Source organism: Lagenorhynchus albirostris, chromosome 1 (genome assembly GCF_949774975.1).
Source record: "Lagenorhynchus albirostris chromosome 1, mLagAlb1.1, whole genome shotgun sequence".
Classification (NCBI taxonomy): domain Eukaryota; kingdom Metazoa; phylum Chordata; class Mammalia; order Artiodactyla; family Delphinidae; genus Lagenorhynchus; species Lagenorhynchus albirostris.
In genome coordinates this window covers 84180243-84251577 of record NC_083095.1, presented here as the reverse complement: position 1 = coordinate 84251577, position 71335 = coordinate 84180243, and the positions used below count along the sequence as shown (strand labels likewise).

The 71335-nt window shown below is 48.8% G+C and overlaps 2 protein-coding genes across 7 annotated transcripts; both read right to left on the bottom strand.

The window, feature by feature from the left end:
• Positions 1-43266: 43266 nt before the first annotated feature.
• Positions 43267-44871, bottom strand: CHST14 (carbohydrate sulfotransferase 14). The gene has a single exon (XM_060168765.1). The coding sequence runs from the start codon at positions 44869-44871 to the stop codon at positions 43741-43743; it is 1131 nt and encodes a 376-aa protein (XP_060024748.1). The 3' UTR covers positions 43267-43740.
• Positions 44872-47486: 2615 nt separating this feature from the next.
• BAHD1 (bromo adjacent homology domain containing 1) lies at positions 47487-70751 on the bottom strand. Of its 6 annotated transcripts, none has more exons than XM_060147311.1 (7): positions 70599-70751; positions 54864-56303; positions 52715-53097; positions 51572-51731; positions 51092-51168; positions 50245-50345; positions 47487-49768 (listed from the first exon to the last, which is right to left on the bottom strand). In XM_060147311.1, the coding sequence occupies exons 2-7, from the start codon at positions 56287-56289 to the stop codon at positions 49579-49581; spliced, it is 2337 nt and encodes a 778-aa protein (XP_060003294.1). In that variant the 5' UTR covers positions 56290-56303; positions 70599-70751; the 3' UTR covers positions 47487-49578. The 6 variants fall into 6 exon arrangements, with proteins under 6 accessions (XP_060003294.1, XP_060003300.1, XP_060003281.1 ...); XM_060147317.1 differs by lacking the exon at positions 70599-70751 and adding an exon at positions 70414-70527; XM_060147298.1 differs by lacking the exon at positions 70599-70751 and adding an exon at positions 70328-70469 and having other exon boundaries at positions 52715-53094.
• Positions 70752-71335: the final 584 nt, after the last annotated feature.

Sequence of the window (71335 nt, the reverse complement as noted above, 5' to 3'; positions counted from 1 at the left end):
TCAAAACCACAACGAGAGGGACTTCCCTAGTGGTGCAGTGGTTAAGAATCTGCCTGCCAATGCAGGAGACATGGGTTCGAGCCCTGGTCCAGGAAGATCTGACATGCCATGGAGCAACTAAGCCAGTGTGCCACAACTACTGAGCCTGCACTCTAGAGTCTGCGAGCCACAACTACTGAAGCCCACATGCCTAGAGCTTGTGCTCCGCAACAATAGAAGCCACCGCAATGAGAAGACCCCGCACCGCAAGGTAGAGTGGCCCCTGCTCGCTGCAACTAGAGAAAGCCCGCGCACAGCAAGAAAAGACCCAACGCAGCCAAAAAATAAATAAATAAAATGTATTAAAAACAAAAACATAATGAGATACCACTTCATACCTACCAGGATGACTATGACCAAAAAGACAGATAACAACAATCATTGTCTAGGATGTGGAGAAACTGGAACCCACATACATTGCTACTGGGAAACATCCTGCTGGTTCCTCAAAAGTTAAACACAGAGTTACCAGGGTATATACCCAGGAGAAATGAAAACATATATCCATACAAAAACATGTACATGAATAATGTTCATAACAGCTTTATTTATAATAACCAAAAAGTGGAAACAACCCAAATATCCATCAGCTGATGAAGATAAGTAAAACTCCATACAATGGAATATTATTTAGCAATAAAAAGGACTTTATTACTGATACATGTGACAACATACATGAACTTTGAAAACATTATGCCAAATCAGTCACAAAAGACCATATATTGCATAATTCCATTTGTATGAAATGTCCAGAACAGGTAAATATATAGAGACAGCAGATTGGTGCTTGTTTAGGGAGGGAATTGGGGGGAAATGGGGAATGACTACTAATGCATACAGAGTTTCTTTTGAGGATGATAAAAATATCCTAAAATTGATTGTGGTGATGGTTGCAGAACTCTGTGAATATACTAAAAAACATTAAATTTTACACTTTAAACAACTGAGTTGTATTTAGAAAACATTGAGCAAATGTCAAATTCTATAAATTATTAAATATTTTCTTAATTGGGAAACGATTTTATAAATATAGTTACCTTGTTGTTTTATAGATAAAGTACTTTTATGATAAGCTCACAGAGCATAATGCAAAATGATACCGTTACTCAATACATTGGATATTGGTTGTTATTTGCTGTAATTTTTATCAGTATAGTACAATGATCCTGCTTCAGAGGCAGGTATAGGATGGATTTCCAACATGATGAACAATGTGTGGACTGAAGCAGAAGAAATATGCATGGAATTGGGTACTAAATAAATGTGTTTTTGTCAAGATTCTATCCACGTTGTTCTGAAATAAAAAACAGGTTCTAAACATTAAAACACACACACACACAAACAAGGAAAATGACACAATCAGTAAAACACGCAGAACATATTATTAAACACACAGTTACACACACACACACACACACACACGCTCAATCTGGCAGTCACTGCCACATCTAGAGACAACTAGACAAGCTCTAGTGGGGAAGGCTTACCAGTTTCCCCAAGGAAAGGAACATTTCCTGATTAGCCATCTCCACTCCCCTCCCCCGCACCATTTGCATCCCTAACCTAGGTGCACACCAGGTTGTCTTTCTTCTTCCAGGGGGTGCCCCTGGGTTTTCAGGGTAAGAGGGGAGCCAGGGGCGAAGGACAGTTTATGGGGTACGGCAGGGTGCTCAACCCAAGGAGGGCGGCCTCAGCAAGCAGCACTGCCACCTTGTGGCCGGGGATGGTCCTACCTCTGGATAAGGCCCCAGAGACCCTCAGTGGGGCTCCTTTAGACTCCTCAAAGGAACACATTTGGTAACTCAGCAACATTCCTTCAAATTTCATTTTTATTGCTTTCTTAGTATAAAAGTAATTCATGTTTGCCTCATAAATTTTAGAAAGAGGAAATAAGGAAAAAGAAAATAATAAAAATTACCTGTAAACCCAACCCCAGGAGGTAAGCAAGGTAAGGCCACTTGGGTGTATATTTTTCCAGTTTTTCTTCTCAGTTTTTTTTTTTTCTCAGTTTTTTTTTTAAGCAAAAATGGGATTATATAGTATATACAGGTTTTTTTTATTAACTAAATATATTGTACAAATATCTTTCCACTCACTTGTTCAACATTGTTCTGCAACATTCTTTTTTTTTTTTTAATTAAGGAAAATTCCAAAAATGTATGAAGGTAGAGAGCCTAGTATAATTGGCTCCTATATACAAATTACCCAGCCTCAACTATTGTCAATACATGGCTGACCCCACAACATTTTTGATGGCTGCATTATATTCCTTTCTTTGGCTGACTGGGCCATAGTTTATTTGACCAACTCCTTATTGTTGAGCATTTAAATTATATCCAGTTTTACACTGACATATTGTTATACTGGGGTGAACATCTTTATTGTTGAATCTTTACGGAAATACATTATTTTCTTGGTTAAATTTCCAAGTCAAAGGTGATATGAAGTTTGTAAGGTGTTTCTTTCTTTATTTTTTTGATTTTAATGTTTATGTTTATTGCCTTTTCTTACTTGGAAACAGAGCCAGGACCTAAGGAGCACTGAATATTCCCAATTAATTTAACAAGCAAGTAAAACAACCCATATATATTTTTGTCTTGATATTATCCACATATATTGTAAGGAATTTCTTATATCACCCAGATACTTTCCAGAAAGGCTGAATAAGGAGCCTTTTTAAATATAAAAAAATTGAGGACCTTCTCCTCATACCATAGTGAAGAAAAATTGGTAGAGAAAACTTACAATGATTAAAAAAAATACCTACTATAAGTTCAGCAATGTTTAAAGGAGAGTTTTATTTTTATTAATCACAATCACACCTATATAGTTTTCCTTCAAATTTTATTTTCAAAATTGCAAAACCACAGAAAAGTTGAAAAAATAGTACTATGAGCACCCTTACACTCTCTACCAAGCGTTAACAATTTACCATTTTGCTTTCTCTCTATATATGAATACATTTTTTGAAAATAAATTGTAAACATCATGCCACTTCACCCCTAAATTAGCATTATTTAGCATGCATCTCCTAAAATAAGGGCATTTCCTTATATAACTACAAAACCACTATACATCTAAGTAAACTAACAATAATTCCATAACATCATCTAAGTCTACAAGAAAATTTCCCCAATTGTCCCCAATTATATCTTTTTATTTATTTAATATCTTAAAAAAATCAGATTCAAAGTTCATGAATTGTTGTATCATTTAATCTAGATTAGTCACTACTTTTTCCATGACCTTGACCTTTTGAAGACCACAGGTCAGCTTTCTTACAGAATGTTCCACATTCTGAATTTAGTGACTGTTTCCTCCAACTGTTGTTCAACTTGTTCCTCTGCCCACTGTGTTTTCCACAAATTGGAAGTTAGGTCCAGAGCCCACAAAAGAGGTGGACTATAGTTGATTGCATTATTTATTGGTCCTGATCGTATTCCATCCTTTCCTCTGAGGTGCCTGGCATATATATTACTCAAGTATTTGTTAGATAGATGAATGACTTGCTTGCATCCTTGTGCAGTGATTTTCAAGAGCCAGTGCATGGATCACTGATGATCTTGAAGATATTTTCACTAGACAAGTGCAAATGAGGAAAATAAGGACTCTGAGTTTTCCAAAAAGCCAATCACATTTCATTTCAAAGACTTGTTACTTCACCTTACAAATTACTTACCAATTCCAAAGGGAAAAACAGTAACATAACAGTAGAGAAACATAGTCGTCACCATTCTAACTGTGTGATCAAAGTTAACATCTCTCAACATAGGACAAACCAATGTCATGTGCTTCTTGCTGTGATATACTGAGAAAGGACACATTATTGCTGTGGTATTCTTGGCAGAAATGCATTACTTGAATATACTCATGAGGAAACATCAGACAAATTCCAACTGAGGGACAGTCTACATAAAAACTAGCCAGTACTTAAAAAAAAAACAAACATCAATGTCATGAAAGACAAAGAAAGGCTGAGGAGCTGTTCCAGTTTGAAGGAGACTGAAGATACATGACAACTAAGTGCAACATGTGATCCTGGGCTGGATCCTGGACCAGAGAAAACAATAGCTCTTAGAAGAAGAAGGAGGAGGAGGAGGAGGAGAGGGAGAAGGAAAGAAAGGATGAGAAAGAGGAGGAGGAGGAGGAGAGGAGGAAGAGAGGGAGGAGAGAGGAAAGGAGGAGAAGAAGAAGGAGGGAGAGGAGGAGGAGGAGGATGGGGGAGGAGACATTATTGGGACAATTGGCAAAATTTGAAGAAGGTATGTAGACTAGATAATAGTATTGTACCAAAGATGTTAAATTTCCTGATTTTGATAATAGTATTGTGGTATTTCAGGGTTAAGAGATGCCATATCTACAATTTACTCTCAAACAGTTTAGATAAGAAATGTATGTATCTAGACTATTTTCTCTCTGCACATATGCGTGCATGTGTGTGTGTGTGTGTGTGTGTGTGTGTGTGTAAAATGACAAACCAAATACAGCAAAATCTTTAGTAATTGGCAAATCTGAGTGAAGAGTTTATTGTACTACTCTTGCAACTTTTCTGTCTCTAAGTTTGAAATCATTTCAAAGCAAAAAGTAAAAACAAGCAAAATCTATTAGTAATCCTTCAATGATGTCCTTACCATATTTTTAGAATTAAAAAGAGTTTGTTTATGAATGAAATGATGGTGATGGTAGTTGGTAATTATTATCAATGAACTTCCTGGAAAAGTGAAAAGTTAGCCACTTCCTCTTGGCCCCTTCTCCAATGTTTTTCCTGGTAGAAAAAATATCCTAAAATGTGAGAAGCACTATTTTAGTATGTATCCCTGAAAGAACGGACTCCTGCCTTCATACAGAGGCAGGACACACTGTGTCCTCAGTCACGAGCCAAGAAGAGCTCTGTGGAGGCTTCATGGGGCATGAGAGACCTGCACACACACATCTTTTTGGGCACTCATCCACGGTACACATCCTGAGTGTCTCTGGAAAGCAAAGTCCAGCCTCTCTTGGCATGCCACTGGCTGTCTAGCCTAAGGTGTGATGGGATGCTCCAGAGCTGACCAAAGGGACAGAGTTAACATTATTGGCTCTTTCTCAAGAAAGCAAGGACAGAGTGAGAAAATCATGGCAAGTTACAAAGGCAGGCTCTTAATTAAGCCCTCAGCCTCATGGAGCTTGGGCCTTGATGGAAGGGGTACGATTTAGCCAAGCCAGGGGAGAGGGTGATTATCTTCCCTTAATACATTCAGTAGGTGCTCAGAAAGTGGATATGTTGTCATCATCAACTTCAGGAAACAGAGGCAGTTGAGACTCTGGATCAAACCAGCCCTCGCTTCCTTTACCAATTCTTGGTGGGAATGTTTAGCTGACCAAAGAGCATCCCTGGCTGTGCTGGGAGGGTAGGCAAGCTCTCCTCCACTTCCATCATCCCAGGACGTCCTTGGAGGATGCAGGACCCTCAATGGCAGGTGAGATTAAGAAACAGGGCTCCAAATTGTCATTATATACAGATGACATGATACTATACATAGAAAACTTTAAACACTACACATAAAAACTACTAGAACTGATAAATGAATTCAGCAAGGTAGCAGGATACAAGATTAACATACAGAAATCTGTTGCATTTCTTTACACTAGCAATGAAATATCAGAAAGGGAATGCAAACAATCCCTTTTAAAATCACAGGAAAAAAATAAAATACTTAGGAATAAACCTCACCAAGGAGGAGAAAGACTTATATGCTGAGAACTACAAAACATTAATAAAGGAAATTGAAGATGATTCAAAGAAATGGGAAGTTATCCCATGCTCTTGGATTGGAAGAATTAATATTGTTAAAATGGCCATACTACCCAAAGCAATTTAATGCAATCCCTATTAAATTACCCATGACATTTTTCACAGAACTAGAATGAATAATTCTAATATTTATATGGACTCAAAAAAGACCCAGAATTGCCAAAGCAATCCTTAGGAAAAAGAACAAAGCAGGAGGCATAACCCTCTCAGACTTCAGACAATACTACAAAGCTACAGTAATGAAAACAGCATGGTATTGGCACAAAAACAGACATATGGCTCAATGGAACAGAATAGAGAGCCCAGAAATAAACCCACACACCTATGGACTATGAATCTTGGACAAAGGAGGCAAGAATATACAATGGGGAAAAGAAAGCCTCTTCAGAAAGTGGTGTTGGAAAAGTTGAACAGCCACATGTAAATCAATGTGTTAGAACACACCTTCACACTATACACAAAAATAAATTCAGAATGGCTTAAAGACTTAAATATAAGACATGACACCATAAAACTCCTAGAAGAGAACAAAGGCAGAACATTCTCTGACATAAATCATACCAATGTTTTCTTAAGTCAATCTCCCAAGGCAATAGAAATAAAAGCAAAAATAAACAAATGGGATCTAATGAAACTTACAAGCTTCTACAGCAAAGGAAACCATAAACAAAACGAAAAGACAACCTATGGACTAGGAGAAAATGTTTGCAAATGATGCGACCGACAAAGGCTTAACTTCCAAAATATACAAACAGCTCATATAACTCAATAACAGAAAAACAACCCAATCTAAAAATGGGCAGAAGACCTAAATAGACATTTCTCCAAAGAAGACATACAGATGGCCAATAGGTACATGAAAAGATGCTCACATCACTAATTATTAGAGAAATGCAAATCAAAACTACAATGAGGTACCACCTCACACCGGTCAGAGTTGCTGTTATTAAAAAGTCTACAAATAATAAATGTTGGAGAGGGTGTGGAGAAAAGGTAACCCTCTTAACTGCTTTTGGGAATGAAAATTGGTGCAGCCATTATGGAAAACAGTATGGAGATTCCTCAAAAAACTAAAAATAGGTTTGCCATATGATCCAGCAATCCCACTCCTGGGCATAGTCCCAGACAAAACTATAATTTGAAAAGATACATGCACCCCTATGTTCATAGTAGCACGATTTACAATAGCCAAGACATGGAAACAACCTAAATGTCCATCGACAGATGAATGGATAAAGAAGATGTGGTATATGTATATACAATGGAATATTACTCAGCCATAAAAAAGAATGAAATAATGCCATTTGCAGGAACATGGATGGACCTAGAGATTGTCGTACGAAGTGAAGTAAGTCAGGAAGAGAAAGACAAAGACCATATGATATCACTTATATGTGGAATTCAAAATACGACACAAATGAACATATCTACAAAACAAAAACAGACTCACAGACATAGAGAACAGACTAGTGGTTGCTAAGGGGGACAGAGGCTGGGGGAGGGAAGGACTGGGAGTTTGGGATTAGCAGATGCAAACTAGTATGTATAGGATGGATAAACAACAAGGCCCTACTGTATAGCAAGGAAACTATATTCCATATCCTGTGATAAACCATAATGGAAAAGAATGTGAAAAAGACTATATATATATGTATAACTGAGTCACTTTGCTGTACGGCAGAAATTAACACAACATTGTAAATCAACTATACTTCAATAAAATTTTAAAAAATGAAAAAAGAAACAGGGCTTCAAACCTTTGGACAAAAAAAGCAGGAACCTGAATCTGCTCTGTGGACCCCAGCAGGCCTGCTGGACAAGAAGAATGGATTCAGCCAGACCTCCAGATGCCACTGATAACTCTGTGAGCACAAGTGAGGACACAGCTGCGAATGGGGCCCAGGCCAGGACAGGAGCTGGAGGCTCACCTGGGGACACCAGTGGGTCACACAAATTCCATCAGGCTGGGTCAGAAGTTCCTGTGCTGAACTGGGACACTGATTCCAGATTCAAGGGAGGTGTGGCGGAAGCCTGAGTCAGAACCTTGATGACAGCTGGGGGAGGGCATGGTTTGGGGCACATGTTAAGGATGGAGATTAGTGAGGTGGGGGAATAGGGAGCCAGAAATAGCCACAGAGTTGTGAAGACTGGGAAACAGGGATGAGAATGGGGATGGGAGTTGACTACCTACTAGGGTTATTGCTAAAGCTTCTGAGTGAGCTTGAGCTGTGATGAGGGTCAGGGGTGGGGCTGAGGAAAGATCTGGGGGAGACTGGGTCACTGGGGAAGACAAGGTGATGGGAGGGAGGAGGAGGGCAGGGCAGGAGGACAAAGACCAAGAGGGCAAACCCCAGGTCCGTACAGATGGACACTCAACAGGTGAGGGTGTCAGAGCCAGGAGAGTTCATGACTAGCCCCCAAATAGAGGTCTGCGGGACAGAGGGGCAGGGCAGAGGAGGGTGGGGTGCGGACATGGGGAGAGGTCAAGAACTCCTGACCTCCTCGGTGGGTTGGAGGGCTGGTCTGAGACCTGCTCGGAAGAAGGCTTGGCTCTCGTCACCAGCTGAGCTCACTGAAGCTGTTGACCCTAGTTAACACACTGCTGTCCAATCCAAGCAACATCGGAGCGTCGTCTTAAAACTCGGGTCTAAAACATTCTGTTCCGACCTGGCAGAGCGCAGGCCCCAGGGGCGGCCCCGGGCGGCCACCCAGCCGGCGGCCCCGCCCCTCGCGGCCTCCGGGTCCAAGCGGGCGCCCAGTCTCCGCCTAGTCGGTGGCGACGGAACAGGCAGTGCGAGATCCGCTTCGGAGGTTCAGGCACGTTCCCGCCGGCTCAGCGCCAGAAGGCGGCGCTGCGAGCGGACAGAGCGGAAACCTTGACCCTGGCCCGGCCCCGGGGGACAGCGCGCGGGGCCGGGGAACGTGTCCCGGCTCACTCTCCGGCTCTCATGGTGGGGAGTCTGGGCGGCTGGCGGGCGTGAGGCCAGAGTCACGAGTAAGGGGCCGCAGCGCAGAAGGCTCGCGGAGCGCACAGGGTCCTGTCACCCGCCCGGGTTATGGGCCCCTGTGGCCAGATCCCGGAGGGGGACCTGGAGCTGCGCGGCGCACGGGAGTCACACCAGGCCGCGGCGGGGCGCGAGCTGGGAGGTTGCTCGGTGCTCCCTGCCCAGCGCCTCCCACCAGCCTGAAGCTATGTAGGAGGGAGTAATTTGTACTCCAAAGAGGGGTTTTGCTGGTCCACTGGCGAGGCAGAACCGGTGCCTGCTGTAGCCACATCCCCACCGCCTGCGCGCCCACCTGGAGGTGCAAAGACACCCTGATTGTTACAGAAACATTTGTGTTGGAGCACTAACCCGAGCCCACAGCGCGGAGTGAGGCAGGTTCTTCCGCCAGGCGTGTACACACGCGTAACACGGCATAAAATGTGTCGTTTTTTTAAGCGCGTTACCTGAACCCAGGACTGTGCAAGGCGCATGGGTAACCCAGATTTGGATGTTTGCAGCCTATCTTTCCTCCCTGTGTCACTCTTGAAGCAGGACTTAGCAATTCCTCTCACCCCTCTCCAAAAAAATCCACTTACACAAGAGCTTTAGTAAATCTTGTAGGGTTTTTTTTGACGGCTTACAGGGGAGACCAAGGAAAGAGGGGATTTTATACATACAGCACAGGGTGCAGCATTTCATTCCGTTAGACATCTCTTCCCTTAGTTGCCTTTTTGGCTGTTCCTCATCCACCCTTTCTCTGAGAGGCCTCTGAATCTTGCCCAACCCCAGGCACTCCCTCCAAAATCTTCCTCTGGGCTTCTGCATCTCTCCCCCTTCCTCAGGCAGAGAATAGCTGGGTAATGCCTTCCTTAACTGCTCATGGGAACACATGCTTTCAACCACACACCAGACAACCTGCTCAAACAAGACCCTCTCATCACCAGCATTCACGCTCTGCAGAGATCAGCAACAGTTTTTATTTCTGAAACACATGTCTTCTCTCATCCAGTTGTTCCAAAAATCCACATGGGGTTGTTCCCATTCTACAGATAAGGAAACTGAGGCTTAGAAAGATTAAATAACTTCCTCAATAGCATATGTAATAAAAGCTGAACCAGGACTTCCCTGGTGGCACAGTGGTTAAGAGTCTGCCTGCCAATGCAGGAGACACAGCTCAGAAATCTGTGCATCTTCATCTTTTGTGTTTGGGGCAGTTTAAGGCTCAACTGGGAAAAGAAAAGAGTAAAATGTATATTATTTTCTGAACCCTCAGAGGGAAGCTGACCTGACCTTAGATGCCACACTGATTTCTGAAGGATCTGGGGGCACGCTGATGCAATATTTGAGATAATGTAAGTGAAAATACTTTGCAAATTAAAAAATAAAATGTAACCATGAAGTTCTATTCACATACTGTCCATGATTTCAGCAGCCGTATCTTCATCTGATACCATGGGACTCTCAAAATCAGTGTTAATGCTATGATGTAAACTTAGGTTAAGTCATATTCCCCTAAGACCTTGTGTTAAAATTCAGGTTTTTATTTCCCTCACTGATTTTCATTTTGAATAATTTCTTACTGAATTTTAAAATTCTGTTAGGAAGAATAATATTAAGAAGAGCTAACACACAGTACTGACCCTGTGCCAGGCACTGTTCTAAGTGCTTTATACATAGTAACTCATTTAATGCTCGTAACAACCCTATAAGGTAAGAGGTACTACTCCTGCTTTACAGAGCAGGAAGCTGAGGCACACACAGGTTACTCACCCAGAAACATACAACCAGTAAGTGGCAGAGCTCCTATCCCCGGTGTGTCAAGCACCATCCTGCTCTTTGTGGCAGAATGCCCTCTCCTCCTTTCTGCATCCAGCCCATCTGCAGATACTGTTCTCCTTTGGTACAAAACCAGACCCCATTGAGGGAGCTCAATGGTCTTTCAACTCCTAAAGCACGTTGTCACTTCCACTCATCTGGCTCTTTTCTTATGCTGCCTCGTTTTGTTAGGTATGTCTACATATGTATTTGTCAGCTCTCCCCACCTAGTTCTGAGGACCAAGAAAAGGCTCTAAAACGTCTTTATATCTCCCCTCCATGCCTATGACATCAAGCACAGTGCCTTCATAGTAGATGCTTAAGAAATTCATTCATTTGGTCTACACAAATTTGAGTGTCTACTCAAATTTGACAGAAATATGACAGAAACTCTGTAAGGCAGTGGAGATTGATAGGTAAGAAGGCTTGGTTCCAGTTGTTGATTGATTACTACTTTCTCAAGCACAGTGTGTACTTAAAAATGAATACAATAGTTTATTCTCAACTCTGTTCAACCTGTGATCAAGATGTAGGTGGGGGGGCTTCCCGGGGGGGGGGGCTTCCCTGGTAGCCCAGTGGTTAAGAATCCACCTGCCAACGCAGGGTACACGGGTTCGAGCCCTGGTCCGGGAAGATCCCACATGCCACGGAGCAGCTAAGCCTGTGCGCCACAACTACAGACCCTGCGCTCTAGGGCCCGCGAGCCACAACTACTGAGACCACGCGCCTAGAGCCCATGCTCCGCAATAAAGAGAAGCCACCACAATGAGAAGCCCGCGCGCCACAACGAAGAGTAGCCCTCGCTCACCGCAATTAGAGAAAAGCCCAAGTGCAGCCACAAAGACCCAGCACAGCCAAAAATAAATAAATAAATTTATTTTTGAAAAAGCTGAACCAGCCTTCAAACCAAGGCCGTCAAGCTCCTTCTCCTGTCACAAGCAGCCTCTTAGAGGGGCAGTTTAAATAGCTACATCTGACGTGATGTCTTTTGGTGCATCTATGAGTATTTGTCATGGAATTGTTGCATGTGTGATGTCCCTTGCATCATTCTGTGGTTCTTTAATATGTGGACTTGAAGCAACATTTCTCAGATATAGAAATTACATCAGAAAGTTAAACTGGGTGACTTAACTATCTGTATTTATATTATTATTACTCAAATACAAATGTAGCTGAGATACACGGCCCCATTTAATCCTCACAGCTCCCTACAAGGTTGGGACGGTGGTAAAGTGATTCCACCTCCTCCAGTGTGAATTCCTTTATAGAAAATTCTGTTGCCTCCAAGTTTAACAGTCTCTTCTGGTGCTAAGGATGAATACCTGAATGAACGTGATGTCCTATACAGTAGCTATTATCCACATTTGACTGTCGAGCCCTTGAAACATGGCTAGTGTGACTGATAAACCACATTTTAAATTTCATTTTATTATATTTAATTTACAGTTAAAAACTGATACTTGATACAATTCTTGGAGAAATTTTAAGCATCTTTGGAGCAACTTAGATATGTGAATCTACTTTTTCAACTGTACCTTTTATAAAATCTAAATACAGATTAAGTATTTGTGATGAAAATTTAGTATCCAAATTGAGATGTGGTGGCAAAATACACACAGAATTTTGAAGACTTATGAAAAAAGAATGTAAATAGCTCATTAATAAGTTGATGTTCATTACATATTGAAATGAAAATGTTTTGGATATATTGGGTTAAATAAAATATATTAATAAAGTAAAAAAATTCTGACATATAGTACTTTAAAATAAAATGTCTTTCCCACAATGCCACAGATATCAGATTAATTATTAATACTATATATAAATGCTACATGTATATACTACTATAAATACTATATAAATACTTATGTGGTAATATCCATGTGCCAAACATTGCTCTAAACACTTTACATATTCACTCATTTAATAATTACAACAACCCTGTGAGGTAGGTCCTATTATTTTTCCAAAGATATTTTTAACTTGAAGTTTAATTGACATAAAATACAACACACAAAATTTAAAGTACAATTGTATGATTTTTGACTAATGTATATACTCATGTAACCTTCACCTCAATCAAGATATAGAACATTTCCATCACTCCAGAAAGTTCCCTCTGCCCTTCTCAGTCTTTACCATCCAAAGAAACCACTGTTCTGATTTCTTAGACCATAGATCTACTTTGCTTCTTCTAGAAACTTCCTATAAATGGAATCATAGAGTCTGGCTTATTTAGTATAATCCTTTTGAGATTCGCTCATGCTGAACCATGTATCAGTAGTTGTTCCTTTTATTGCTGAGTAGTATTCTATTGCATGAATACATTACAATGTGTTTCCAGTTTACTCGCTGATGGACATTCGAGTTGTTTCTAGTCTTTGGCTATTGTGAATTAAGCTGCTATGAACATTTGTAGACAAGTGTTTCAGTGAACGCAGATTTTAGTTTCTCTTGGGTAAATACTTAGGAGTTGAATAGAGTAAGTGTATATTTAACTTTATAGGAAACTACCCAATAGTTTTCTAAAGGTTGTAAAGTTTGATATTACTATAAAAAAACAGGAAACTGAGTCCCAGCCAGATTAATTAATTGACCCCAAATAGCTTGCCCGAGCATATGTGTTCTAGAGTTTCTCTAGTGGGAAATGAATTAGAAAAAGGGAACCCTGGGGCTGGGAAAAGAAAAGGTTGTGAAGTGGGAGGGAAGAGGGTGCTAAAACCTGGGGATCCAGCCCTGAGCGCCCTCTTTCTGCCCTGGCGGAGGGGCCATGTGCGGCCAGGGGACTGGGTTGTCCAGGCTGAGCCCTGAGGATCCAGCCTGGGGGGTGGCAGATGACATCCTTCTCACCACACTTCTCTGCCCCCCTGGCTCGCTACTGCTCGCCCAGACTCCCCCACCAGCAAGCAGCGGGCGGGCAGGGCTGTAAGCTGCCCTTTACACCCGGACTCCGGAGACTGCACGAGGCTAGGACGCTTTGCCTAGAACGATTCTCTGCGGATCCTGAGGGCGGGACCCACTCCCTCCACCAAAGGTAGAGGGCGGGTTTCCACCTCTTGGAGGGGATCCGGGAGCCCCCTCCGCCCGTGGCGGGAGTATTTCAGACTTGGCTGCCTCTGCCGCCGCCAAACCCAGCGGTCAGCACAGCACTTGCTGGACTCTTCATGACTTTTTCTCTTTGCTCTACTAAGTGATTTTTCAGGAAGCAGCTCACACGGAGGAGTGAGATCACATTTATATCGTAAAATCAAACATCTCATCTGAATTATCTTTTGGCTGGAAAGACACCAACTTGCAGATTCTAACAATAGAGTTGTCGACATTGAAACAGGAGCGGAGGAAATAGATTTTTTATTATAGCGAGGAAATAGATTTTTAAATGTTGGCATTTGATATAGACAGCTATTTGAACCAGAAAATACCATCCAACATACAATAGGTAATTGAACAGAAAGCAAACACATTTTCATCAGTGAGATGGAGACTGCCCTTATTTTTAACCTGAAGATATACACTGAGGAGGCCAAATTTACCGGGCAACTTTCTACGTCACTTGTCCTTTCACTCTAATATTTTGATTTACTTGAAAGGAAGAAGTGGAAACGCATAACAGGTGCTCATGATGAAAAAAGATGAAAGTCAGAGGCCTAATCAATGGACAAGTTGTCCTCAGACCCCAGACAGGTGCCTAGGTTAGACCCTGTAGAGGCTCCAGAAGAGGCGAGGGCCGTGGGTTTCACTGGGGAGACAAGATTTGAGCAGAAGAAGTGATCGGTGAGCCATACAAGACGGTCTGTACCACACAGTTATGTCACTAGTCATGAAAATTCACATTTTCCTTAGACCATCATCATCCCACCAAAGCTGAATTAAAAGTTCACTGAGATCTCGTTACTTCTAAAAATTTAACTTATTGCATAGACAATACATTAACAAGGCTAATACATCAGGAGAAATTTGAAACATTTTCACAAAAGTCTCCCTTCTATGGCATCTCTTAGCCACCGGTTCCCATCTGTTCTCCTCCATTGTTATTAGTCTGAGTTTCTTTATGTGCCAATAAGCACATAGGAATAATCTGTCTTTTACACAGTGTAGCATACAGTTCACACTGGTCTGCATCTTGCTTTTCCCCCTTAATATATAGGTTGAGGATCTTTCTGTATCAGCTCACAGAGAGCTTCCTCATTAAAAAAACGTTTTTTCATAATATGAGAGTGTTTCACTGTATGAATGAACCATAAATTAATTATCCAGTCCTCTTATCTATGAACATTTAAGTTGTTTCCAACATTTTTGCTATTACAAACAATAATGCAATGAATAACCTAGTATACATGTCACTATGCACATAAGTTATATCTCTAAGGTAAATTCCTAGAAGTAGAATTGCTGGGTGGAAAGTTAAATGCATTTTCAGTTTTGAGAGATATTGTCAAGTTGTTCTCTGCAGAGGTTGTCCCACATTATCCTCCTAATTTTCTCCACACCCTCACCTACAGCGTGTGTTTAAAAGTTTAAACTTACGTTTAAAAGTAAGTAAGTAAACTTACGTTTACTTTTACGTAAGTAAAAGTAACTTAAGTAAAAGTAAACTTACTTTTACGTAAGTAAACTTACATTTTACTTGTAAAAGTAAAAACTTACGCTTTTAATCGTAAGTTTAAAAGTCTTAGTGAAATATGTTTTCAGTGTAGTTTTAATTTACACTTATTTGATGAATGAGATTGAACATCTTTTCATACATTTAAGGCCCACTGTATTTCTTTTCTCTGTGTGGTCTTTTATATTCTTTGCTCATGTTTCTATTGGGTTATTAGTGGGGTTTTGTTTTTGTTTTATTTCTAAGAGTTCTTTGTATAAGAGTTCTTTGTTGCATTTTGCAACAATGCAAGTTGCAAAAATTTCCCCAAATTTTACATTGTTTTATGACTTTGCTTATAGTATTTTTGGCATGTGGGGATATTTTCTTTTCAATGTGATTAAATATATCAATCTTTTTGGTGTGTGTGGCTGCTGGAATTTAGTTATAGATAAAAATATTTTCCCACTTTAAGACAGGAGCTTATTAAAACAGCTCAACATATTATATTTTTATAAGACTATTTACAACAAGGCATTTATTACATAAAATTGATCCCCTCCCCTGCCCCACGTTAGTACATTAGATAAATAAGAATGATATGATCAAAAGTGACTACTATTTAAAATAGAAAATGTCTGTATTCAGATATTTTTAGACATTTTTATTTATTATAGTCTAGTCATATATAGAACAGAAATTTAGTACCTTAACTAATTGTCACATTCAGAGCTGGAGAGCAGATTCAAAACTAAAGACAATGAGAAGACCTTAATTTAGGGTACATTTTCAAAAAAAAATAATAAATTAAATTAAAAAAATAAGTAAAAAGGGAATTCCCTGGTGGTCCAGTGGTTAGGACTGTGCGCTTTCACTGCTGAGGGCCCAGATTCAGTCCCTGGTTGGGGAACTAAGAGCCCACAAGCCACGCAGCCTGGCCAAAAAAATAAAACTAAAAATTAAAAAAATTTTTTTAGTTAAACAATAGGGTACATTTTCACATCAAAGAAAGAGTGTCCATGAAGGGGATTGCTGCCTATAATATATACAAAAGTATTAAAATAAATAGTTTAGAACAGAATACTCAGGTAAGGCACAGTCATAGCAAACTCTGGATCCACCTTAATCCATCAAAAATCAATATCTACTTAGCAGGGGCCTGCCGTGGCAAGGCACTGCCAGGCCCTGTGGGGAATATAAAGAGATTGAGACGCATTGTTCATGTTTACCCTTCAAAGTTTCACATTATTTTTCACATATGTATACGATCATTTAGGTATTAAGGCATCTTTCTAAGGTATTTAGCTGGCAAGTCATCCAGAAACTTTGGCCAAAAGAGAACAAACATGAGTAACCATGTGATTTTTGTTACTAAAATTAAAAAAAGAAAACAGTTGACATTTCACTTCTTCTTTATCAACTTGAAGGGCCACAAGAAGGAGACCAGACTGCTGCCTCCCTCACATTGATTTATCTTGTCCTCTCTCTGTATCTGCCCCCCACAATGGAGTGAAGAGAGGTGAAGGTTGGTCATCTTGCCACTCTCTACGGCCAACTCTTTCCATCCTAGGGGTACAGTTTTATGACCATTGCCTTTGATGCAATAGTGTAGTATCCCTATAAAACATAAATGATTACACAGTCTTTTATTATTTCTATTATTTTATGCCATGCATTTTAAGTGTTATTTAATGTGTTTTGGGGGCAGTGATAATGGGTAAAGATTTGTGAAGTCTGAAAATACATCTAGATTATTTTGCATGCATTTTTGCAGCCTTATGGAAATAATTACCATTTAGAAGATAGCAGAGATAGAGAGCTATAGACCAGACTTCATGCTCCTCTTTCATAGTGTAATATATTTCTAGAAAGGGGCTTCCCATCCTGGATCTGTATTTCCAGCTCCCCTTATGGGAGGGACCACGTGCTAAATTTGCATTGGTAGAATATGAACAGAAGTCATTTTATACCATTTTCAGGCCAGGTTTAAGAAATGTGGGTGCCTTCTCCAAGTTCTTTCTTTGCTGATTGGCTGCAGGGAGTGACAAGGCCCTGGGAGATGGCAGAGCCACGTGAGGGAAGGAATCACCAGAGGAAAGACAGGTACCCACTGAGCAGGAACGTTAACACCAGACTGTTTTATGAGGAAGAAATAAACTTCTGTTGTGTTAAAACTCTGAGATGTTGGGATTTATGTGTTACAGCAGCTAGTGTTACCCTAAATAAAACAAAAATCCTTTCATTATAAGTTGCGTTTTTTTTGTAATATAACTCCAGTATGGAATGTAGATCACTCCTCTATTTCGGCTATGTAAGTTTGGTCCCTCTGTCCTTATGGAGGTTATAATTTAGTTGACTGTTCTGTCTTTAGCCATGTTCTCATTTAGTGACCTCAATGAACAATACAGGGTCTAAAAAGAAATTTGCAGACAGACGCAAAGCTGAAAGGGATAGCATGATGTTCAATGAAAGAATCAAGATCAAAAAGTTATCTAGATTGATCAAAAGGAACAAGATGAAATTTAGGCATGCATTAAAATGATATACTTTCATAGACAGTGGTTTGAAACAGTTGTAATGATTCAGACATTATTATGAATTGGGATAGGGAACATTTGATAAGTAATGGAAGAAAAAAGTGATCATTTCTATCATGTGTAAGGAAAAAGCAGCTCTTGTGAGATGCAGCTTACTCTGCAGTTACCTGAATAAAAAATCTGGGGCAGAATGTTTTAAATTGTCATCTATATACTTTAAGTGTATATGGCTCAGACATAGAGACTTCCCTCCACTTGGAAGACCTTGTTTACTTGAAAAACAACAATAAAACACACATCAGAAAGACTGGGTTCAAAAGATTAAAACCTACAGTTTTTAAAATTCATTAGAACTCACGTTTGTAGAAAGAGGAGAACTCATTCTAAGTCAGACTCTGTCTAGGTGTCTAGGGGAAATGGAATAGAGTTCTGTGTGAAATTACCATAACAATAATCACTCATCTTTATAGTACTCTAGAGCAGGGATCCCCAACCCTTGGGGACTGGTACCAGTCCGAGGCCTGTTAGGAACCAGGCCCCACAGCAGGAGCGAAGCTTCATCTGCCGCTCCCCATTGCTCGCGTTACCACCTGAACCATTCCCCCCATGCCCGCCTCCCAATCCGTGGAAAAATTGTCTTCCACAAAACCAGTCCCTGGTGCCAAAAAGGTTGGGGACCGCTGCTCTAGAGCAGTTCTGTCCAGTAGAAATATAATGTGAGTCACATACGTAATTTTAATTTTTTTAGCAGCCACATTAAAAAAGTAATAGAAACAGGTGAAATTAATTTTAGTGTTAGATCTTATTTAACTGGTCATTTCCACATATATTCCACATACAAAATTATTAATGAGATATTTTGCATTCTTTTTTTCAGACAAAGTATCCAAAATCCAGTGTATATGTTACACTAGCAGCACATCTCAGTTCAGACCAGCCACATTCCAAGTGTTAGTAGCCCCGTGTGGCTAGTCGCTGCTGTATTAGCACAGTTCTGAAGAGTTCATTGTCTTGTTTAATCTTCACAGAAACCCTCCACCATAGGTATTATTATTCACATTTTACAGATAATAAAACTTTTACAGAAGTGAAGTAATTACTCCAAGACACCCAGCCATAAGGGAAGATTCACTTTCTGATGGGCAGCGTATCTCAGGGTTAAGTGGGCCAGTGTGAAGTCAAACAGAACTCTGGCTTCAAATCCTGGCTCTGACATTTTCTTAGCTGTGTTACCTCAGGCACATTTCTTTCAACATGTGATTTCATTAATTGAAACCTGGTGATAATAAGAATCCTCATAGGCTATTGTGGGATTAAATGAGATAATGCCTGCAAGGTCCTCAGCACAGCACCCACCCATAGCAAGTGCTCCCTGGAAGTTAATGGTTATCACCTTGACAACAAGTCCATTGCTCCTCCCACCTTCCCACACTGCTTCCCGGGAGCCTCATCTCCATTCACCCAGGGTTCATTCTCCATGTGTGCCTTTTACCAGGAACCAGGGAACCGAATCTTGGTTCTGACTCCAAGACCAGACTCATCCCAATACATCACAGCTGCTTTGTTGTCGTTTTTTTGGTCAAACATATTGTTGTCATCTTCCAACAGCACAGGGTGTGATGACTTGACAAACCACAAAGTAAATCCGGAAATGTTGAAAGGCAGCCACGGAGTCTCATTCTGAGACCCCTCCAAAGCAACCCCTCACAACGGCGGGCGTTGTAGGAATACCTGTCACTTGGTTCTGGGACTGTTCCACCCCTCTTCATGCCCTTTGCAATCTGCACAGCTGAAGGGAGGAGATAGAATGTCTCTAGGCAGGAGCTGGGGCGTTCTCACAGCCTCCTCCCTGCCTGGCACCAGTATCCCCACTTATCTGCAGTGTCGTAACATGACCCCTTCCCCCAGAGCCAGGTTGAACTTCCCGCAAGCCAGTAACAGAGTGTTTTTTACCACCCTGAACGAAATACTTTAATAAAATATGGGGTTGGAGTATTGAACCCACAAGTAGTAATATGGTGGCGCTCACACACGCAATGCACGCTGGTTAGTGATTGCCCCCCAAAGTGCTTTCTTTGCCATCATAGAGCAATGGTTTTACCGAAGACAGGCTCTCAAAAGATTGACACATAATGAAGTGAATCTTAGTTCATTCACTCATTCAACAGATATTTATTGAGCCCCTGCCACGGACCAGGTATCGTGCAGGGTGCTGGGGACGCGATGGTGGGCAAAAAAGACAGAATTACTGCCTTCAATGAACTTATCTTCTAGAGGGGGATGTAGATAGAAATCAAATATAGAATTACAAACTGTAGTAAGAGCTGGAGGAGAGGGAGCAAACCGCAGAGAGATCTGATCTGGTCTGCAGGTCAGAGGAGGCTGCCCTGAGAAAGTAAGGACTGAGCTGAGGAGGCTTAGACTGTGTGAGAGCCTGAGGGGATAGGGGAGGTATATTGGCAGAGGGGAAAGTGTAGCAAGGATTATGCTGGGGTCATCTCAGGTCTAGGATAATGGAGCTGGCTATCAAGAACCTCTTTTATATATATATATATAGTTGTTTTTGTTTTTGTTTTGCAGTATGCGGGCCTCTCACTGCTGTGGCCTCTCCCGTTCCGGAGCACAGGCTCCGGATGCGCAGGCTCAGCGGCCATGGCTCACGGGCCCAGCCGCTCCGCGGCATGTGGGATCCTCCCGGACCGGGGCACGAACCCGCGTCCCCTGCATTGGCAGGCAGACTCCCAACCACTGCACCACCAGGGAAGCCCAAGAACCTCTTTTATACAAAGGCCCACTGTGTATCCTGCGGAAATGGCAGAGGGATTTGGGGGTTCAAGGTTGGACTCCGGAGGTTCCAAAATCATCTCTCCTATGGAATTCCCTGGTGATTCAGTGGTTAGGACTCCACACTTCCACTGCAGGGGGCCGGGGTTCGATCCCTGGTCCGGAAACTAAAGTCCTGCAAGCCACACAGCATGGCCAAACAAAACAAAACAAAACACAAAATCAACTCTCCTAAATAAGAAAGAGAAAAATGCTGCCCCAAACTTCTGAGAGAAACAAACTGGGTGGGCAGGTATGAGAGGGTTAGGCCACTTGAACACACCATCCCGGGGCACTAGCTGGTGTCCCACTCACAGGCCAGACGGTTCAGGGTTTGCTCAGACTTGAGAAAGCTGAGCGTGGTGACAGTGGAGGAAACATCCTCCCACCCCTGCCTTGATGGCGGCAGCAGTTGAACGTCATGAGGGCCAGGGTGGTGGCCCTGGCTTCTTTTTGTCACCGGGTGGCTGTAGCAATAAGGAAATGGCAGCTACAGAATGTAGTAGGGTGGGAGAGGCAAGCACAGCGGGGGCAGCTTCAGCTGAGCTGAAGAGGGTGGATCAGGGGTGCTGGGATCTCACCCAGTGATGTCAATGTATTGGGAGCTTGTCACGAGAGATCATTGCATTTTTAATGCCTATGACTGACCTCCAGGTTGTCAGTTTGCGAGAACATAATGATAAAGCTCAAAAAATGTCCAGACTTGGGAGGTGTGTTCCTCTTCTCCCCCCCTTCTCTCTTTCTCTTCTCTTCTTTTCCCTTCGCTTCTCTTTTCTTCCTCCTTCTCCTTTTTCTTAGGGAAAAACCATGAGTTTTGGACATGTTGAGTTGGAAGTAGCTTTGAGACATCCAAGTAGTGATGTTAATTACCAGCTGGACATGTAACTTTGTAACTTAGAGGGCGAGACCTGGGCTAGAGATCTGTGTGTGAGCTCATTGACATACATGGTACTTGAAACACTGGGCATGAATGCATGGCTGGGGGAGAAAGCAAGAGAGGAAGGGGCCCAGGAAAGGTCTTGAAGAGCCTCAACATGCAATGACTGAATGAAGATGAGTCCACAAAGCAGCCAGAGCAGTAGGGTCAGAGAGTGAGGAGGGACACCAGTAGAGGGAGTTGTCCAGAAATCTAAGGGAGGAGTGTGTTTCAGGAAAGAGTGTGGTCCACAGGGTTGAATACTCCTGGGAGGTCAAGAATGGAGCCTGAAGATGCCCACTGGATCTAGTGAGTCAGAGGTCATTGGTGATCTTGGGGAAAGATGTTTCTATGGAGTTATGGGGGCTGGAGTTTAGGAATAAATAGGAAGTCCGGAAATGGAGACAACAGGTGTAAACAACTCTTTCTAGAAGCTTGATTATTCTGTTAGAGTGTGCAGTTGTGACGTTGAAATCTGTGCATTAGGATTCACTGAAGGAGGTACCATATTTCAGTGGAAAGAGAGTCATCATTTGTCCATGGGAAATCACATACTAACAGAATTGGCGCCCCCCTTAATGAATCTGTGGAGCATCGACTCTGGTGGGATTGCTACATATATCATGGCAGCAACAAGACAAATGTTCTTCACTTTGGGTATGCACCTGTAAACCTAAACAGCATGATCTGTACGTGCAGATGGTTTTGTAAACAATTACTGATATAGGGACATTTTTAGCCCATTGATCTACTAGGAACAGGAAGTGACAGGAAAAGAGACTCATCACGGTGACAGATGTGTGCATCAGAATTCCTGACTCACAGCATGCATCAGCACCCAGGTCTCAACACCATTGCCTGTGACACTTCAAATGGCACTGAGGCCACCTTAAAGCCAAGGGGGAGGGTCTGCCATGGCAACACAGGCATGTGGCATTCATTCAACTCTGACAAATGCGAACTGCGAAGGCGAGAGTGTGGGACCAGATTTTTGGAGACTGAAACATTTACTAACACCCACAGCTTTGATGCCCAAAGTCAAAGGCAGAGGATTATTTCAGTCATTTTTGATCGCAGTACTTCAGACATTTTGACCTATTTGAAGACACTGACAACACTCGCTTGGTTCTGAATAGGAATCAGCACTTTTTAAAAATCTGTGTGCATACGCCTCAAATCTCTTAACTCTAATTTCTGACACCCAAAGCGCCCATTTTAGAGGAGGATACTCCTCTTTCTATTTTATCCTTTTTACCTGGAAAGGATTGGATCCTGAAAAGTTGAAATACATGTCAGGAGAAGGGAGAATGTTTGAAACTTTCAAAGCAGTGTTCATTAAGGTAAGCATCTTGACGGCACATCATACTGACGGCAGAGACGCCATACACTGAGAGCGTTGGTACTCACTTAAAAATGGCTTCGGGCACATTTGAAATGTACTTATTCATAGACTGTGCATAAATTAAAGGGAAGGGTTTTCAGAAACAGTTATCTGATGGTGACAGTTATCTATGTTCAGACATCTGGTGCTTGTCTCTCCTCATGCCTGAGCTCCTCGTTGGGTTTAAGAAAGATGCCAAAGCTGCCAAAATCTCTCTTTTGCGCCCAAATTCACTTTAATAAATACTTACGTCTCCATGTCTTCGGGAGGAAGGGAACGAAGCAGGTGGGCTGAGGCAGGACACCAACGTGGGCAGCACCAGAGGACCCTGGGGTCTCCTTATTACCAGGGAGAGAAGGTGACCTCCTGCCTGGGGTGATTTTAGAATGCCTGGCAAGGACCCTCGGTGGGGGAGGGTGGGAACGATGACGGACTGCAACCACAAAACTCCCCCACCTGTAAGTCAGGAATCCCTCTAACAGGAGCTAGAGATAGAATGTAAATGCTTATGGCTCTGCAAGAGATAGTTCAGAGATTTTAATTCACCCTCAGGTGTAAATGGTGCTTCCAGAAATCTGGTCAAGCCTGAAGGAAGGAGCGTGGGAGAAAGACCCAGGCAGTAGGGCAAGGGCCGAGGTGTCCTCCGGGGGCAGGCAGACAGGATGCCCATTTTGGCTTTGGTTCAGGGCTGGGTCTGACTGGGAGGGAGGCGGAGAGAGAGAGAAACTGTGAGAGATGGGAGTGGGTTCTTTGTACTCTTGGGAGCAGGGTGGTGGCTTGTTGCATAGTCGGCACGTCAAAAAGATAACACACTTTGGCTGCCTTCTCTGCAAGCCTCAGGCACTTCTTTCACAAGGACGCCTCCAACGTCTTTTCATCACTCCTGACAACTGCCATGTCAACACAGGACCTTAAAATTTGTTGCAGGACACCATTTTCGGGTATGCACAGAAGAATCAATCCTGTCCACTACCTTCACTTTCTGAGAGAATCAAAGTGATAGTTGGTGGGGATCAAACCAGATTTAGGGGAAGGACCCCACTGAACTCTTCTATCCCTAGTTTAATATTATGGTTTTAGCATTTGCATATATCTTTTTAAATAACATTTAGGATCGTAAGTGTTTGTGTCAGTGTATACACGGACTTACCATTATTAACTTATAACTTTTATTTCTTTCAAAAAACACTTTTTTCTGAGAGGCAATATAACTTAGTGTTTAAGGGAGTAGGTCCTGGAGCCAGATGGCCAGAGTATAAATTCCAGCTCACATATTTGCTAGCCATGTGACCTCGAGCAAGTGACTAAACCTCTCTGTGCCTCACTTTCCTTATCTGCAAATTAAGCATGCTAACTGTACCTGCTTCCTGGGGGTGTTATGAAGATGAAGTGAAATCATACATGGAAAGTCAGGTGAATGCCTGGCATGTAGTAGCACCTAATAAATGTCAGCCAGTTTTGTTGGTGGTTTAGGGTTTTGCTTCCTATATCCTTCCAGCTCCTTAAGCCACAGTTCAAGATGTTCCTCTGTCTCCTGTATTTCCTGCAAATTGGCCGCTGGTTATCTCAGGTTTTGTGATGTTCGTGGCTGTTGATGCTGAGTGCCTAGATCCATTAATTCATTGGGGATAGCGAAATGGTGACATTCTATCACTTATTTTTTATTTATTAATTGGGGTACTTTATTTTAAAAATGCTTCCCTTCCACTAATACTTGGTTACCCAGTGGTAAAAGTCAATAGAAAGGCAAAATAAATGCTTTATTCTTTCTTTTTATTTACCAGTTTTGAAAAGAACAACTATCATTTTCTGAAGATGACTTTTTTTTAATTTATTTTTTTAAAGGTTTTTTTTGATGTGGACCATTTTTAAAGTCTTTATTGAATTTGTTACAACACTGCTTCTGTTTGGCCGCGAGGCATGTGGGATCCTAGCTCCCCGACCAGGGATCCCCCTGCATTGGAAGGCGAAGCCTCAACCATTGGACTGCCAGGGGAGTCCCTAAGTTCACAGCAATATGAACTCAAGTTTGAACGCATTTAAGTTTTAATCACTTACAATTATTATCCTTTTTGAAGTTAAAATTCTCCCATCTTTGGCTGGTGGGAGGCTGTTTAAGTTGGCTCCTGAGTCTTTTGACATGACTGAAGTAGACTTTGATCACTTCCTTGCTATCCAATAAAACAAGATGTCCAGGCTGATCTTGTATACCTCTTACCCCAGACCTGGAATCAAACATCTCTCCAAGAAACTGTAGTTTCTTTTAGTAGAAAATGGTATTTCAAGACTACAGTCTGGGTACTATAGATGCTCATTGCTCCTAGGTTGGTCACTGTTTCTAGGCCTCTTTAGTTGACAGAGCTAGGATGGATAGATCAATTGATAGATCAATCAATAGACAGATATAAACTATCTCATGAGTTCCTACTGATACTTCAAATTCAGGACTAAAGGGTTTTTTTTTTGTTTGTTTGCTTTTGTTTTTGTTTTTTGGCCACACAGCTTGCAGGATCTCAGTTCCCTGACCAGCGATTGAACCTGGGTCAAGCAGTGAAAGCCCAGAATCCTAACCACTAGGCCACCAGGGAACTCCCCTGTTTTTTGTTTCTTTAATCTTAGGGGGTTTTATTAGTCATGTATACTTTAGTAAGAATTAGCTAGACCCTTTCCAAATTGACAGATGAGAACAAGTTCTCAAGTAAGCTTAGGCAGAAAAGGGAAATTTAGTATAAGGATACACAGAGCCCGAGGACAGAAATGCAGACAGACCTCAGGAAAGTGGTGAAACCAGGGACAAGAAAGTTATCAGGGATCAGGGCAGCCCTTCTCTATGGGAAGCTTCTTGCTTTTCTTTCATCAGATCTACTTTCTCCACTTCATCATCCACGTGGTTGGTAAAAGGTGTCCAAACACTTCCAGGAGATGGGCATTTTCCTGTGTTACAAACATGGCTACTGGGGGTGGAGACTAGGGAAGGAAAAGGAAGGGCTGTTCCTAGGCAAGAGGGAATCTCAATCACCTGGAGTCCATGTCATGAGGGGTGTGAGTGCATCAAGGCTGTGGGCACAAGGGAAGGTAACCATGCTCGTGAAAAGAATACAGGATGGGGTTTTCACTTAACCTTTTCTGTATCACATCTGTATCTCTTTTCTTCCACTCCAAGAAGCCTGGTTCACAAAGACACAGGGCAGGATAAAATTAGAATATCACATAATTAATAATCTACTTTAGGACTTCCCTGGTGGCACAGTGGTTAAGAATCTGCCTGCCAATGCAGGGGACATGGGTTCGAGCCCTGGTCCAGGAAGATCCCACATGCCGCGGAGCAACTAAGCCCATGTGCCACAACTACTGAGCCTGCGCTCTAGAGCCCGCGAACCACAACTACTGAGCCCGCCAGCCACAACTACTGAGCCCGCATGCCACAACTACTGAAGCCCGCTTGCCTAGAGCCCATGCTCCACAACAAGAAAAGCCATTGCAGTGAGAAGCCCACGCACTACAACGAAGAGTAGCCCCAGCTTGCTGCAACTAGAGAAAGCCTGTGTGCACCAATGAAGACCAGCACAGCAAAAAATTAATTAATTAATTTTAAAAATATATAATAATCTACTTTATCTCACTTCACACACACAATAGTCTCAGAGTAACATTAATACCACCACTATCAATGTAATTACTAAGAACAGTTAAAACTCAGTTTTCACATATGTTCTCCCCATTCTCCCATTTTTACAGTTGTCTGTAGCTACACTGTATGAGCATATGGCCTTTGTGTCCTATATTTTCTGTTTTAACCCTCATTCAGTCTTAGTTCTATGAGTAACCCTTTATTTAATGCTCACACCAGTCCTTAGGTTGATGTTTTTCTAGTCATTTTTATTGTCTTAATTGTGAAAATTTAAGAATATCCATCAAAATTGTATTAGTATGGTTCTCCAAAGAAATACAACCAATAGAATGTGTGTGTGTGTGTGTGTGTGTGTGTGTGTATTTATTATAAGGAATTGGCTCAGGCAATTATGAAAGCTGAGAAGTCCTAAGATCTGCAGTTGGCAAGCTGAAGACCTAGGCGAGATGATGGTGTAAGTTCCAGTTCAAAGCCAGCAGGCTCAAGTCTCAAGAAAAGCTGATGTTTCCATTTGAGTCCAAAGGCAGGAAAAGACCAATGTCCCAGCTTAAGGTAGTCAGGCAGGAGGAGCTCCCCCTTACTCTCAGGAGGGTTGGCCATTTTTTCATTCAGACCTTCAACTGATTGGATGTGGCACACCCACATTAGGGAATGTAATCTGCTTTAATTAGTCTACCAATTTAACTGTTAGTCTCATCCCCAAACACCCAGAATAATGTTTGACCAAATAGCTGGGCACAGTGTGGCCCAGGCAAGATGACACACAAAATTACCCATCACAAAAGTAGAGGGCAGGAAGACTTTTTGCTGCCCCTAAAATCAATAAGTCATTCATTCTGCCTGCTAGGTCACAAGGCCAGACCTAGTAATGGTGCTGGTATTATATGAAAAGTTGCAATTTACAGAGCATTACATGTATTATACCATGTAAATCTCCAAAACAAACCATAGTCTACAGATCCAGAAACTCAGGCTTCGAGAACTAAAGCAGTTTACCCAATGTCATACGGACAAGTAATGAAGTGGGGTTTGAATACAGATCTCCTTGATTTCCAACCCTGTGCTCTTACCACTATGCTAGATATCCTGGAAAGAACACAGGCTTATAAGGATAGAACGCGAAGTTTTTTACGCTGTGGCACACAGTTCAGCTGAGTGATATTTACATGTGTTCCAAGCCTCAGTCTCTTTAAGTATCCTTGGAAAAAAACAGGTTTAAAATAGTAGATAACTGAGAAAAGAATAAACCTGTCATGACCATTTTTTTTTTGGCCATGCTGTGTGGCTTGTGGGATCTTAGTTCCCCAACCAGGGATTGAACCTAGTCCCTTGGCAGTGAACGTGCTGAGTCCTAACCACTGGACTGCCAGGGAATTCCCATGACCAATTTTTAAATTTGCTTACTACAATTTAAAACTTCAGGAAGCTCATTTCTCCATTTCTAGAGTTCACACAAAATACCAAATAGTGGTATGTGGATTGTAAAAGCTATGATACTTAGAATTAAAGCAAGAGAAAAATAATTTTTGACAAAATATATATATAAAAGAGCATACATAAAATATATGTACAGTTCAAAGAGAAATAAATACTCATGGAGGCATCTTTCTACCTGAATTATATCTACTAATTTCTACTACTTCTGGAAATTAGAAGTAGATGGAAACATTTAGTACATGTGTTTATCTGCAGGAGAGAGTCAAAATTGCAAAGCTGATTTAAGAGCTGGTCTGAACTTCCTAGAGACTTGTCTTTCCCAAAATGGACTCAGAGGAACCCCAGACCTATGAAAAAAGGGATTCTATAGTCAAATAAGTTTGGAAGAGCAGTGCGTATTCCCCTGTCTCCACCTTCCACTCAGATCTACAAGGGACACATTAACATATCAGGAAAAAAAGCCCTGTAGTAATCTTTTAAATCCTGTGTAACACTGGATTTCCCCAACATATTTGACCACCAAAACTTTTCAGGAGGCCTGTTACCACCTGAATGCAACTTGTATTCCCCTGGGGAAATGCCAGCACAGGTGCCCACTGGTGACAGGGGCATGAATGGAAGCTTTCCTGACCAGTGATGCTGATGAGAGCACAGTCTGAATGGTCAAATACCTCTAGACTCCTGAGAAAAGTAGAGGTTCAGGAGTTAGTGGGGAATGGGAACAAAGTCATAGCCACTCTAGTCAAAGAGACGGGCAGAGACGGGAGCCAGCACGAGATGAGTAAATTTGCTTTGCTGCTCCAAGTCAACATTACCTTCAAGTTTGCAACTTAGGTGGTGGTTTCCAGGAAGCCTATGAAAAATAAAGCACAAGATCCTGTTATTTGACTTGTGTTTTAACCAGTAAGAGTCTCTATCTTAGTTCAGGCTACTGTAACAGAAAACAATAGACCACAGGCTTAAACAACAAACTTTCATTCCTCACAGTTCTGGGGCCTGGGAAGTCGAAGTGCTGGCAGATTTGGTGTCTGCTGAGGGCCCTTTTCCTGGTTTGCAGATGGCCACCATCTCACTGTGTGCTCACATGGCAGAGAGAGAGAGAGAAAACTCTGGTCTCCATCCCATCATGGGGGGCTCCACCCTCATGACCTCATCTAAACCTAATTACCTCCCAAAGGCCCCACTTCCTAATACTATTACATTGGGGATTAGTGCTTCAACACATGAATTTTGAGGGGAGTACAAACATTCAGTCTGTAGCAGTCTCATTAGTAATGATTGCATTAGCAATTATTGTACAAAACTTTGTTGTCCCATTATGCAACAAAAACAAAAGCAAAAATAGACAAATGGGACTTCTGTGCAGCAAAGGAAACAATCAGTAGAGTAAAAAGGCAACTTACAGAATGTGAGAAAATATTTGCCAAGCATATATCTGATAAAGGGTTAACATCCAGAATATATAAAGAACTCATACAACTCAACAAACAAACAAACAAAAAAACAAATGACCCTTTAAAATGAGGAAAGGACTTGAATAGATGTTTCTTCAAAGATGATATACAAATGGTCAACAAGCACATGAAAAGATGCTCAACATCACTAATCATCAGAGAAAGCAAGTCAAAACCACTATGAGATATCATCTCACATCCATTAGGATGGCCAATATGAAAAAGGAAACTCACACAAACAAACAGAAAATAACAAGTGTTGGCAGGGACGTGGAAATACTGGAATGTTTGCACACTGTTGTTGGGATTGTAAAATGGTGCAGCTGCTCTAGGAAACAGTATGGAGGTTCCACAAAAGAATAAAAATAGAACTACCACATGACTCAGCAATCCCACTTCTAGGTATACATCCAAAATAATTTAAAACAGAATCTTGGGACTTCTCTGGTGGTCCAGTGGCTAAGACTCCATGCTCCCAATGCAGGGGGCCTGGGTTCCACCCCTGGTCAGGGAACTAGATCCCACATGCCACAATTAAGAGTTCACACACCGCAACTAAAGATCCTGCATGCCACAACTAAGACCTGACGCAGCCAAATAAATAAAAAAGTAAATATTTTTTAAAAAATCAACAACCCCCCCCAGAATCTTGAAGAGCTATTTGCACACCCACATCCATTTCAGTATTATTCACAATAATCCAAATGTGGAAGCAACCTAAATGTCCACCAACAGATGAATGGATAAACAAAATATGGTATATACATACAATGGAATATTATTCCACCTTACAAAAGAAGGAAATCCTGGCATACGCTACAACACAGACCTACCTTGAGGATATTATGTTATGTAAATAAGCCAACCACAAAAACACAAATGCTGCATGATTCCACTTATATGAGTTATCTAAAGTAGTCAAATTCATAGAAACAGAAAGTAGAATGGTGCTTACCAGGGGCTGGGGGGAAGGGAAACAGGGAGTAGTTTAATCAGCATAGTTTCAGTCATGCAAGATGAAAAAGCTGTAGAGATCTATTTTACAACAATGTGCATTTATTTGACAAGATTGTATTGTACACCTAAAAAATAAGAGGGTAAGTTTATGTTATGTGTTTTTTACCCACACACAAACAAAAAAAAACGCTTTGTCTAGGAACCTCCTCAGATGCTGCTCTGAGTAATATTCCTCAAGCAGTATCCTCCAGCCAGGCCCCGGGAGACTTATTTTCCAAGTTTCTTCTAGAAAAGGAATGTAAAACTGAGTTTTCTGGGTACTTCAAGAGCCAGAATGATGGAAGAGAAACCATCCTGACCTCAGGGAGTCAGGCAGGGCAGTATGGGGAGCTGTATTTGCAAGTACGGACACGACAGCCCAAGGTACACACTGCTGGGGTGGGGAGGAAGCTGCCCTGAGGAGGGGCAGAGCTGGGGCCAAGAGCCACTCTACAGACTGGTGTGCGGCCTGGAAGCAGAGGAGGGTCACCAGGACAACTGGAAAAGCCCCCGCAGCAGTGGAAAGGCAATGTGAGCAGCTGGGACTCTTAGAGAGGGAGCCTTTAGTTCTGGGAATGACACTGCTAGAATGAATGGGACTCAAGAGTCCAACAAGGGCTACACACCATTTTAAAATGCCAACACTGGTAAATTGCTTGATATTTAATCCTCAAGAGGGTCAAAGTTAATCACCATTTTTGACTCCTTTGAGACAGACCTTAAAGTTGAACCCTTTGACACTGTAGGTTTTCAAATTTTTAGGTCTTACTACAGGGAAAAAAAAAAGTATATATATATACACACACACACACACACACACACACATATATATATATATATACACACACACACACACACACACACTTTTTTCTGTAGTATATATATACATATATATTATATATAATTTTTAAACTATGGCACTATAGAAAACATGACTTAAATGCCTTCCAAAGTAGATTGGGAAAGGAGGAATATTTCATGTATACCAGATGCTCAGCCCGGCCTACCCCCTTGACTCCATGACAAGAGGGCACCCCCAACTGCCACCCATGATTAGTGCTTACATCACGAGGAAGCCATATCTTGGGAAAGTCAAACTGTCCAAAGCGCTCACCGGAATAACACCACCCACACACTTCAGTCCTCACAATATGGGAAAGTGACTTTGGACAAATCAAGGAATCATACACTTGACATTTCTAGAAATTACTAGGTAATTTGCTATTTAATCCTGTATCCGGGAAGCCTTTGAAATAGAGTCACTCTAATGCTTGAGACCCTAACTCAGTTACTCTTCAAAAGAAAAAGGGGTAAGCTAGAGAGGGAAACATGAAGAGTTACCAGTAAGTGCCGGAGCCCAGCATTTCCCACCCTTGAGGAACATACCCCCCTTAAAGGAGAAGAAAAATTGCCCAGCTCTCTGGTGTCCACTTGTTACTCAAGTAAGTACAAAACCTGAAGCTGAGGAGACTTATGCTAATACTTATTATACTGCTGTAAAAAACAAAACAAAATTACAAGTTCAAACAAAATCACAACTAAAAACCATTCAAGTTAAAGTCATTAATTTTATGTGATAAATGATACTGTGTTGCTACACTGAATTCTGCCCACCTGACTATGGTGCCGACCGCAGGACGCAGGTTCTTCGAGTTCACCTTATTTCCTTCTACCAACTTCCACACCATTTTTTTCTTTTTTGTTTGTACTATCATCAGGGAACAGCTCTGGTGGAGCTGCTTGCGTCACCTCTGCTGTAAACGCAAACTTGGAAGCTGAGATGACGTGGCAGTACTGGATTATAAGGTAGTCATTCAAACCATCAGGAATGTTATACGGTAATTCGTGTAGGTTAGCATCAAAGCTGAACATTCAAAATTAGAAGATGTCCCAGAATACATCCTTGTGTCTTAAATATTTTGACAAAAACTCCCAAAGCCTAAACCTGAGGCTCTTAACTTTTTTGTACCACAGCTCCCTTTGGTGGTCTGGTGAAGCCTCAGAATAATATTTTGCATAAAAAATGATAGGATTGCAAAGGAAACCAATTATATTGACATTTGGTTATCAACATATTAAAAAATGAAAATGTGGGTATTGATATATGCTTCTTTATGAATATATTATTCACAGGATCTAGTGGCAGATCTGGTAACTCATAATTTCTAGGTAGTGATAAATGTAATTGATAGTTTGTGATATCTTCAATAACTGTAAAGTGGTATTAAAAAGTGCTATAGGGCTTCCCTGGTGGCGCAGTGGTTGAGAGTCCGCCTGCCGATGCAGGGGACACGGGTTCGTGCCCCGATCCGGGAAGATCCCACATGCCGCGGAGCAGCTGGGCCCGTGAGCCATGGCCGCTGGGCCTGCGCGTCTGGAGCCTGTGCTCCGCAACGGGAGAGGTCACAACAGTGAGAGGCCCACGTACAGCAAAAAAAAAAAAAAAAAAAAAAAGTGCTATATACATTACCAAATGTAAAATAGATAGCTAGTGGGAAGCAACTGCATAGCACAGGGAGATCGGCTCTGTGTTTTGTGACCACCTAGAGGGGTGGGATAGGGAGGGTGGGAGGGAGACGCAAGAGGGAGGAGATATGGGGATATATGTATATGTATAGCTGATTCACTTCGTTATAAAGCAGAAACTAACGCACCATTGTAAAGCAATTATACTCCAATAAAGATGTTAAAAACTAAAATAAAGTGAGACCTCTTGGAAAGTTAAAAAAAAAAGTGGTATTAAAAATATCTGTGGGCTTCCCTGGTGGCGCAGTGGTTGAGAGTCCGCCTGCCGATGCAGGGGACGCGGGTTCGTGCCCCGGTCCGGGAAGATCCCACATGCCGCGGAGCAGCTGGACCCATGAGCCATGGCCGCTGAGCCTGCGCGTCCGGAGCCTGTGCTCCGCAACGGGAGAGGCCACAGCAGTGAGAGGCCCGCGTACAGAAAAAAAAATAAAAAAAATAAAAAATAAATATATATATATATATCTGTGATTTCTATAAATGACAAAGTCACCAATTTTACTAATATTTCATAAAACTATGAATTTATAATATTTTATATATCTCAGAAGAAGTTAGAGAAAATAAAGATGTAACTTCCCCTAAAGTTCTTGAATTCTGTCCACAGACCTCTAAGGGGTCCCAAGGACCCCAGTCAAGGACCCTTGCTCTAAATCTTACCCAAATAAAATGGTTAAAATTATGCACACATATTCAAGATTCACTGCAGGCTTAGATGATTAAGGAGCTGCCCAGGTACATGGATTATCCATCTCTCTCCCTTCACAGAGCAACTGGCCAGGACCCAAACCCAGCAGACCTCTGAACCTCTGTGGCACCATACCATGAGAAGCTGGACTGTCCTGGCATGATGATGTTCTTACCTGGATCTTCTCCTTTCACCCTCTTCTCTTCAAAGATTCACTGCAGGGTGAGATGTGTATCCTCCCCTTAGCCCTCACGAACTCCTCCCTGGGAGGAGCCCCACATTCTATAGTGCACTTGTGTGGCTTCCAAGACAGCAGGAAAGGCCCTAAAGAGATTCTGCTAATCTCCTATGAGGAAGGGAGTAACCACACAGAGCACAAGGACCACCTTAGTCGTTAGGCAACTGGTCAAGAGGAAGTAGGGCCAGGAGACCTCCTGAGCAAGAGATACCCAACCAGTCACGTGGTTGCCCTCTCTACACACCCTCTGGCTGGGAAGGGCTGAAATGCCCTAGGATTGCTAGGCAACAGGAAAGAATTCACTGATGATGGTACCCAGAAGACTGTTACACCCTTGGTAGTTGGTGGCATGTGGTATGTGTGTGTATGATGTGCCCCATCACTTCTCCTGGAGGTCTAGAAGGGGGCAGAAAAAGTCAAATTTCTAAAACAGCTTCAAGGGGCTTTTGGGGGTTCCAGCCAGGCTATGAAGGCTAGCGTTCACCACAGTATGTTGAAGGTGCCCCTCCCCTGGGGTGTCCCTCTTCTTCCCGTACTATTCTGACTTCCTGTCAAAATCTGCTCTCCATTCATGGTCAAGGTGCTAAAAGGGACTGGTAAACAAATCCATCATAAGAACCCAAGGGATAAGACTTCCCAGCTGCTCCCTGCAATGTGGAGAACGAGCACAGACTGAGAACCAAGCTCTCTGCGTCAACCCTGGCTCAGCCTCTCAGTAGCTGTGTCGTGACAGCTCTCTCTGAGCCTCAGCCTCCGTTTCTGTAAAATGGAGCAGTAAAATCCATCAGAGAGTCACTAGGAGCGTCAAGCATGCAGGCCAACCTGAATCTAACCAGGAGGAGACCATCCGAAAATCCAAATTGAGGGACATTCTGCAAACGGCTGATTCGAATGCTTCAAAATGTCAATGGCATGAAAGACCAAAGAGGGGGAAGAAAGGTGGGAGACTGTTTTAGATGAAAGCAGACTAAGAAGTCATGACAGCTAAACACAGGGCATGATCCTTGATTTGGTTCAAAAAAGAAAAAGTCAAAAGACATTATCCAGACAATTGGGAAAGTTTGAATATGGATTTAATACTGTTGTATTAATGTAAAACGGCTTAGGTTTGATTGTGGTACTGGGTTACAGAGCAGAATGCCCTTTTCCTTAGGAGATACATGCTGAAATATTTTGAGAGTGAAGTATTACGATGTCTGTAGTCTATCCTGAAATGATTCAGCAAAACTTATATACACAGAGAGATAAAGCAAATGTGGCAAAATGTGAAATGATGAATCTAGGTCTATGGGTGCTAACTGTACTATTTTTTACAACTTTCATGTAGGTTTGAACATTTTCAAAATAAGAGATAGGAGAAGAGGTATACAGACATCTCTTCACAGAGGGCCTGGCACAAGGAAATAGTTAATCAACTATGATTGTTTGACCTTTGCATCTACAAAGGGATGATTTCATAAACCAAAAGAATGACTATAGAAAATGGAATGACAGGCTCTGGCACGGGATGGTGGCAGGACTCCGTGTGCTGGGGCCTTCCTGCTCTGCCTGCCCCTCAAGGGGTGATGACGGTGTCCCTGACACAGAGCGAGAGCTCCTCCTCTCACCTCTGGGAGGAGGACATCCTGGCTGGCCCAGCCCAGGCCATCGGCCGTGTTCACAGTCTGGCCTTGAGACTTCTCTGTGGAAGGTAAGAGATTAGAGCTGGAAAGGACACTTTTAATCCCAGGCTTGATGGCTCTAGCCTCCCAGGTGAGGAACTTGGAGAGCAGACGGTACCTTTGTGAGAATGAGAAAGAGGTGCTCCTTTCTCTGGGAGACCCAGCCCGTGTCCAGGCACTGGCCATCCAGTCACACACAGCAGCCCTGATTAATCCCGTGTATGTAATATTAGCTTCCATTAATTGAATGCCAGGCATGTTCTGTGACTTATTTTGAAACCTCACAACTCTTCAGGACAGATGTTATTTTGCTCATTTCAATTGTGGGGGAAAAGGCTCAGAGGCTTGTTCGCTTGGCCCAGCTAGTAAGTGTCTGAGCAAGAGAGCAAGCATCTGAATCTAGGACTACTGAGCTCTCATCCCACTGCCGCTCCCCAGCCTTCTGTTTGTGCAGAGTTTTATGCCATGTCGAACTCCGTTCCTCGTGTGGTCTGCAAGTCCCCATAACTCCACAAAGTAGAGAAGGTAACAAGTGAGGAAACTGAGAGAGAGGGGACTTGCTCCAGATCATCAGAGGCACGTGGCACAGTCTGGAATGTAGGAATCGGGTCACTCTGTGTCCTTAAGGGACTCCCTCCCAAATAACCATTGGAGGCTGTGACCCACCTCCTCTGGAAGCCTGAATGGGTTAGGAACAAATGAACACGGCCCCCTTTCACCTCTGCTTTAGGGAAGCCATTTGACTGTTGAAAGTTCCTCCCTTTGGGGAATTCACATGGTCACGCTTTGACTCCCAGGCTCCTCTCTCGGTTTTACTTTTCATGACATCTGTCTCTCACCTATGTTCCTGCCAGCCTGCATGGCACCCCTTCCCTCCTATATCTCAGCAAGCCCAGGACCCAGCCCTGCCTCAGCTGCTTCCTCCATCTCCCAAACCTGTGCTATTGTTTCCTTAGTGGAACATCTCTCCTTCCTTCCAGGCTTCTCCTTTTACGAAGCAATATGCTAACCACCAGGTAGATGTTCACTGTGATTCTTGATTTCTCTTCCTACAGAAGTTCTTCTTCCTCTATTCCCCTTGCTGCCCATCTATCCATCCATGTACTTCCTCATCCATCCATCCACCCATCCATCCATCCAACTACTTATCCATTTAGCCATTCATCCTCCCATTCATGTATGTACACACACACACTTACTCACACATCTATCCATCCATCCATCCATTCATACATCCATGTATTCATCCATCTAATCATCTGACTTTCCACTTATTCAACCTTTATTGAGCACCTACTATGTGCTACAAATACAAAGAGAAACAAAGTCTGGCCCTTGTCTTTGGGAAACTCCCGGCCTATAGGGCAGGGGTAGACAAGTATCACCATGGGTTGAAAGCGCTCCTAGAAGTATGTATTAGGGACCATGGGATTTCAGAGGAGGAAGGGGCTAACTGGCCAGTGGCTGAGAAAAGCCTCAGGGAGGGCCAGGCATCTGAGCTGTGACTCTGAGTCCCCTTCTTTTTTCTCTTCCTCCTCTGTGCCCATCATTCCCCCAGTCCTCCATCTATTCATTTTGTTATCTGTATGTGCTTGGGCTGAGGGCAGTCTCAGTGGATAAAAATCGAAGACTCTGCCCCCAAAGTTGCACAGGTGCTGGCTTTTCCCTCCTGGCTTTCCTGCTTTAGTTAGGCCAGTCTTCTGTTTCATCTGTCAGAGCAGGTCTCTTTTTATTGCTGGACACTTGCACCCAGGCACCCCCCCCCCCACCTTCCAGGGGATGAGCCTGCCACTGAATCCAGCAGTTTCTGTAGAAGAGGCTCATTATAGCTCCTCTCACTGGGAGGCAGGGAGGGGTGTGTGTGTGAGGGAGGCATGCCTGGACTTCCAGGGATCAGCTGGTGTCCAGTTTGGCTTAGCTCCTCAACCGGAAAGCCTTGCCCCATTCCCCCCACCCCTGCCTAGCCAAACCCACTGTTCTTGCGCCTTCCTCCAGGGAGCCTGTGGCCCTCAGCAGCACTCAGGGGCCAGCCTGGACCCCAGCTCCCATGGACTCCTCTGTTCTGATGGCCCCTCTGGTCACAGTGCCTGGACTCTTGGGACTCTGCTGGGGCTCTGGTGGGGGTTTTAGGGGCAGCTCAACTCGCCAGGGCTGCAGATGGAGAAATGATCCAGTGGATAGTTGATGACTTCCTGCCCCCTGGGCTGCTGTGAGATTGAAACCTGGCTCCCTCTAGCTGCAAACAGTCACTGAAGTAGTGGCCCAGCAGGTCTGGGGCACTGCAGGGCCAGTGGTAGGAGTAATACCACAGTTCCTCCTTCCTGAGCTCCTCAAGCCCCTCATGTTTTTCTGTCCCCCAAGCCCCACCCAAAGGCTGAGGCTGGCAAAGCTTTCCTGCTGGAGGGTTGAGGGGCAGAAGAAGACCTGGCGTGACCTTGGTTCTCCTTATCGCCTCACAATGGCACAATCAGGACTAATGCTGTGATTCTCTTTGTTTCTGTGCGGACTCCTGTGCAGAGGGGTCCAGGACCAGGCAGTATGAAGAGCTCAGTAGGGGGATTCTGCAGAACACCTGGTGCTCCTGGGCATGAAGATCTCTAGAAGCTCCCTTTAGGGGAATTTTGCTTCCCTCTCAGGCTGCCTCTGGCATTTAAGTCCAGCTGGATGATAATGTTGGGAGGAAGCCTAGACTGTATCCCCTGGGAAGTCTGGGGCTCCAGCAGCCAGACTCAATTTTGGGGTGAATCTGCTCTCAGCTGAAAGGATGTGAGCCTATGAGAGATGGGAGCTAAGCTAAGGTGATCACCAATATCCACCCAATTAATGACAGTGACACAAACCAAAGATAATCAAAACCTGCAGTGAGTTGGGTAAACTGCAAAGAAAACATCCTGAAAATGACAGTATGGGCATTTGGACATGATGATGGTACATGTCTTCCAAAGCCCAAAAAAAGAGCAGGGTCAGCAGTCCTTCTATAAAGCCAAGGAATGGCCATGGGGAAGAGTTTAGTTCAAGATCCCCCAGACATCTAGAGGCCCTTGCTAGGCCAACAGCTGTTTTCTGTTTGTTGAAAAGGTCGTTATGTCAACAGAACCTATGGGACCAGTGCCCGTAAGCTGGAGTAGCCAAATTGGGTCTGTGAGGCAGCCGTGGAGGTGCCCTGCTCACATCTCCTTTCAAGAGAACCTGCTGTGAGAAGTGTTATTGGCAGATAGTCCCCAGCCGTTGCACCTTTCAGTCTGCTTCAATGTTCATGTCCCCCCATTTCTGCCCAGTGGAGGACTCCTCCAATAGGCAACCTTTGCCTCTAGCCTTGCTGAGATTTTTAGAGCTGTACTGTAATCTGAGACTCTTCCCACCCAATTCTTCCTTCCCGCTCTCCTTTCACAAGTGTCAGGAGACACTTCCTGCCTATTCTTGCTCCCTTCCCCCTTTATCCTTCACAGCTGTTTTCTCCTATAAATCTATTTTATTTTATTTTGGGGTGCATTGGGTCTTCGTTGCAGTCTTAACCACTGCGCCACCAGGGAAGCCCCTCTTCTGTAAATCTCTTGCACGTCTAATTCTGCCTTGGCATCTGCTTCTTGGAAGACCCGACTGAACATCTACTATATTCATGGTCTAGGGCTTCCCTGGTGGCACAGTGGTCGAGAATCCGCCTGCCAATGCAGGGGACACGGGTTCGATCCCTGGTCCAGGAAGATCCCACATGCCACGGAGCAACTAAGCCCGTGAGCCACAACTACTGAGCCTGCGTGCCACAACTACTGAAGCCCACGCACCTAGAGCCCGTGCTCCACAATAATAGAAGCCACCGCAATAAGAAGCCTGCGCACTATAACGAAGACTGGTCCCCACTCGCCGCAACTAGAGAAAGCCCACGCACAGCAATGAAGACCCAACACAGCCAAACATAAATAAATTAAATAAATAAAATTTTAAAAAAAGAAACAGAAATACTATATTCATGGTCTGGATCTACTGGAAAGTAGATTCTCAGGGTGGGCAAATCTGGGGAATTTTATAATAGCTGGAGAGGTCTGTGGAGTGTTGGGAAAGAGGGTTGGAGAAGGACACCAAAATTAGAGAAAATGAACAAGATGCTTATCAGCAAATGCAATGAGCTGGATAATTCGTGATGCATTCGACGGAGCTGGATTTTCATCGCAATGCCACCACCTCTTTGGACAAGTCATTTAGGATTACTTTCTTCATCTATAAAATGGGAATACTTTTACTTACCTTGCTGGGCTGTTGTAAGAAGGAAGAGGATGATGCATGTAAAGCACTTCACAGCACGGCTGGCACAGGTGCTCTCAATTCAGAGTACCTATCGTTAATTCTTATTTCCCTGTAGGAAGAGAAAGAATTTCTCTCCTCTTGTTTGAAGCCAGGCAGGGACTGGTTCGATAAATAAAAGCACTGGATCCATCCTGGGAGGGGGCCCGCAGGCTTGGTCCCCTTTCAGCCTCTGGGAAAGGTGAGGGCTCTGTATTTGCCCAGAGGGCAGGTCAGCGACTCCATTTGGACCTTGTTGCTTCCTGCAGAGGGTCCGTGAGGTGGGTGTGGGACAGAGGTAGGAGGGGGAAGGGGAGGGGAAAGGACCTTAGAATCTAAGGGGAGGTGGTCTCTGGGTGGTAGCTTCAGACGCCTCGAAAGATGACCCAGAAGTGGAGCCTGGAGGTGGAGTCAGGACCCAGACCTGGAGGGCCGGGCCCCTCTGGGCTCCTCCCCTCTCCTTGTTCATCACCCTCAGCTGAGAGAAGTTAAGCTGCTAGCCTCATCCCCCTTGCCCAGGAGGACTCAGTTGTCTGGGGACTTCTTCAGAGTCACCAGGCAGTGGCGTAGGGCTTGGCTCCTGGGGATGAGGGCAGACCCAGTGAAAGGGAGAATCCCAAGAAGAAACAGCCCAGGCATCTAGTCCCGAGAATGCCCTTGCCCCGCTCCTGGTGACCCAGAGGCTGTCACACACCCCCAGCTCTGGCCCGGGTGCCCAGTGTAAGGCAAGCCCCACTAGGGTTAGCTGGACCCGCACAACTCTCTGCCACCTCCGTGGTAGCTTCTTTTAAGAAGTCCATTCTCCTGAAAGGAAAGGTAGATGACAAATTAAGTCCCTCAGGGGCTGATTCGAGGGAGAAGAACGACGGTAGGTTGCAGTTCACCTCAGGAGGCCCTCTCCCTCTTACCTCAGACCTTCCTCCCCACACCACAGGTGTCTGGTTCTGGCTGTCAGGGTGCTCTGTGGCCTGGCACCCTTTTCCGCCTGGCAGAGAGTAGCCAAGAAGCTAACCACATCAAGCACTTCATCTGTCTCCCACTCCTCCAGGGCAGGGACTGGTAAATGTCAGCTGAGCTGAATTGGGTTCTCTGCAAATGAAGGAATGAAAGAACTGCAGAGGGAGAATGTGTGCAAACACCCCTAAATCCACCCCCATTCACCCTTCTCACCCTTCATCTTCCTTAGCCTTCCCATCCCCTCTTCTCTCTCCCCTCACCTTCCATATCTCCCTCTCTCTCTCTCTCTTCTTTCTCTCCCTCTCTCTCTCTCTCTCTCTCTCTCTCTCTCGGTCACTCTCCACACACCCCCCATCCCCATAATTTGGGAGGCACACGGACCTGGGTTGCACCTGCTCCCATAATTGGGAGGCACACGGACCTGGGTTGCACCTGCTCCCATAATTGGGAGGCACACAGACCTGGGTGGGACTTCGGGCAGGATACTTAACTCTCTCTGTGCCAGTTTCCACGTCTGTAAAACAGGATGACACCTGTGGAACCGGGCTGTTGTGAGGTTGAAAGGAGATGAAGCAGACACAGCAGCTGGGCTCCAGGCTGCAGGGCTTTGGGAAGGGGGACTGAGTAGCCGCTATGGGTCCGGAGTGGCAGTTCCCAGCAAAGGAGGAAGAAGCTGGGGGCGGGGTGGGGGTGGGAGGCTCCTGAGGGGCCAGAAGCTCAGAGAAGATCTGACTGGTGAGCAGAGGAAGTGGGTCATGGGTCAGAGAAGCCCTGCCCAGAGGAAGCTCCGCTCTCCAGTGCTGGGTGGATGCACTGTCCTGGCTTCTCCCTTGTCCCCACTGGTCTCTGAGGGATCAGGTGTTCAACTAGCATTTCAGAGAACACCTATTGAGCCAGCTGCTGGGATGGGCCCTTTAACTCATTTTGTCTTCATTCTCACAGCGATCTCCGTAAGATAGGCGTTATTATTCCCACAATACAGAGGAGCACACGGAGGCTCCGAGAGATAGGCAGCTGGTGAGGAGTAGAGGTGGGACTTGATCGGTCCAGAAGACTCCAAGCACAGTGCCGTCTCTAATGCAGCAGGATGTACGCTTTGGTTCTGCTGGGTCATCGACCTCCTGCCAGCCCCCTGGGCTAGGTTCTGGGAATGTCACGTGAACAGGACAGACACGGTCTCAACTTCCCACAATTCACATTCTTGGTGGGAGAGAGTGACAAGTAACTGGATAGATACAGCAGCGCATGGTAGGTGCTATCTGAGGTGAAATCCCCAGGGCCAAATGTGAAATCCCAGGACCTGAGGATCAGGTCTTGTACAGGGGATCAGTTAAGGCCTCCTGGTGAGTCATGGCAGAGAAACATGAGTGACTATAGGAGCCCCCTCCCCCAAATTTGGGGAATATGGTTGGTTTACTCCTCCAAAGTCAGGCCAATAGCAAGGCTAGGTGTAAGTGACATTGGCAAGGAGGCTCTTCCCGCCTCCGTCCCTCACCCCCTCTGGCACCACTTCTCACCACAGCCCCAGGTCCCTGAAGTACAGCAGTTCCCACTGGGGATGTATGAAATAGGACTAACAGAGAAAAGCCAGCTCTGACCTTGAATCTCTCCCATGGGCATGGCTGGCACAGCCTCCTATTCTCCATCTCCTGGTGGGTCTGGGATCTCTGGAGAGCAGTGGGGAACGGTCACACTGAGGCCTGCCCTCTACTGCCCTGACTGTATTCCTCCCACATTGCCCACAACTTCCTCTGAATCTAAGTCAGCAAAAGACCGCCCCTCACTCTACCTTCTTGCCTTCCTTATAATTCTCAATGCCAGGAATAACCTCCCCTTGTTCGCACGATGATCCCCCTTTTCATCTGAGAGCCTCCTCAGTCAAGAAGTATTCCTGCCTAAGAGGAGGAATATCTCTTACCTAGCTTCAGGGAATAATCGTGTAGATGTGCTCTAGACCTGGAGCCATTCCTAATGGGGCTTGCCCTTTGGTGGCATCCCAGAAGCTGAGTCAGTGATCCGGTATGGCTTATGGGAAGCTCCCAAAGGCTCCATGGTATGACAATGGCCCACTGCAATAGCCCTAGCAAGTTACAGCTTGTCTTACCTTCTCTACCTTCAAGCTCCCTCTCCTGACCTGGGGAAAGAGACATCAGGGGGTCTTGGTGGACACACAGGAGCTCAAAGGGAGAATCAGAGATGTTGACTTTGTATACAAAATGGCTTTATTAAAAATTCAGCTATTAGGAAAACAAAGCCTTCTCAAAGTTTCCATCAAAAAAGTACAAATTTTAAATAAATGCATCAGAAAAGTGGCAGCCAGATACATAGGCCACAGTCACAATCCTGGGGGATGGGAAAGAGTGCCCAGAGTCCCAAGAAGAGGCTGGGCACAGGGGTCTTTGGATGCTGCAGGGCCAGGTCCTGGAAGGCCCCTTTCAGTTTTCCTTTCCTTGGAAAAAAGGGAAAGAACCCGGCAAGTGTAGGAAATTCTAAGTCTGAAGCGGAAAGATACAAAAGTCATTTAAAAAAGGCACGACTGCTGACTCCAGTCCTGAGGCACATGGAGTGGATGAACGGGTGATCAGAGCCACAGGGCCCCCGGCTGTGGTCATCTCCTGATTGGTGCCTCCTCTGGGTTTGGCTACAGGTTAAGTTAAGGTGGCTCAAGTGGACTGCACAACCCCTGCAGGCAGGGCCGTGGAGCCAGTCTTGAGAAGAGGTGTGTTGCTACACTAGCAAACTGGTATCTAGCCCTGCCAGGGCAAGAAGGATCACACTGGCTCCCAAGAAATCCCCCTATGGAGAGCACCAGGCCATCTGTCTAACCCTGGCCTCTGAAGCACTGTGTGCACCCACCCTGGATAAGGAACTTCCAAGGGCAATTCTTCCCACCTAGGCATCTGGAGAAGCCCCAGGCCCCAGAGCCAGGGTTTCTCTCTATGGCAACACAGAAGGTGGCATTGTCAAAACCAGTCCCCAACAACTGCTGGCCCACACCCATGGTCACTTATGACAGGCCTCCCTGGTGACGTTAGGCAGTGGGTAGGCAAAGAGGGAAAAGTCCAGGATATACTTAGGCAGCACGTCCTGCAGCAGGGCCCGTGGGGCACTGCACAGGTGGTAGTGCAGGCTTTCGGGGCTGGCCGGCCGGTACCAGGCCTGGCGAGCTGGGAATCGGACATGGGGCGGTGCCCGCACCCACTCCAGCACCTGGTTGGCATCTGCCTCCAGTCTCTCATAGGAGCCCACAAAGTCGTAGTGCACGGCACAAGGCTGGCACAGGTGGTACACGGGCATCCAATGCTCGTTCATGCGCTCAGGGTCCTCATCCACCAGGTATCTCAGGAACTCGGGGAAGGTGACATCGTCCCCCGCAGGGCTGGGCCCCGCTCCAGCCCTGTACCGCCTCACTATCTCAGCCCCATAGCGCTGCTGGTACTCTCGGATCTCGCCAAACTTGTTGCGGTAAGCAGAGAGAAGGCGTTCCAAGGGGTCCCGCACAAACAGGAACTTGAAGTAGTGCTGCAGGCGGTAGCGAATCTCATCAGGCCTTAGGTCTGCCAGGAACACCAGGTCGCTGCGGTGGTCCATCTTCAGGCGGACGTCCACGTTGTCCAGGACGCCCGCCAGCACCTTCAGCACCCGCTTCCAGTTCGAGCAGGCCACCTTGGGCACGTAGCAGTAGAGGAAGCGGTAGCGGTCATTCACGAGGATGTGGCGCAGCAGGGTGCGCCGCTGCCCCACCGGCAAGTCCCAGGGGTCCCGGGGCATGCCTGGTTGTCCGCACACTGCTCGCAAGGTCCGGTTACGGACGTCCTGCCTCACCTGTAAGTCCGAGTCCCCCGCATCCAGGGACAGCCTCCCAGGCCTGGGGACCGTCCCACGCCAGACCGCGTCCTCGCGGTTGGGAGGGTGCAGGGGAAGGGGCTTCATCTCGGCCAGGATGCCACGCTCGATCATGAGCAGCAGCCCGCTGGAGGCCACGATAACCGCGAACATCAGCATGGACGGCAGCAGCAGGGGCGGCCCGCCCAGCCCGGCCCGGGCCCTGCCCAGTGGGGCCCGCCTCAGCGCCCGGCCCAGGGGCTCGGCGCCATTTGGGGCCGCCAGCGGGGTCAGCGGGCGGGGGAACATCGTGCTCCCGGGGCGGGGGCCTGCGCGGGCCCGGCCGATCCGAGGGCTGCCCGGGAGGCGGGCTCGGGCTGGGGGCGGGCCCGAGGGCTTGGGCCCGCGGAGCCGGGATGGGGTAGGGGAGCGGAGCGCTGGCGGGAGGCCCCGGCGCGCGCGGGGGTAGCCGACTCCCGGGCTGCGGCACCGGAGCGGGCGGCGGGCAGCCGGCGGGCGCGGCGAGGGACCTGGGCCGGATGTCCCGCCCGGCCGCTCTCCGCCCCCGGCCCCGCCGTGACACAGGCGCGGGGGCGGGCCCAGGCCGGGGGCGTGGAGAGGGGCGGGTACCCCTGCAGCGAGGGGGCTGGGAGGGCGCGTGCGGACCCCCACCCTGGAGAGGGCGCCTGAGCCAGGGCCGTCCCGGTCCTCCGCGCTTCGGGTTCAAAAGCTGCCGAGGCCCCGAAGGCAGGAAAGACCCAGGCCGCGGTTCCCTCTCCCGCGCAGCGCGTGCCCTCAGGGAGCTGGAAGGAGAGGACCTGCACGCAACGCCCTGCCGCACACTCTGGCCCGGCCGAGCCCTTACTCCAACAGCAGGTCTGGAGGCAAGGGGCTTCCGCAGTGCCCTCCACCGACTCCCAAATTTGAGTCCCAAATTTCTGGAGGTCTTAATTGCTGTAAGCAGAGTCCCCAGTGTGCTCCCCCTACCCGCCGTGTCCTGGTCACTCCAATAAAGAGGAACTAGACGGCCAGGCACTGACAATGGCTCAGCTCTATGGTGACCCTTAGATTTAAGACAGTACCTAGTGGTTACAGTGTTTATCCACTGGGGAATGCTGGAATGTCTGGAAATGGAATCTTCTCTCCTCTGTCTTCCCTCTTCAAGGCCTGAAGAGGTGGGACACTCTGGTGAGGGGCCAGTGACAAGTTGCTGCCACGTGACCACTGGTGTGGTCAGCACACATTTTGAAGGGTGAGGAGCTGGGGGCACAGAGCAGCAGCCTCCTTGCCTGGAGTCAGACGTGCTCACGGGCACCGGGCTGGCCACGTGGACTAGAGACAGACATGGGGAATGCCTCGGAAGTCAGTAGCCAGCCTTTACTGATCTGAACTGGGCACCTAGCTAAGTGTCCAGACTTCACCCTGTTACATGCGGGGAGCCCGTGAGGCTATGAAACAGTGTCCACATTATTGAGGCAGGTGTCATCTGTTGTATTCATTACCTTCTTTAGTGGTCACAGTCACCCGGGGTGGTAGGTACTATGCGCATCCCCGCTGCACAGCTGAGGAAACAGGCTCAGGGAAGCTGAGACTTTGTGTGAGTTGGTCTGATTCTAAATCCTAAATTCCTAATCATGATCCTTCAGAGATGAATGGAGCACAAACACGGAGGGAGAAAGCAGCTGACCCCAGAACACACTGTACTGAGGAGGTGATGGAACAGGAGATGCCACAGGCTTTGAGTTTAGCGAGAATGGAGTTACCACTGATGAGAGGAAATTCAGAGGATGAGGGCTCCTGAAGGATGAGATGAAGCTAAAAGACTCACGCATGGCCCGCCCAATCCTAGCAGTGTGAGCACAGCACATGCGCAAGGGGAAAGAATGGGAAACCTGGTGGCCTTCCAGCTCCTCAGGACAGGCTCCCTACTCTGTCTGAATGCTGGGGTGCATCTCAGGACACCATTCACTGATTTAGAAGTCTCCATCAGGGTTTAGCCCTCACCTAACTGCTCCTTGCTTCCAATAGCACTGAAGGTAGATTTCTGGTCATGGGATTATTTCCACTGAAATCTTTTATCTTTTTTCTTTTAAACGGTAAATACGTCTTCTATACTAGGAGAGGAAAAAACAACTTTGAGGAAGTTTTTGGTAACTGCACCACATGTGCTCATTTCTCTGAGCAGTTTTCTGTGTTAGCAGTCACAGTGAGGCAGTCTGAATCCAGGAATGGCCACTTACTCTGGGGGAGTCCTTAGACAAAGTACTTGTCTCCACACCAGTTTCTCGTCTGTAAAATGATGGGATACTGCCCATCTCATGGGACCCTTGTGGACAGCACACTGATGGCAGTGCTGCAGTATGTCCACGATGCTGCCTGTGCCACTAACAAGCTCTATGGAAGTGCAGCTGCCCAGATGTCCTTACAAAATGCAGGAGCGGGTTGGGCAGCATATCTGCCTCCTAGGAACCCCGAGAGCCTTAGGTCCACCCCACCTTGAACACAGTCAACACTGAGGCTTTGGGGCTAGGGCTAGGTTGACTGAACCAAGCGTCCAGGCCGTCTGAGCCCTTGGCCTCATGATTCAGCCTTCAATTCCTCAGCAAGGAGTGCCAGTTGCAAGATACCAAGGCCCTCGAACAGTTTCTGCTGGCCAGTTCTCCAGGGGCATGATCCAAGGTGATGAGGCGGTATCTTCACCGCGCAACCACTTGGAGACCAGTTCCCAAGGATTTCACTCAGCCCACCACGATGCGAAGAAGTCACCTCAAGTTCCCATTCCCTCTGTCTCCTCTCCTCCCGCTGTTTCCCCGCACATTCCTGTGCTCTTTGCTTACTGACCTCAGTGAGCCCTTGCACTGCAGTGGTTAAGAGTGGTGAGCCCCTCTGCACCCACACACAAAAAGATGACACGACACAAAGGAAATGGTCCTTTTCTAAATCAATACAATTTCTCAAATTTATTATTTTTTTTCTTAAAGAAGTACTTCTAATCTCTGTCAAAAGGGAGGTGAGGAAAGGTCCTCCCTCCCTTGTAAACACTGAAATACAGATCTGAGAAACCAGGGTCGACACACACAAAAAGTGCATTTTACAAAATATCAACTAAAATATATTTTACATGAATTATGCTTCCATTGAAATTCTACCAGCTGCATTTTCAGGTTCGAAAAAATATTTCCACATCTAAGAGATTTCAAAAGCATTTAAGTTGTGGGCAGTGGACCCTGCCTCCTGGGAGACGAGGGGCCTGATCTCCTGCTGGGTGAGGCTGGGCTCCTTGGCAGCAAGGGCCCAGCGCCCTGGGAAAGAGCAGGCTCCAAGGCTGGGTCTCCAGAGCCACCACGGCCCCACCCCACGGCCACTCTGCCAACCTCTCTTACTGCCCCGCCCTCCTGGACTGATGATGCCTTCCTCCAAACAGCTTATTCAATACAAGGGGACCCAAGTTCCTTCCCTTCAGGTTTGGGGTTGGGCTTCCCAAGTGTAAATTCACCTCTGAATGGTCCAGGCCTCACCCAAGCCCAATGACCAATCAGGAGCAGCCATCTGCTCAGGGACAGCACAGGGTTGGGGGATCGCTGGGAGTGCCCTCAGGATTCACTTCCACCTCCCGCCCAACTGTCCTCACCCAGTGCCACCTCCTCAGCCTGCAGGGTCTGTCTGCCCCTCCCTAGGGGAGGGGGACCCAGTGCTGCCCTCCTTGACTCCTGTCCCCAGGGTTGTGGCCTGTGGAATCACTCACGAGCATGTGCCCAGCGCCGGGCCCAAGCCACACTCCCTCTCCCTACCAGGCTCCTCTTTGGTACAAATAGGAAAGAACCAGACTGCTCCAGCTGCCACACGGAGTGCCCCAGGGCCAGGGCCAGGGCCTAGTTCTGGCAAGGATAGCAGGGGGCTGAGTCTCCTAATCTACTCTGGGGAGCAGCATGAGGTGAGAACAGGGCCCCTGGGCAACAGGAACAAACTGAAAATGCAGGTCCTTAGCTCCTAGAGTGAGAGGCTGCAGCTCAGCAGGTCTCTGTGGACTGATACAGTGTTGATTCTCGCTGGGATGTAAATTAGTGCAATCTACAAAAGACTAGGGTAAGAGGTGGCAGGGCAAGGGGAGCCACAGCACTCCTTTGGTTTGATTTCAGGTGGGTGTGGCTTGAAAAGTCATGTGTGAAGTTCTGCAAGAGGTTTCCTAAACCTCTAAGTGTAAGGCAAGAGGAAAAGTCTTCAATAAATCAGGTAGCAATTTTCCTTGCCCCCTGCCCCCACCCCCTCCCAGCTCCCTTCTGCTCTCCCAGACATGACAAACCCCATGTTGATCAGTTAATTTCTGGGAGGCCAGACCTGCTGGGTGGCCTTCACCAGGAGGTGGACAGGAAGCTGACTCCCACAAGGGGGCCACACCCATGACTGTGAGGGCTGGTAACTTGTCCCAGCACCAGGGGCTACTGCAGGGGCAAAGGAGGAATGCCAGAGAAAGGCCCCAAGTCCAGGAAGAGAAAGTCAATGCTCTGGGAGCCAGACTTTGGCTCCCTAGGCCTCAAAGGAATGAGCTCGGAGCTGTGCTAGAATCTGGGAGAGCCTGGTCCCAGGCTAATGGGGAAGCAGCGGGTCACAGTGGGTGAGGTAAAGCTGGCTCCCACTCCCCCCTGAAGGGCCCAGGGGAGGACAAAGAAGGGCCTGGTTCCTGAAGGACCTTCCCCCAATCCCCCCAGGGGCCATGCCCCTGAGGCTTGGCCCAGCCTCAGGGAAGACTGCTTCTTCAGGAGCCTCTGCCCAGGGGACCACAGAGAGGTGCCCTGGGCCAAGCTGAGGGCTCTGATGCTTTTCGTATACCCTGGCCTCCCCTTCCCTCCCATGGGGCCCAAATCCATAGGGGCCCCTGCCCTCCCCCCACAAGAGAACCACAGGCCAGCCACCTCAGGCTCCTGTGGCCCCTTAACCAAGTGCTGTGCTTCAAGCAGTGCCCCCTGCCCTGAGCCCCACTTGCCCGTGGGCAGCCCCAGTGTGGGCGTGAGGGGGCTACTGTGGGTTCTTGAGGATGCGGCCATGGCGGAAGTCATAGACATGGCGGCAAAGAAACACCAGCTCAGGGTCCGTGTCCTCGGGCACTGTGCGGTGTGGCGGGGTGGAGTAGTCCGCAGAGGGGGGCACCAGTGCTGTCTTTCGGCTGGGGAGACCCTCGCCTCGACGCTTGGCCATGGCACAGAATCTGCAGTGACACACCATTCGCTGTCTTTACCACAGCTATCTTAGCAGGAAGACCAATTCCTTCCCTACCCTGCCCAGAGGGCTGGGACACCCCCTCCCACCTCCACAAGGGCAGGTGCTGCCTCCATCCCTGTCCTGGGCCTATGCCCTCTCTGCCAACCATCTTCTCTGTCACTGGGGAACCACACCTACCAGGGCCTCCCTCCCAATCACCTGTCAATTCTCCTTGACTTTTTCTGAGAGCAGTACTCTAACTATCCCCGACTCTGCAACTCTGCCCCAATCACTCTGCCTCAGAGGGGGAACAATTTTTCTTTTTTTTCCATAAAAATTACATGATGGAAGCAGACTGTGGGAAGAAAGTTCTAGGAGGTCAGGCCCAGTGAGTCAGATCCCCTTGGGGATCACAGGCAGCACCCAAATAGCCCTGGGAATTCTGAGGGGAGAGGCTAGCCAGAGGTACAGGGCACCACCCACCTGCAGTACTCAGCAAAGGTCAGCACGTAGCACTTCTCTTCAATGCAGGCCACACTATTCTGATCCTGATGTCTCGATGCAAAGACTTCATTCTGCAAAGGCTCAAGGGGAGGGAGGAGGAGGTTGGCTACCAGGGTGGGAAGCACCTAGCTCCAGGAGCAAGGCAGACATTAACCACTCTGTTGGGACTCCTGACCTGAGATAGACAACTCCAGCTAGTGCCCAGGAAGCTAGGGAGCTTCCCTGGAATTTCAGCCTAACTGCTCCTCATCAAGCAGCCCAAGGCATTCCTCCCAGGTCCTGTCCTACTCAGGAGCAGCCAAGTACCCGCTCCAGCCTCTGACTGACATCAGCCTCCCGACCCCCACCCCAGCCCAGGGGAGGAGAGGGGAATTGGTGTGCATTCTCCCATTTAGATGAAAAGTCCCAGAGAGGGGAAAAAAAGTAAAAGGGAGCCCAGACCGGGGGTGGAGCAACCCACACACGGCTTGGTAGATAGCAAGGGGTGTCAGTAGAGACTTTTCTCCCCTCCCTCTCCTGCTGCAGACAGTAAAGGTGTGCAGCTCCACCTCCCCTTTCCTGTCGCCAGGAAGACACAACTACTTGCTCCCATTCTGGCACCCTGCTCTTGGGGGCTCCCTTTCTGCCCCACCTTTCAAGACAAAGGTTACTATTCCCTTCAAAACATGAATTGGGGCAGTGTTGGGAAAAGAGGCTAGAACTCAGGCCTTTCCCCAGGTTCTCTGGTGTCCAAGGTAATGAGTCCAGGGACTTGAATGCCCAGGCTGCCCCACCCCCCCATACCACGTTCTCAGTGCCCCAGCCTCTCCCCCGCCAGGCAGCTCACCTCGTGCATGCTGGGACTGCGGCCTCCCTGTAAGTGCTCTGGTCTGTAATACCACAAGAGGCTCATCATCAGCTCTCCTAGGGGGGAAAGAGAAGCAATCAGGGCTTGAGCTGGCAGCTCCAGAGTTACTTAGATAGGCAGGCGGGCTGGCCACCTGCCCTGGAGGCTCATTCAACTTCAAAGCCTAGGCCAATTCTGCAGGCTCTGGCCACCCCTAATCCCTGCCTTGGGCCAACTCTGGCAATTCAGTGGCCTAGAATGCTGTTAGGCATGGAGGAAGGAGGAGGAAAAGGCACTGACAGGTGAGGCAGGGTGACAGGCGCTCAGGCCCTGATGGCTGGAAAGGTTAATGAGCTGATCCAACCCAAGCACAAGGCCGTCTGCAGCCCTGAGCACCAGACAGACGCTGGCTTAGTGGAAGGCAGACTCTGCCAAGGACGCAGGACACTAGTGCCAGGTCCAACTCTAGACAAGGGGTACCTGATTCCGGGTTCTCCCAGAGGGCAGAGATCTTGGCCACATAAGGTGTGGACGTCTTTCGAGGGCCTGACTTGAGCAGGACAGTGTCCCGGACTCGGATCGTCTCTCCATGCCGCTCCACCGCCTGGTAGCTCTTTCGGATGGCTGGTTCCGGTTCATCCTGAGCAACAAACCAATGACATAAACAAGGCTTGTGGGGCCGCATTCAGCATGCGGAGGGAGTGACATCCTCTCTGTGCTCTCCTCAGGGCAGTCAAACCGCTGAGGATGGGAGACTGCCAAAGTGGTTTGCACTCTGGCCCCTCCTCCCTGAGCCTGGCTTTCAGGGGCAGGAAAGGGAATCCTCACCGTTGGAGAAAGGAAGAGAAATGGGAACAGGGGTAAGAAAGTGGCTCGAAACTTCTGGGCCTGCACTCCGACCATCACACTCACGACAGCTGGCTCTCGTGCTCCAAGCCCCCAGCACCGGGCAGGTCCTCAAGATTCCTAATGGGCAGTCTGGGTTTGACTCTTAAACCACCATGGTATAAGCAGCAAAGCCTTATCACAGGCAAATGACTTAATCTACTGCTAAGCCTGTTTCCTCGTCTGTGAAATGAGGGTAGTTCTAGGACCACGGGGTGTGTGCGTACCTCACGGGGCGGCGGTGATGATGAAAGCGGATAATGCATGTAAAGTGCTTAGTTCGGTTCTGGCACCTAAGACGTGCTAGATACATTTCAGTCTACGTTCTTTTCATCATCCCAGATGTTCCTGTATCACCAATTTTCTCTGCCTATCCCAATTTCCCCTATACATACTTATCCAAAAAGCCTCCAGGGAAGTCCTCCACTTTATAATCCGGGATGAGAGGTGAAGACACTTCAGGAGGCTTCCCTAAGAGTCGGTGACAGAGATGGCAGCCACCAGCTGTGACTGACTGTGCATTCCGTGACTCCCCAAGGCACAGGGCACAGGATCAGTACGGGTTGGGGGAGCAGGCCGGGCCAGTGTGATCAGTTCCTGGGGTACAACTGAGCTTGAACCCCTTGTCACTTCTCAGAGTGGCTAGAGCCAGGGGTTCCTGGGACCCAACTCACTGCAGGTCCTATGTCCCTAACCGCCACCCTCCCTTCTCCCCATCAGCTGAGAGCTGGCACTCACCAAGACATAGACGGCTTTCTCACAGGCAGCCCCAACGGGCGCCCAGCCGTTAGTGCGGCGGCGGCGGCGGCGGCGGGGGCGTGGGCGCTGGACGCGAGGCTGCTTGGGGTGGCTGGGCCTGCGGGCAGCCTTGCTCCGCGCAGTGTGCCTACAGCTAGAGCCCGTGCGCAGACCTGACTTGGAGCCGCTAGGAGGCTTGGCGCTCTGAGGGCATGCACGAGCTACCGTCTGGGGCTCCGAGGTGGGTGTCTGAAGATGGGGGACAGGCTCTGCTGCAGGTGGCACGCTGGGCACAGGGCATCCCAAGAGGGGGTGGGCAGGTGAGGCAGGGTGGCCGGCTTCTGGGAGAGGAAATTCCAGCTGGCCCAGGGACCTGCAGCCTTCTGGGAAAAGGAGAGAGGGAGGTCAGGGCAGGTAAGGATAAGCAGGGAACCCCCAGTCCCTCTGCTTTCAGAGCCTTCTTCTTTTAATTCTAAGCGTGAACCCAAAGGCCACTGAGGTGGCAGGTGGCGTCAGAGGCTGTTAAGGGAGATGATCAGTGACTGGCCAAGGGTTTTTCTTGACCTTGGAGACTGGCCCACAGACATCTCCATCTCCTCTTCTAGCCTGAGAGAAGGGGAAGTAATGGGAATGGCATCTCTAAGCTCTGACTTAATCTTCCTTCTCTAAGGTTTCCACCGTACTTAGGAGCAGGGGATCTGGAGTGAGACCAGGATATGAGTCCCAGATCTGCCACTTACCAGCTGTGTGACTTCAGGCAAGTCACTTTACCTTTCCGTGCCTTGCAACAGAAGTAGTAGTTGTGAGTATCATATAGTGTGTCCTAGGTGTTTTCCTATCAACATATTAATTCTTCACATCCTTACAACAACCCTATGAGGTAGGTACCATTTACCCCCATTTTACAATTAAGGAAACTGAGACACAGGGTGGTTACTGGTTTGTCCCACAGTCACGTGGCTGAAGAGGTGGGGAGAACATTTCAGTCTGGCTCCAGAGTCTGTGCTCAATTAACATGCCACATGGCCTCCCATATATAAAGCACTAAGAACAAGCGCCTGGCACATGGTGCTTACTGGTGTCCCAGGGCAAGGGGCTAGGGGTCTTGGGTCCCACAGTTTAAGTGACTAGACTTAGAGAGTGGTACGGAAGAAAAAGAAGAGCCTAGAAAGAAGCTTGTTCTCATTTCTTAGAGCTCCAACTCATGCGAGAACCTGAAACAACCAGTCTGGCCAGAGTCAACCAGTTTATTAAGTTGTTTTATGGACCCCTTCAAGAAGGGCTGTGCAGGGGAGGGGAGAGCCCTGAGAAGGCCTGGCCCCTCACTTCACCAGCAGCAGGGCAGACCTGCTGGCTAGCATGGCTCTGGTCACCTCACTTCCACCCAGGAGCCAGGAAGGGAGCCTGGAGAGGCATGTGAGGACACTCCTGCCAGTTTGGGGAAAGAGAGATCACTTAGGGATGTCTCAACAACTACAGCACGAGACTCTCAGGTGTCTGGATCTTGCCAAGAAGGTAGACACCAAAGCCCAGGCCCTGATGGCAGCCTGTCTGTTCTCAGAGTGTGCCCACCCGGTCTGTATCTAGCAAGGTGATTCTAAGTCTGAGCATTACTTCTCTTTCAAGGCCTGTATGGCCAGGACGAAGCTGTCCTATTGCAGCTGGTACCACCTACGGGGCCTGGTACCCACCACCCCTCCCGTGAATGCTGAACTCGGTTGGCATGCAGATGGTCTGGGTTCCCGGGAAGTAAGGAATTCTAGTTTTCCTCGAGGAAGGCAGAAGGACATGGGAAGAACTTGGCAAAAGTGCTAATTTCAGCATCTAACTTGCTACTCAGAGTCTAAGAATGGGCATCCCAGTGGAGAGGGAGGAGAGACACACCCTGCCCACTTCACCACCACAAAGCTACCTAACTGCCATGCCGAGAAACCTCCATAGACAGTGGGGACGGAGCAGGGCTGCTAAGAGCTAAACACGGGCCTCTTTCCTGGGAATCTCCTAGGCTGGGGGCACAAAACTAGAGGAATCCTCCCTTCTCAAAACCCCCGACTCTCCCACGCGGTAGACAGACGCCAGTGCGCCCCACCCTCCTGGGACACTGCTTCTCAGAGACTCCCTGGTGTACCCCACCTCCAGGAAGGCATACCTGCTGCAAAAGGCATTTTGGAGGGGCAGCCGCCACAGGTAGTGCCGATGTGGGTAAGAGACGGGGGCAACATTTCACAGATGCTGTAGCCATTCACTCCAGTATCCTCACTGGAGCAGTAGCGAGAACCCCATGGAGGGTGCTGGAAGTGGGTGCCCGTGGCGGGCACTGAGCTCGGGGCCAAGAGGAGCCCCGCGTTAGCTGCAGCCACTGGGGACAGCTTGTCCTCGGGGAGCACGGAGCAGGAGGGGTAGCCCCCACACCGCAGCCCGGCCTGGCTGCAGTACAGGTAGAAGCTGCCTAGCGCGGTGAGCTCAGGCCCACCACACAGGCCACTGTAGTCGGCGGGGTTGCCAGGCATCGGTAGCGGGGAGAGCTGGGGTGCGGGGAAAGAGGGCTGGTGCAGTTCCTGCTTGGGGGCAGGTGACTCCTCGCCTGGGCGCCCGGGCTCCGGCTTCAAGGCTGCTTGCCCACCCATCAGCAGGGGCAGGTGAGGGCGCAGCCCCAAGGGGCTCTCTAGAGCCTCGCTCAGGGGCTGGTAAGGTGGCTGGCTGGACGGCCCACGAGGGGTGGCAGATGGCCATGGCTCCTCGGGGTGTCCTTGCCAGCCGGGTGGGCCTGCAGCCTCCCCAGAGCCAGCCCCCTGCCGGGCCTTGGGATAGTTCTTGCCATTGACCTTGGCCCACTTTGGCCTCGGGGCCCTCAGTGCTGGTGGCTCAGTGGAGTGCCCATCTGCTTCTGGATGGGCACGAGGCGGCCGCAGGGGTAGCTCCCGCTCCTGGCTCAGCTTTAGGAAGGCAGCTGCATTCAGGCTGGCCAGTCTCTTGGGAGTTGGATCGCCATCTCGGCGGGCCCCTTCATCCGGTGCTGGCTCTGGGGACAGGTCCCGACTTCCTCCGAGGTCCCCCAGCCGGGGCCGCTTCTTGGAGGAGGCCCAGCCTCCAGTGGCCCGGTCACGGTCCCGGCTGCGGTGGGGGTCTCCCCCTCGGCTGCGGCGGGTGCCCATCAGGCTGCTGGTCTCTTCCCGCTCCAGCAGCAGGTTATTGAGGGCCTCAGCGTTGAGGGAGGCCAGGCGCCGCTTGCGGGGCTGGGGGAGGCCAGTGTCCTCACTGGATGGGGCCGGGCTAGGGGGCTTGGGCAGGTCGGGGGGCAGCTCATCAGCCTCATCTGCGCTCCGTGGACCAGCCACATTCTCCAGGCGGGTCAGCAGCACTTTGCAGGCCTTGGGCTTCTCGGGAATTAACGGGCGCTTCCGCAGTGGGTAGTTCTTGCGGCGCCCCGTGAGGTGCCCTGGGCTCTCAGGAGGACCTGGCTCCACACCCTCTGCCCCCTGCTCCATACTGCTGCCTTCCATCTGCAGGGGCTCCTGGCGGCCCGTGGGGCCCGAACTCAGCATGGAAAGAGACTTCCTCCGAGTGTGTGTCATGGAGTACCTCCAAGCTGCAGGACATAAGGCAGGCAATGAGAGAAGCCTGCCCTGGCCTGCTTTCTCCCCCACTGCAGCCCATCCCGCATCCCCTGCAGTAACTCTGGCCTGCATCCCCTGCAGTAACTCTGGCCCGCATCCCCTGCAGTAACTCTGGCCACTCACTCCATCTCCAGCTTGGATGTTCCCGGGACACCCCCTTCCAGAGTGCAAAGGTCTAGCGGGGTCAGGCTACCAGCAGCTGTGCAAGGACTGGCTGCCCCACTCTCCTCTGAACCAAGCCCCTGGGGACCCTATGGAGCAATGCAAACCCCAGAGCTGGAAGACAGAAGAAGCTGGGGGCAAAGCTCTCGGTTGTCTCCACCTGTTCTTCTCCCACTAGATACTCATCGTAGGACAGGAGGAGACTGTCCTGAGGACATGGATCCAGGATAGGGGCTTGGGTGGTGGGAGCCCACCAATTCCTTCAAAGACATTATCAGTCCCCTCCCCCTTCTCGAGGCTTCTGAGATTGGCCACAGGAGGATAAGGAGATGGACAGCGAGGAGCTGAGATGAGGAACCTGCCTGCTGTGCCGTGGAGGAGGCAAAGTCCACCTGTGAGGACACCTGCCTGGCACATACAGTAGGACAGCCATAACCTGGGTATTGCTGGAAAGCCCCCTCAAGAGTGAAGGCCTGGCTGTGAGGAGCCTGTGGGGGGAGGTCTCAGCCAGCCCGTGGAGCCAGCCCCACCTTAGTTCAGATTCCAAACGGCCCAGTGCCCGTGCCTGGGGGAGGGATGTCAGTAAGGCTGGGGCCAGCATTCCCAGGTAGGAAACCCAGGGACCACACTCTAGACCTGTGGTACAGCTTTAAAGGCCCACCAGCCACTAAGAGCTGGGAAAAGAAAGTACCAAATAGAAGAACTAACTCAGGCGACAAACCCAGGCAGCCCTGTTAGTCCTGCCTTATTCCTCAGGACTCCCTCCTTGTAGGCAAGATGCCAGGCAGGGGGCAGGATGGGGGTGAGTCACAGGAAACCCAGAGCTCCAGACAGAAAATGCCTGCGACCAGGCATCATCCCTTAACTTTGCTTAGCAGACACCCTCCCCACCTCCAACATACCTGGGCCCCCCGGGCACCCCCGTAAATGAAAAAGGCAGCAGGCTGTGTGCAGGAAGCTGGCACAGCCCAGGCAATGGAGAGCTGAGGGGCAGGGTCGGGGGACGGACACTGCCGGCATCGGTGGTCAGAGACTACTATGCTGTTCACTCCCTTCCTACACCCCAACAAAGCAAGATGCTGCTGAGTAAGGTGTCAGACGGAGCTCTGCCCTCCCCAGCACTCTGGGACCCCTCCTGCCCAGCAAGCTTTTCAGCTTGATTTCTCCGCTGCTATTGTTATTCACTCTCACTCCACCAGAGGAGCTGGGAGCAGTCCCTGCAGGGCCAGGATTTAACCGTGAAAGTCCCAAGCCTGAGGACTCCCAGGGAATCCAGAGCCCTTCCAGTAGCTCCTGTGGCCTTGGGCCAGTGGCTGGGGTCACTGGGTACCCTCTACCCTCTCTCCAGAGACATGCCACTAGTTGAGAAAGAGTGCTCCAAAAACCAGGCTGAGGGCAGCAGGGGTGTCCCTCACCCCTGAGAAAGAACTTGGAAAACTGGAAAAGGGAGGCGGGCTGCCAGGCATTGCTCTGGCCACATGCGGGGACCTGCATACCCAGAGACTAGGCCCCAGGCAGGACAGAGAGTCACAGAGGCAAATCCATTCATTCCTGAAGCACAGACTGGAGTGCTCCTGAAAAACCTCAGGCATCTGCTAGGCTACCTAAGATGCTTTCTTTCTTCTAATCAGGGTGTCCACCCATCCCTGATTGCTCAGCACGCTTATTAGCCCTCAAAAGAATCCCAGCTGCTTATAACCCCAGGCCCTTCCCTCAAGGGCAGGGCACCCCTGTGCCAGAGGTGAAGGAGCAGGAACAAGGAGAAGCACATCTGTATTTCCTAGGGAAGCCTGCGCCCAGCCCTCCCCCACCCCCAAAGGGCCTGGAGAAGGAGGACAGTGAATAGACCACACAGTTGAGCAGGGGCCAAAGCCCCTCAACAGGCCCCAAGTTACCAGAGGAGTCGGGCCTGGGAATGGCCGGTGGCCAAGGCTGAGGTCACCTGGGCTTATGGCCTTTAAGGACATGGACACCAAGCAGAGTAAGGAGGAGTGGATGGGAAAGAGAAAGCGAACACAGGGAGGTGTTTCCAAGCCTGGCCAATGAAGAGCTCTTAGCAGACCATGGTCGTCCTTGGTCTGCCCTCGCTTCCCCCCACCCTCAATTTGCTGGTAGACTTGCTACATGGATGGATGGCCCAGGGATTCTGGGATACTTGGTCCCACTCAGTCTTTCCCTTGCAATATGAAAAAGATTCGGAGAAAAGCCTTCCACTTTCGGGAGTCTGTCCCCAGAACCTGGGAATTTGTTTCCGGCAGAGTATCTCACTCCTTCACCTCCCTCTTCGTCCCTCAGGGACACCCACTGTCCCTGAGGCTGATGATCCCAGGAAGCTTCTAAATCAAAGGGTGCAAGTCACATTTTCAAATCAAGCATATTGGGCCTCCTGCTAGCCTCCCTTGAATTTGCCAAATCCCATCACCCGCAGAACTCCTTGCTTTCACGTGGTGCCTAAGGCAGCAATGTCACTCACGCTCCTGAGGAGAGGCTGGGGACTCTGCTGCCTAGCGCACTGCACTCCAGGCTGAAGAGAGTCAGTGAGTCATGCTTTGAAGCCAGATGGACGTGTGAGAACTTCGGCAGCAGCTTTTCCCTGGGGTGGGGCTGGGTGGAGGTGCGCCCAGCCTGCCAGGGCCCCTCCAACCTGCAGGGGTGGCCCAGCTCAATGGGGGAAGAAGATCCCGGGAAAGCAGGAGGCTTGGTTCCCATTCCAGCTCTGCCAACCATCCTGCTGTCCTGTCCCTCCCACTTACACACCAGCTCAACCAGGAACTTTCTGCCACTACCAACAGATAAGAGTGCCCTGCTTCTCTCAGACTACCCTCCTCTTCTCTGGGAAGCCCTGTCCTCCCAGGGGCAGGTAGTTCAGGCACCCTCGGGAGAAGGTTCCTAGGAGGGACTCCCCAGGGCGTCTTAGAGCTCGCCTAGACCATGTCAAGCAAGCCCTCACTGAAGAAAACCAGTCTGAAGCACAGTGGCCGGCTGGTGGTCCTCCGAGCCAAAGACCCAATGAATCAAAAGTTGAATCCAAAATCACAAGCCTAACCAGGGCTGGGAGAAGTCATCTCCACAGAAATAGAAAAGGAGGGAGGCCTTATCTTTTGCCCTCAAGCTGCAGCAGCACCTTATACGTAGCCCCCACGGCCCACCAGGGCAGGTGGAGGACACCCAAGGTACTGTGTGCAAGAGCAGGTCAAAGGCCTGGAGGAGATGGGCTGTGGGCACCAGAGGAGAAACGAGGGCAAGGGTGGGGGCCTGGATGAGCAGGTCGAAACCAGATCACTCCCCCAAGCAGAGGCTGCCCTGGGGCAGAAAGAGGCCCTCAGCCTTGGCCATGGCTCTCCCTAACTTACCCAGCTCTAGGCCACACCCACACCCCCATCATTAGGGGTTCAGGACCCAGGGCTCTGCCCCACTGCTCTTCCTGAAACCTCTCTTACCCACTGCACTTGAAATTATGCTTTTCAGGCTTTTTGGTTTATCTGTAATGGGAGGGAGTACTTGGGGTTGGGGGGGCGGTCTTAGGTAAGAGCAGACCAGGTGGTCCCCTGGGTGAGGGTCAGGAAGGGCCCTGACCCAAGCCACCTCCCTCCAATTACCCCTAAAGCCACACAGTAGGCACCGAGTTAAGTAAGCACTGCCCACTTCTGCAATCTCTCTTGGAATAAAATAACCCCCTCCGCCACCCCTCAACGGAATAATACTTTTTCACGAACACTGAGTTTCTTGACTCTGCTATCAGAGAAGAAAAGCAGGAAGAGCACAAAGGCAAGCTCCTGTTCTTTTAAATTTAGTTGATGTTACTTCATGGAAAAACAGAGAGGTGAAGCTCCTGAAATTCTTGTGATAAAGCCAGATAAAGATGCGGCTGGTATCTCTTGAACCCCCTAGAGCCGGTAAAATGGCAACAGCCAAAGCTTTAAGTCAGCCAGACCTGGATCCAGCTCTGGCCCTCATGAGCAACTTACCTAACTTTGCTGAACTTCAGATGCCTCATCTCAAAGAGACACATCAGAAAGAACTTTACTTAAGAGTGGTGGTGAGAATGACACTAGGGACCATGCAGGAGCCTAGCAGAGTAGGAACCGGGCAGGCCAACATCCTGGGGATCCCCTTCTTTCAGACCCACAGACAGTGGAGGGTGGCCTGCCCTCAGCCCTCGAATCCCCACATTAGGAGGAGTCCAGAGCCACCGGGAGTGGTGAGAAATCTGAAAACGCAGCCTGTACCTGACCCCTGCTCTGCTACCGTTCCATTGAAAACACCCGAGTGTCCACCCCGGGAAACGCAGCCGTGCCACCCTTATCCCACTCGGGACTCAGTCTGGGGTGAACTCTGGGGGGCTCGGTTTACAATGCAGCGAAGAGGGCAGGGGCAGAAACTGTATCCCACAGACCCTGAATAACAGCTCCACGCCTCCAAGAAACAAGAAAGGCGAGATCTTCAGATGCTAAAGGCCCAGGGGATGGGGTCAGAGGGCACTCGCTCTGCCTGCTGCTGCCATCTGACTGCAGCTTCAGTGCAGGCTCCCAGAGAGAGCAGAAGCCTTGGCTCCAGCAGCTCAGAGCTCAAGCCCCAGGGTACTGCCCCGAAGAGAGGGCCTCCCTGGTGCCCATTCAGCCTCACTTGCTGTGGGTACTCAATTTACTCTGCAGTCAGGCTGGGACCCTACAAACACCTGGGCAGGAAGCACGGCGCCTGACCAAAGGGAACTGGCCTGACCCGTCTGGATGCGGCTTGTTTTATAGACTGCCCTCGGGTCGTGGCCATCTGAGGAGCTGGGCCCGCCTGCCCCGGAGGCACCAAGCCTATCTCTGGCCTGTCGACCACCTGCTCCTCACACTTCACACTGGGGGCTCCCAGGAGCCCAGAGAGGCAGGAGCAGCAGTGCAGGGGAAGGCCCATCCCCACCCCACACAGGGTCCGGTGCAGCCACCGGCCCAGCCCCACAGCCAGGCCCCACCTTTGGCTACTCCTGTCCACGCTGAGCATCCCAGCGGGAGCGCCCAGACACACGCGCCCAGAGCTACACCTGAGCATCCAGAACCTCCACGTACTGCTGGCTCTGGACCCAAGGCCAGATATCACACCTCTTGTTAACATCTCTGTGGGGAGGGAGGGGACTCAGACTATGAAATGGACCTCTCCATTTTACATTAGAATTGCAATTAAGTACAGGAATATAGTAACAGTAGAGTTGGTGGAATCTCCTTCACCTTCTCACTGGAAACAGCCAGTCCCTAGTCTCAGGGCAAGGCCCTTCCTTGCAGGTAGGGGGGCTGAGAGTGAGGGAGACAAGACTTACCCCTGGGACCTGTAAGTCAATATATACACACAGACCCCTGAGTGAGGACAGTGGGCAGAGAACACTGTATTTTAGTCATACCACAGTGCTCTGCTCTAAGAAACTCAGCCCTGACAAATTAGAAGGTAATCACATGCAATACAAAACTAGTCTGTAGAGGCTTCCTCTAAGGCACATGTCCCTACTGAAGGCAACCTACCTTCCCCCAGCTTCTTCCCAGTGCCCAGCTCCTGTGTGCACCAGGCAGACCTCTATGTGCAGGTGTCGGTCCAGCTAAGCCAGAGCACCCGTCGCTCACTCCCAGGCACACGGCACCTCTTGTGACCTTTGCTCATTCAGCCAACGTTTGCTGGCCCCTCGCCACAGCTCAGCAAGGCAAGACCCACACGGGGCTGGAAGCCACTTCGTGCCACTGCTAATCCGAAGTGGGTTTGGTCAATGGCTTGAACTTCTCTGAGCCTTGGTTTCCTTACCTACACAGCAGGGTTGTTACGAGGATCAAGTTAAATAGGAGTGTGTGTCAACTGCCTAGCAGAGTGCCTGGTATACAGCAGGCGCTCAACACAAGCTCATTCTTTCCCCATACATGTCAAGTATCACGCCAAGTGCTGAAGAAAAATGCAAAGCAGACTGAGGAACTGGAGCTTGGGCTGGTAGGAAGACAGAGGGCAAGACAGCGTGACAGGGCTGTGACTGAGGGCTTGGAGCTCGGTACAGAGAGCTTGGCTCCATGGCAGCTTCCCAGAGGGCACATTTGAGCCAGGACTTTCAGACTCTTACTGAGGGTCTACGATCTACTTCTTGCCAGGTGTACTAAGCCCAATGGGAAATGGGCAGCACTTTGAGAAATGTGCTTCCTAAACATTTGGAAAGGGCGGGAGACAAATGCAGCTTTCCCCAGACTCACCACCATTGGCTCCATACAGGATTACTCCAGGCTGGGGGACAGGGAGCGCCAGGCTAAGGCTCCCTCAGACCCTCCCACCCAGACTCCACAGTGCACAGACCAGGCCAGAAGCAAATCTCCTCCTGGAGCAGGACCCATTTGCTCCTGGCAGTTAAAGTGTGGAAAAAATAAAGCAGGAACAGGGACAGGGAACCTCAAGGCTCAGCAACAGGTCAACCAGGAGGAAACCTCGTGTACTGATGCACCGTTCTTCAAAAAACGCAACAGCTCACCAGCCTGCTCCGGGCACCTGCCCAGGAGTGGCAAAGGATATGTGCTGGTTCAACCACCAGGACACTCCAGGAACCAGTAACTTGTTTTTCTAAGATGGCGTGCCAAGACTGGAGGTGCAATCTCTTGTCCTGAACACAAGAAACTGGCCAGCCAGGCCAACATGGGAGCTCTGCCCTTAGCCTCCCCAGCAAAGTGCTGATGTCCTGAATGAAACAGCCATGAGGAACAAGACCCAAGACCAGGGCTTCCCAGTACTCCCACAGCACGAACAGAAACACAGGCAGCCAACCTGAATATCTCACGCCTAACCAATTAACTGTTTAGTAACACCCTCATTATGCAAGCTCTGCAGGGACAGGCAGGCTCTGCCTTCCTTACCAATAAATCTTATCCACAGGGCTTAGTAAGAGCTTACTGAACAAATGAAGATCTGGGTGCCCACCTGCTCCATCCCATATAACATTTCCACCCTAGACTGATGGCCCAACTTACAGCCCAGAGAAACTCTAACCTCCAAACTATCCCTCATCCCCAGGAGTCCACCTTGCCTCTTCAATATAATCTACAGTTCAACAGGCTACTTTAGGAATTCTCTCATATTACACAGCACAACCTTCTTCCACGACTGTCCTCTTTCTTCTCTCTCCCAACCTGCCTAGCTATCTCAGGAGACTATTCCTCTCGTTCCACTTACTTCTTACAGTCACCGTCACTCTCATTCATCCTTGCCACCCCCCACTCCCGGTGGCTGATATCATCTCACTCTAACGTGGAGAAAACAGAGAGGCAGAAGAACTTGCCCACACTCCCACACCATCGAGGGCAGAGGCGGGGTGGCTGGTGTCAGTCCCCAAGCCCACGCCCCAAACCGCAACACAGGACGGCTGCTGAGTCACAGACCAACATTCGAGATCAACTTGCATGTGCAATTCTGCTTCTCTGTGCTGTTTTAATTATTGGCATTAACACATTATTAGTTTTTCCTGATTTTTCACGACAAAAGAATTGAAAATGTACTACGATTAAGAGCCATCTATATACTGGCCAGGGAATATAAACATAATTTTACAAACTGTTTCTACAGGAAAGTCTCTCAAAGTTCCCAATATGCTCTTAGATGCACTTCTGAAACAAACCCATTTTATATCCTCGAAAGGGGTAAGGGCTGCAAAGACATGTTTTCTTGATTTTAACAGTCAATCCAGGAAAGGAGTCTACAGACTGCCCCCCCACCCCATGCATCTAACCACATCTCGAATCAGATGAAATCTCCATCACGGACTGCAATGAAGACAGAAATTTGGTCATCACACTCCAAACAGCCATCTTAATATTTGAAGATGTATTACCTGACCTCTATGGCTACCTCTTTGGGCCAAATAAGTCCAAGTCCTTCCAATTTTCTCTGACGATTATCTCTTACAGTCATTTCATCTGTTTTACAATTCTTTTCTACACTTTGTCCCAACTGTGTGAACGCCTCCAGGGACACCCCTCACTACTGAGGAGGGCCTGCTGACCCTGACTATAGTGGAATCGTGACTCCATCTTCCATTCTGGCATACACATCAGGATATCCTGGCATCAAGCAACACCCTAATACCTTTGCTGTGGTATCTGCAAAGATGCTCTAAAAACTAATAATTCACCTCTAGGGAATTCCCTGGCAGTCCAGTGGTTAGGACTTGGCGCTTTCACTGCTGAGGCCCGGGTTCAATCCCTGGTAGGGCAACTAAGATCCCACAAGCTACAAGACACAGCCAAAAAAACAGTAATAATAATAATTCACCTCTAAACCACCTGGCCGGATGAGAATGTGATTAACAAACTGAATTTTCCCCAAACATTTAGACAGGCAGCTGCCGTTGAAGAAGGGCTACCCCTCTCCTCTGCAGGTAGGAAACTGAAAGAGCTGCATGTAAGGAGGGCTGGGGCCCAAACAGGCACTGAAGATGGAAGGGAAGTATGGGGTGGTAAGTACCACTCCAGGTGAGACCCTGGGGTCACAAGAGGCAGAGACACACCAGGTGTCTTAACACACCAGGTGTGTTAAAGCCCCCACCCTCATCCCGCAAACCTATTGGAACAGAAACATTAGAAAAAAGATGCAGACCTCAAGTTTCTGCCTGGCATTGATCCTGTTAACTAAGACCAGTCACTTGTCATTTTTTCATTCAGGTAACTTGGTTATGGTGCCTCAGAAATAAGCTCCTATTTCAAACCTCAGAGAGGCTGAGAGACAAACCCATTCTCTTATTCGTGGTGCCTGCAGAAGATCTCAAGGGCAATGTTATTATTATTGTTATTATTACTGGTGGGATGCTGAGACAGGTTAATAACAAACCATCTTTGCAGGTGTTTCCCACTGGGAAAAATGGAATCTGGATGAAAATGCTTCCCGGGACATCACACAAAGTCCTGGATGTGACTGCCCTGAGGCCTGCTCACCAAACCCACCACAGTTAGATCCCCAGCCGCTAGACCAAGTCACCTAGGGCAGGACACCAATACCTCCACTGCACCCCAGGGCCAGGCTAGTACTCAGCCACTCTGCAAAGCCAGCTCATTGGAGCCAAGGGCACTTGTCTGGCCCTGAGCAGAGCGCCTGCAGCCTCAGCCTCACGGCCACTGCTGCTGTTACTTCTCCCTATTAGCCGGTTTACTGCTCATTAGTGGCAGTACCAGGAGGTGAGCAGGGGAAACATAAAGGAGTTGAAATTCAAACCAGTCTATTTTACTACAGTTAGGTGTCTCCCCTAAAAACAGGCAGGATTTCATCATCCAGGACCTCCCTGTCCCCTTCTCCGGGGAGGTAGAAGCAGCCTGAAGGGTGAGGCGCTGCAGAATCTCAGAACCCAGGTGCCAGGAGCCTATGCTTCTAATCATCACAGGCTCTTGACTAAATGCTGTATTGTCCACCTTTTCAGGGTTAGCAGGCACTTCCAGCCATGAGGTGGCCCATCACGTCAAGGCCGGGGACCTGCAGAGCAGGAGCACTGGGGCTGCCCTCCGTGTCAAAGCACACTCTTCTTGTCCCTCCAAAGTCCCCAACACAATGGCAAGTTCACAAAGGAAGTGAGTTCTGCCAGACTATGCTAGCAAATTCCCATAAATACTGGGGCTGGGGTAGTATTGCTTATGTAAAATGCTTCCCCATTGAGAGATGCTGCTTTATTTACATTCTTCACAACCCATTCATAAAAAGGAGGCCCTTTAATGTTGGGGCTGTTCGTATAATGCTCCATAAACCCGGCAGCTTCAACTGGCGGCCTTAGTTCAACACAGGCAACTTCTCAACTCCAGAGACATTTTCCCCTTAAGCTTTTTTTTTTCTCTTTAATGACACCTTGCGACAGGGCGCTGAGGCCAGATGTTGCCGGAGCAAGGCCAAGAGGAGTAAGAACAGATAAAATGAAAACACACAAGTCCTCCTGAATGCTGGGACAGAGGTGGGGAGGAATGAAAATAAAGAAATCGAAAATCTCCACAGAACTCCAATGTGAACTCTGTATGCTGCGAGGCTTAATTCCTTTCAGGTTTACTGAAACTTCCTTTATGGATGTCAAAACGCTCCCCAACTTACACCTCTATGTACCAGAGACAGTGTGGAGGGGATTTTTTTTTTTAACCCCAAAGGAAAAGATAGAAAAAGGCTCTTTTTGGTTTTTAATCTGCATTGTGGGTGAATTAAAAAAGCAGAAATTTTCTCTGCTTCTTTGTAAAAGTGTTCCAGGAGCTGCTAGATCCAAGAGGGGCACAATTTGCTTAGAGTGGAGCAACTCAGACCATCCTCAGAACGAGAGGAAGGGCCGTGTTCTAGGACACACAGCACAAACAGCCCAAGCAGCTGAGAAGAGAGGCCAGGAGATGCATTATGAGGTAACCTGTCTCCTACTACTGTAGAAGCAAGAAGGAGAGAAGTAGTGCGGATTTTTTTTTAATTGACGGGGGAGCGGTCTGCATTGCCATGGCAACTGTGAGGGGTGGCATTCCTGCTTGGAAGGGAAATGCTGGTCCATTAATCATCAAACTGGGGCACAAAAGGGAGGTTTGGGGGAAAGGGGATGGATGCGGAATTTATTTTTTCAATGTCTACACTCAAACCAGTCACCAGTCCTCTCTCCCATTTCTCCCATGGCCCAGGGTTGGTGGTAAACAAAAACGGAAGTTCCAAGAGAGCTGGGATCATAAGCTCTCCTTTCTGATGGGTCCAGTGTGGGACTGATGGTGCCTCCCATATCAGCGATGCCTCTATAAACAACTCCTCCAACATCAGTCCCCAAAGCCCTGTCCACACGCCAGACCCAGGAATCTTCCTTTTCTGTTCTCAGAACCGTGTTTTCTCCCCCATTTACACCCAGGATTGAGAAGGGATAAAACATATGGATTCATTTAGCACGGACAACAAGGAAAATTGCATAAGAGCAGCAAAGCCGGGTAACGAGAATGGCCTGGTAAGGTAGGAGGAAAACAGGATTACAGTCCTTTTCCAATTCATGTCTATATGGTATCATGTGAGCAATCCACAGGACAGACACTTCACCAGCTGGAATATCAGAAGCAATCATTTGCTCCCCACGCTAAAGCACCCCAAATACACCCTATGTATATGCCTTAAAAAGGTCAGAAACCACCAAGAACTCCTATACTAGCATTTCTAGGGAAACAGAAGGGAACGTTTCCCTTCCGCTCCCACTCAACTAAGCAGCCAACTGCATTTATTCATTCAATAAAAACGATGTGCACAGCACTATACCAGAAATCCTAGAATACTCACACACACACAAAGGTTTAATACTCACACTGTCCTTGTCCTTAAGAAACTTCCAACTGACAAAAACACTCAAGAAGACACCATGTTATAAAATCCAGGGTCACAATCTCAGAGGCAAGCAACGCTGGCCTGGAGTGGTCTGAGATGAAGGATGAGAGTAGGGTTCAGGCAGGAGAAGAAGAAGGTAAGGGGCTCCTAACTGGGGACAACTGGCGAAATCAGCAGGAGCAAAGATGCAGGGAGATAAACATGCACAGCGCAGCATGGCTAGGGGAGAGCCTTAAGGGAGACTGTCTAGGATGAGACTGCAGGAAGAGGGGAGTCACTGCAAGTTTGTGGGTAGGGGAGTGACATGGGGAAAGGAGTGCTTTACAAAGAATGATCTACCAGCTGTGTACAGACTGGATCAGAAGGGCCAGAGGAAGCAGGAGGGACAGGGAGGTCATGATAACAACATAGGCCTGACATGGGAACAGCAGGGCAACAGAAAGGAAGAAAGGGAGGGAGATATAAAAAAGAGAGAAACTCTTCATTGGCTAAACTCTCCAGAGCAAACCCTCTTAAACACTTGATCTAACTGACATGAGTCTCCTGCCAGGTAAGAGCCTGTCAAAGAGGGAATTATTGTTTTGGCCATTCTCCTTTAGGTTCTGGTGGCCAGACAGGTCACCCCCTTCTGACTGCCACCAAAAGAAATCACATACATACTGGAGAGCCCCTCAGGAGACATAAAGACCTTGAGATGCTGCATCATCCTCTGGATCTTAGACATACAATTAAATTCTCTCAGAAAAACTTTAGTCTCCTGCATGAGGTAATACCTCCCTTTCCCACAAGCCTCAACTCCACCCAGGCTGGGGTCTAGACCCTCTTGGGGAGGGGGATGGAGTGTGGCTATGAATTAACTCCATGCTCAGACTAAGCAAGGGTGACACGCGGTTTTCCCAAGGAGGGATTACAGTCAACCACAGCTGGGAGCAGCTCATAACCAAAACCTTCCTGGGGTGGGACCCAGATTTTATCAAATATATACATTCTAAACACCCTAAGTCTCCCTGTTTTTGTGGTCCCAACTCTTCCATTAAGTATGGGATCACAGGAGAGGGCACAGGAGCTCTGAGTGGGTTTTTACATATGCAAAAACAGCATCCAGCTTAGAGCTGGTAACTGGTGGGGTCAGAAGCACTCATGGCTTAAGCCACTGGTTCCCAAATGTCCTCTACTTGGCCAAGGACAGTGGTGTTCCTCCAGGACATGTGGTCTCTCTGGGGTCCTTTTCTCCTTTTTGCAGAAGGCATGGGGGTGGAAAAGGTGGGAGGAAAGTCTCTCAGGTGATAGAAAGGAAACCTTTTTTATTTAATAATTAAATTCCTGCCTGGGTTTATAAACTCAGCTTCTCATTTCTCTATCTGAGTACCTTCTTTCACTAGTGCTGAAGGCAGTTGTCCATGGATTGCTGGAGCACTTCTGGGAGGTATTTCCTAGTCCCCAGTCCAACTGGTCTTCTGCCCTCTTAAGACTAATGACAATAGGCGACTGGGAGATGTCCCAGGTGGGATTAACCCTCTGCCTGTGGACAGAGTCTTCTTGCTGAAACCCCTCAGTCCTGGCAGGCTCTAGAGCTGCTCACCGGACTCTCTCCTGGTGAGTCCAGCAACCCGGTCGCCACCGGCCAGGCCCACCATGTGCACACCCCCACCTCTGTCCCTCTGTCCCTCTGCCCCACTGGGTCGACCCCACTCTTCCCAGAACAGCGAGGTGATCCGAGGCTGGAGCCGTGAGCCAGTGCCGCAGCTCCTCCCGGCGGTCGTCCCGGCCCCCGCAATCCCCAGGGCAGAGTCCGGCCCGGTCGCCCTCCCCTTGGGGTGGGTGGCTCGGACCCGCTCCCCTCCCCGACGCCACCACCTGCGCCCGCTCCGGCGCCGCCTTTGTCCGGCGCTTCGCCGCCAAGCGGGCCCCTCGGGCCCGACCTGACCCGGCCCCCGGCCCTGGAGGAGAAGCGGCGAGGCAGGCAGGGCCAGGCCCGGCCGCGAGCACTGGGTCCCGCTGTCACTTAGAGGCGGTCTGACAACTTCGATCCCCCGCCCCACCTCGGACTCGGCCGCTGCTCCGCACGGTCCCCGCCGGGCCTCCCGCGGCCCACACTCGCTTCTCGAACCGGTTCCCTTCCCTCTTCGGCGCCTCCCTTCCTTCCAGTCCGATCGGGTCTGGTCTACACTACCCCCCGCCCCGGTGTGGCCCTCATCCCCTGCCCCCCATCCAGCAATAACCGGTCAGCTCCCTGCGCGGGAGGGCGCCCCCCACCCTGTGCTGGCGATCCCGCGGCGCCGCCCCCAGCCGCGGCCCCTTGCCTCGGGGACCTCGATGGGGGGAGGGGGCACGGGGGGGCGGGGGCCTCGCCGCCCGCGCACTCGGAGGCGAGCCGGCTCTGCCTCGGCGGAGAAACGACCGGCGTCCTCCCGCCCTCCGCCGCCCGGGACGCCCGCGCCGCCGCCGCCCGGCCAAGCTGCCACACTGCGGCCCCCACCCACCCCGCCCCCGGCCTGCGAAGCGGGCGGCCCCCAGGGGCTGTCACCTCGAGGCGCTCCGCACTCCCCGATGGCGGGACCGTGGCGCCGGACCCGGGGGAGAGAGGCGGCACGAGCGAGCGGGCGGCCGCACCTGCTTCGCGTCGTCCGTCCGTTCGTCCGTCCCTTCCCGGGCTGGCGGGGGCGGCGGCGCGGCGCGCTCGGTGGGGCGCGCTGACGGGCGACCGGTCCTCTCCCCTTCACTCGTCTGCCTCCCTCGCTCGCTCCCTCCCGCTCGCTCGCCCCTTCCCCCATCCTCGACCGCGGCCCCTAGCTCACCGGGACGGCGGCGCGGACGGCGCGGCTCTGGGCTCCCGCAGGCCCCGGCCGGGCTGGAATCCGGCGGCTGGAACCCCCCGGGGGCGCTCAATTCCCGGGCTCCACGCTGCTGCGTCAGCGCCTCCTCCTGGGGGCCGGGGCCGGGCGGGCGGAGCGGGGGCCGCGGCCGGGCGGGGCCGTCGGGGGGGCGGGCGCGCCTGGCCGGGGCGGGCGGACGGCGGGGGCCGGACGGGCGGGGCAGGCAGCCGGACGGGCGGGCGGCGGGGGCCGGGCTCCGGGATCCGCTACGCCGCTCGCGGTTCCCCCACAAACTCCCCGAGAGCGGAGCCTCCGCCGCCCTCCTTCCTGCTTCCTCGTCCCCAGCCAATCAGCAGCGCGCCCCTCGGCCAGCTCCGCCAATCAGCCGCCCCGCCCTGCGCTGGCCCCGCCAGCCAATCCGGCCCTCGGCTCCCCCTCCCGGTCTCCAACCAATCAGAACCGTGGGTCGGTCGTCCCAACGCAGGGGGCAGCACGAGGCGGCCGCGGGAGGCGGTGCGGGGAGTGGTGGGGCCTGGGGGGAGGGGTACGATGCCAAGGGTGGTGGAGGGGGCGGTTTTCTTTGCCGGCTTCTTGGATTTTCTCCTCGTCTCCAGAACATGAGCCCGTATCCCATGGTGACCCGACCCTGGAGCCCCAATCCCCTAGCTGCTACCCGCGCCCCCCCCCGAGAAATCTAATCTCACCCCCGCCCTGGCCGT

Coding starts and splice junctions, on each gene's coding strand:
- CHST14 (XM_060168765.1), bottom strand. CDS start 44,871: ATGTTCCCCCGCCCGCTGACCCCGCTGGCGGCCCCAAATGGCGCCGAG.
- BAHD1 (XM_060147311.1), bottom strand. CDS start 56,289: ATGACACACACTCGGAGGAAGTCTCTTTCCATGCTGAGTTCGGGCCCC. Junction 53,098..54,863: donor CAAAATGCCTTTTGCAGCAG/GTATGCCTTCCT, acceptor TCCTTTTCCCAG/AAGGCTGCAGGTCCCTGGGC. Junction 51,732..52,714: donor AGAAAGCCGTCTATGTCTTG/GTGAGTGCCAGC, acceptor TTTGTTGCTCAG/GATGAACCGGAACCAGCCAT.